This window comes from Helianthus annuus, chromosome 10, assembly GCF_002127325.2.
Source record: "Helianthus annuus cultivar XRQ/B chromosome 10, HanXRQr2.0-SUNRISE, whole genome shotgun sequence".
NCBI lineage: Eukaryota > Viridiplantae > Streptophyta > Magnoliopsida > Asterales > Asteraceae > Helianthus > Helianthus annuus.
In genome coordinates this window covers 78,600,259-78,672,347 of record NC_035442.2, presented here as the reverse complement: position 1 = coordinate 78,672,347, position 72,089 = coordinate 78,600,259, and the positions used below count along the sequence as shown (strand labels likewise).

Genomic DNA, 72,089 nt, shown 5'->3' with positions numbered 1-72,089 from the left:
AGGAACAAACATGGCATGCCCGACCCCCCGACAGCATCTTCCCAAGCAAAAACAAGAGAACAGAAGGCTGAACACGCCCCGTGCTCAGTGAGCACAGGGGCGTGCCCAAGTGTCAGCAGAAAAGACAAAGTTGTAGAAGCTTCTATCGCACACCACAGGGTCGTGCTCAGCGGACACGGGGCCGTGGTCAACTATAAGATTCGCAGAATCTAGGCAAATCTTGATAGTACAGATACGCTTCTGCATAGGGGGTCGTGCTCAGCGGACACGGGGGCGTGGTCAACTAATGCAAACAAACTACAATTAATGAAGAAAGAGAAGGAGGATGGATACGGGGCCGTGCCCGAGCTACTGTTCAGGCTATAAATAGAGGTGCTTTGTCACACCCCCAAAATCCACCTGCGGAGTATCACCGCTTGGGAGCGTGACATGACCAGGATCAAGCCACCAATCATATTGAACATGTAGTTAAATAGTAAAAGTTATCCATCAATACGAAAGGTGTTTATCAAAACCAACATAAGTAAATGTAGCGGAAGCATAATGTATAAACCCAAACATAAGTGTTAATGTTTGAAATGTCAATAGTATTTAATAATCATTCACGATCCTTTGCCCACAACGACCTGCTCCTCCTTGTGCAAGCTCCATTAGTACCTAAGGTCCTGCAAGGCATGCAGCAGAGAGTCAACAACTAGTTGAGCGAGTTCACAGTAAGTAAAAGCATAACAGTAAGTCCGTATGTAACATGTGGCTCTACTGGGCCGATATTGGTCTCTATTGGTGGGGGCTTCCCATGTTATTAATCCACTAGACTATGCGTAACCATAAGTGTTCTTCACAACCGAGAACAGTAGCGCGTATGGGGTTTACGTAGGTTTTACGTAAGTATCCTTCACAACCGAGGATAGGAGTACGCGGGGGTTTACGTAGGTTTTACGTAAGTGCCTGACACAACCGAGGCAGTAGTGAGTATAATAAGTTCACGTAGGTTTTACGTGAGTGTCCTTCGCAACCTGAGGACAGTGAGTAACTTGAGTATATGTAGGTTTTACGTATGTATCCTGCACAACCGAGGACGATGGTATGGTAGTCTAGTAATTGAGTCTGTATTGAATCTATTCAACCTTATCCTTATCAATTCCATTCCCAACACCCCGGGAATCCCATGCCTTGGTAAGAGTGTGAACTCACCTTGGGTTGCTCGGCAGATACACAAAAAGGGGTTCTTGAACTAAGGGTGGTCAACCACGTCCTAACAGGGTTACCATACAAGTCAGGTTTGGTTCAAGTAATGCACGTATGAATCATAGCAAACACGTATAGCACGTAAACAGTCAAGAGTACAATGAAATCATACTTGTGCGTTTCAATTATTAGCCCAAATGTAATTAGCCCAACATGTTGTGCGATCCACATAAATCCCGGCCCAAATAGTATAAGTGATCCAATAACATATGCGGCCCAAATATATAACACATAAGCGAACTTGTGCGGTCCGGTCAGCCTTGTGCGATTTATAGGCCTTGTGCGAGTGACTTGGGCTTGTTCGGCCCAATAACAAAACGATAATCATCTAACATAACTACGGCCCAACTAAATATCAATTACGTGACTTGTGCGGTCCGAGTGTCCTTGTACGATCCGGACACTTGTACGATTCCATTGGGTTGTGCGATCGTGTCTTGGGCCTTAAGGCCCAACAGTTAACAACTATACGGTTTGTGCGATCCAAAGGATCTTGTACGATTGGGTAAGCTTGTGCGAATAGGCTCCCTTGTGCGACCCGGAGCCTTGTACGTGTGGGCCTCTTGTACGACCAAGAGACCTTGTGCGATTCGTTTAATTATCCGGATATCATGCTTATTCGGTTACAATTATCAATTATCATCAATAGTTTCCAAATTTATAGAAATCAATTAACACCAAATCAGTTTCACAACATCCAAATTCTCGATCAAACAAGCAATTATATCACTAATTCGTATGAACCCTAATCCGATTCAACATGAACAATATTCAAAACATTTAAACATATAGTCTAAATTCGTGTTCTTGATCCTTAGCATCAAACATATGAACGATATCCATCCAAAAACATCAACAACAGCCGATTACACTCATCCGATTCACATATGCAAATAGCCGATTATCATCCTAAATGATTTACAAGACTAACCGATTATCATCCTCATTCAATACATACATGTGGGTCGATTTCTAGTACACAAATCATTTATCAACATAATAAATCAATCAATCATGCAACAATCATAAGTACACTAACCGATTAATGGTAGTAAGAGGGTGATCCGAACAAAGAATGCTCCTCGGTTGTCTTATGCCGTCAAGTTCGAGCGAGAGAGAGAGAAGCTAGGGTTCTTGTGTGTGTGTGTATTGTGTTTTGCCAAAAGTGTGGGGTAGTTACCATACCCCAAGTGTATACGAGTAGGGGATGGGCCGACCCAACATGGGCTGCCTTAAAGTCCGATTACAATCTATCCGGCCCAAAACGGCTTGTGCGATTGGTTGTGTAGTGTTGTGCGGTTCGGGTTGTGTGTTTATCATACATACACGTAACACATACATAACATTCATTATTCACAAAGTTCATATAATCACATGTCATAGCATTTAATCATTTAATCAGTCAACCAAGTTCACATACGTTACATACAATACAAAAACGGGTTCAAAGTACGAGTTGTCACATTATCCCCAACTAAAAAGAAATTTCGTCCCGAAATTTGGTACGCACTCACTGAGGAAGCTAGGTAAGTTGTACTGTTTACTGGTTTTCCTGGGGTGTCACATCCTCCCCCCGTTGATCTGGAATTTCGTCCCGAAATTCCGCAGTAGTAGCTTCAGCCTCAGTAGTGGTTTCATTGGTTCCGAATAACTGGGGGGTACTTTTCTGTCATCTGGTCTTCGCGTTCCCAGGTGTACTCTGGGCCACGTTTGGAGTTCCAACGAACTCGAACAAGAGGGATTCTCTTGTGTTTGAGGACCTTAACATCCCGGTCCGTGATTTCAACTGGTTCCTCGACGAACTGCAACCGGTCGTCGATAGTAAGTTCCTTAAAAGGAATTATGAGGTTCTCATCTGACAGGCACTTCTTCAGATTCGACACGTGAAATACATTGTGAACTGCACCGAGTTCAGCTGGTAGGTTTAGTTTGTAGGCCACCTTGCCTATTTTCTCAGTGATCTCAAACGGTCCGACATACCGCGGATTTAGCTTGCCCCATTTGCCAAAACAGACCACACCCTTCCAGGGTGAGACTTTAAGTAAAACCCGGTCCCCGACCTGAAATTCCAATGGCTTCCTACGCTTATCCGCGTATGCTTTCTGACGGTCGCGTGCTGCCGCCATGCGTTGTCATATTTGTGCAATCTTTTCTGTGGCGTCCACTACAATCTCTGGACCCGTAATCTGACTATCCCCCACCTCTGCCCAACAGAGAGGTGACCGGCATTTACGTCCGTACAATGCCTCGAATGGAGCGGCTTGTATGCTGGTGTGATAACTATTATTGTATGAGAACTCCACCAAAGGGAGGTGCTTTTCCCAGCCGTTGCCGAAATCAATAACGCATGCCCGAAGCATGTCTTCAAGAGTTTGGATCGTTCGCTCAGACTGCCCATCCGTCTGAGGATGATATGCAGTGCTCATGTCTAACCGTGAGCCGAAAGATTTGTGCATCGCTTGCCATAGTTCTGATGTGAATCGTGCATCCCGATCCGAAATGATGGAGGTGGGCACTCCGTGCCTCGAAACAACTTCTTTAAGATAGATGTCTGCGAGAGTGGAGAACTTATCCGTTTCCTTTATAGCTAGGAAGTGTGCAGACTTGGTGACTCGATCCACGATCACCCAAATGGTATCATTCCCACGCTGAGATCTGGGTAGGCCTGTGACAAAATCCATGGAAATTTCTTCCCATTTCCATTGCGGTATCGTGGGTTGCTGAAGTAGACCCGCTGGTTTCTGGTATTCCACCTTGACTCTCGCACAGGTCAAGCACTTGCCAACGTAAGTAGCGACGTGGGCCTTCATGCTAGGCCACCAATAAGTAGTTCTGATGTCGTGGTACATTTTGTCCGACCCTGGATGTACCGAGTAGCGAGACTTGTGAGCTTCATCCATTACAAGCTCGCGTAGACCGCCATAAAGGGGACCCAAATATGCCCCGTTACATAGTAGGCGCCGTCTGCCTTCTGTACTAATCGTTGCCTTGAGCCGCGTAAGGCTTCAGCCCTGACGTTTTCTGGTTTCAATGCTTCTGCCTGAGCATCTCGTATCTGTGTAGGAAGGCTAGACTGAATCGTAAGCTGTAGCGCTCGTACGCGCTTAGGTAGAGTGTCTTTTCGACTGAGGGCGTCAGCCACAACATTGGCTTTGCCTGGATGGTACTTGATGGCGCATTCGTAATCGTTAAGTAGCTCAACCCATCGACGTTGACGCATGTTCAGTTCCTTTTGCTTGAAGATATGCTCGAGACTCCTGTGATCGGTGTAAATTGTGCACTTGGTACTGTACAGGTAGTGTCGCCATATCTTGAGCGCGAAAACAACAGCTCCCAGCTCTAAATCGTGCGTCGTGTAGTTCCGTTCATGTATCTTAAGTTGGCGCGAAGCGTAAGCAATGACCTTGTCGCGCTGCATTAACACACATCCAAGACCCTGGATGGATGCATCACAATAGACCACAAATCGTTCGTGCCCTCTGGCAATGAGAGGATAGGTGCACTGCAAAGTCTATCCTTTAGGTGCTGAAAAGCAGTTTCCTGCGTGTTGCCCCAACGGTAGGTGACACCCTTCTGTGTCAGTAGTGTAAGCGGCTGGGCAATCTTTGAAAAGTCTTTAATAAACCGTCTGTAGTAACCCGCCAAACCCAAGAATTGGCGTATTTCCGTTGGCGTACGAGGTGCAGGCCAGTTCCTGATCGAGTCTACCTTGGATGGATCGACATGGATCCCATCCTTGTTTACCACATGGCCTAGAAAGTGGACTTCACGAAGCCAGAAGTCGCATTTCGAAAACTTAGCGTACAGCTGTTCCTTTCGAAGAAGTTCCAGAATAAGGCGTAGATGCTACTCGTGTTCCTCCTGACTCTTGGAGTAGATCAGAATGTCGTCGATGAAGACAATGACGAACTTGTCAAGATAAGGTTTACACACCCTGTTCATAAGGTCCATAAATACGGCAGGTGCGTTCGTTAACCCGAACGGCATGACAAGAAACTCGTAGTAGCCGTAGCGAGTTCTAAATGCTGTCTTGGAGACGTCCTCATCCCGGACTCTCAGCTGATGATAACCAGACCTCAAGTCTATCTTGGAGTAGTAACACGACCCTTGCAACTGGTCGAATAAGTCGTCTATGCGTGGAAGAGGATAACGGTTCTTCACCGTTACCTTGTTCAGTTCCCGGTAGTCTATGCACATCCTGAAGGTACCGTCCTTCTTTCTCACGAATAATACTGGAGCTCCCCAAGGCGAAGAGCTTGGACGAATGAAGCCCTTTTCCAAGAGCCCTTGTAGTTGCTTTGACAGTTCCTCCAATTCTGATGGAGCTAGACGATATGGTGCGCGAGTTATGGGTGCTGCTCCTGGAGCGAGCTCGATTTGAAATTCGACCTGACGATGAGGCGGTAATCCAGGTAAATCTTCAGGAAACACCTAAGGGTAGTCGCGTACAACTGGAATATCCTCCAGTTTCTTTTCCTTCACTGATGCATCTGAAACGAGTGCCAAGATTGCGGTGTGACCCTTCCGCAAACATTTCTGAGCCTTCAAGAAAGAGATGATGCCAACCACAGCACCACTCTTGTCGCCTTGGACTTCGAGAGGTTCTTGACCAGTACGGGGAATGCGGATGATCTTCTCGCTGCATAAGATTTCTGCCTGATGTTGGGATAACCAATCCATCCCAATAACGATATCGAAGCTTCCCAAGACTATGGGAATAAGATCGATGGAGAAAGTTTGACCGGCTAAGACAATACTACAACCCCTGACTATTTGCGTGGCTTCTAAACTTTTACCATTAGCTAGTTCTACGACGTGTTTGGTGTTTAGGGGTGTGGATGTACGTTTTAACATTTTACTCATTTTCAAAGACATGTAACTTGTATTCGCACCCGAATCAAACAAAGCAGTAACATAAATGTTGTCGAGGAGAAACTTACCCATAACGACGTTGGGATCATTCCTGGCATCACCCTGCCCCAACACAAACGCACGACCCCTTGCTTCATTGCCGTTGTTGTTGTTTCCCCCGTTGTTGTTGTTGCCATTGCCCAGATTGTTGTGATTGTTGTTGTTCTGGTTCCTGTTTAGCTGAGGGCAGTGCCTTTTGAAGTGACCTTCTGCACCACAATGAAAACATCCCTTGTTGCCCTGTTGCTGATTCTGCTGTGCTTGTGGCTGCTGCTGATTCTGATTCGCAGGCCGAGGGCTTCTACAATCCTTGGCCTCATGACCCATCTTGAGGCATCTTTGACAGCGACCCTTGTTACACTGGCCACTGTGGTGTCTGCCACAGTTGTTGCACTTTGGGAGGTTCCCACGATATCCCCCCTGCCTGTGACTGCCTGAAGAATGTTGACTGGGACTCTGGTAACTGTCAGTCTTTCGCTGCTGAACTTGTGACTGAACTGAAGCTGATCCCTTGCTGGAATCCCCCTCCCATTTCCTCTTGTTGTCACTGGGAGTAGCAAGTGTAGCAGAAGTAGTAGCGGTAGCAGTAGCGCTGATACGTTTAGGCAGTCTGTTCTGATCCACTGCCTGATCTGTGATGCGATGAGCGAGGCTTGAATAGCCTGAATGTTGTCAAGATTAGCCGATGTCACATGGCTCTGAATTTCTGGTGCTAATCCCTTGAGGTACAACTCGATGCGCTTGTATGGAGGGTCCACCATAGTTGGACACAGCACAGCCAACTCGTTCGACCTCTTGGTATAAGCCTCGATTTCTGACCCAGTCATCTTCAAGTGATAAAGCTCGTCCTCCAACTTATGGATGTCTTCCCGAGTGCAGTATTCCCTCTTGATCAGTTCCTTGAAATCATTCCAGGGTGTGGCGTTAGCAGCTGCCAACCCTAATATCTGAACTTGGGCGTTCCACCAAGTTAGTGCTATTCCTTCTAGCGTGCCAGTGGCGTATTTCACCCTGCGAGCCTCAGGGCATTCACACATCTCGAACACGGATTCGAGCTTTTCGAACCAGTGGAGGAGTCCAACCGCTCCTTCAGTGCCACTAAACGTACTTGGACGACAGTCCATGAAGTTCTTGAAAGTGCAGACTGGTTGCTGTGCTGGTTGACCTATTGTGTACGAATAGGACAAAGTTTAAACACCAGAGCTAGCTTAAGAGTGTAGGATCTAAAGATCCTAGTGTGTGCTATGACTACAGGATATACCTCCTGCTTGGGCGGCTGCAAGTGCCGCAGCAACTTGAGCTTGAACGAGAGCCTCTAGCTGGGCTTGAGTCATGTTAATTCGTCCAGACATGATCTTCATTGTAAAAGTAGCGTAAGTGAGAATGGTTCGCGAGTAGGGCGATGACAGAAAAGTGTAAGCACGTAGGTATTCTCATGTAATAGTATCATGTGTATCTAAGTGTACTACGAGCAAAGTTCTATACGTTTCTAGCAAGCAGGTAATAAACATAAACCTTATTACCTAGGATGTCGAGTCTTGCACGTGGAGCGAAACGTCGTTGTGGATCGTTGAGAGCACTGTTCTGGTTATAGTCTGGTTTTAATAAAACGTTTCCCATATTAAAGCCGAGTTCTCTATAACCAATGGCTCTGATACCAATCTGTCACACCCCCAAAATCCACACGCGGAGTACCACCGCTTGGAGGCGCGACATGACCAGGATCAAGCCACCAATCATATTGAACATGTAGTTAAATAGTAAAAGTTATCCATCAATACGAAAGGTGTTTATCAAAACCAACATAAGTAAATGTAGCGGAAGCATAATGTATAAACCCAAACATAAGTGTTAATGTTTGAAATGTCAATAGTATTTAATAATCATTCACGATCCTATGCCCACAACGACCTGCTCCTCCTTGTGCAAGCTCCATTAGTACCTAAGGTCCTGCAAGGCATGCAGCAGAGAGTCAACAACTAGTTGAGCGAGTTCACAGTAAGTAAAAGCATAACAGTAAGTCCGTATGTAACATGTGGCTCTACTGGGCCGATATTGGTCTCTATTGGTGGGGGCTTCCCATGTATTAATCCACTAGACTATGCGTAACCATAAGTGTTCTTCACAACCGAGAACAGTAGCGCGTATGGGGTTTACGTAGGTTTTACGTAAGTATCCTTCACAACCGAGGATAGGAGTACGCGGGGGTTTACGTAGGTTTTACGTAAGTGCCTGACACAACCGAGGCAGTAGTGAGTATAATAAGTTCACGTAGGTTTTACGTGAGTGTCCTTCGCAACCTGAGGACAGTGAGTAACTTGAGTATACGTAGGTTTTACGTATGTATCCTGCACAACCGAGGACGATGGTATGGTAGTCTAGTAATTGAGTCCGTATTGAATCTATTCAACCTTATCCTTATCAATTCCATTCCCAACACCCCGGGAATCCCATGCCTTGGTAAGAGTGTGAACTCACCTTGGGTTGCTCGGCAGATACACAAAAAGGGGTTCTTGAGCTAAGGGTGGTCAACCACGTCCTAACAGGGTTACCATACAAGTCAGGTTTGGTTCAAGTAATGCACGTATGAATCATAGCAAACACGTATAGCACGTAAACAGTCAAGAGTACAATGAAATCATACTTGTGCGTTTCAATTATTAGCCCAAATGTAATTAGCCCAACATGTTGTGCGATCCACATAAATCCCGGCCCAAATAGTATAAGTGATCCAATAACATATGCGGCCCAAATATATAACACATAAGCGAACTTGTGCGGTCCGGTCAGCCTTGTGCGATTTATAGGCCTTGTGCGAGTGACTTGGGCTTGTTCGGCCCAATAACAAAACGATAATCATCTAACATAACTACGGCCCAACTAAATATCAATTACGTGACTTGTGCGGTCTGAGTGTCCTTGTACGATCCGGACACTTGTATGATTCCATTAGGTTGTGCGATCGTGTCTTGGGCCTTAAGGCCCAACAGTTAACAACTATACGGTTTGTGCGATCCAAAGGATCTTGTACGATTGGGTAAGCTTGTGCGAATAGGCTCCCTTGTGCGACCCGGAGCCTTGTACGTGTGGGCCTCTTGTACGACCAAGAGACCTTGTGCGATTCGTTTAATTATTCGGATATCATGCTTATTCGGTTACAATTATCAATTATCATCAATAGTTTCCAAATTTATAGAAATCAATTAACACCAAATCAGTTTCACAACATCCAAATTCTCGATCAAACAAGCAATTATATCACTAATTCGTATGAACCCTAATCCGATTCAACATGAACAATATTCAAAACATTTAAACATATAGTCTAAATTCATGTTCTTGATCCTTAGCATCAAACATATGAACGATATCCATCCAAAAACATCAACAACAGCCGATTACACTCATCCGATTCACATATGCAAATAGCCGATTATCATCCTAAACGATTTACAAGACTAACCGATTATCATCCTCATTCAATACATACATGTGGGTCGATTTCTAGTACACAAATCATTTATCAACATAATAAATCAATCAATCATGCAACAATCATGCAACAATCATAAGTACACTAACCGATTAATGGTAGTAAGAGGGTGATCCGAACAAAGAATGCTCCTCGGTTGTCTTGTGCCGTCAAGTTCGAGCGAGAGAGAGAGAAGCTAGGGTTCTTGTGTGTGTGTATTGTGTTTTGCCAAAAGTGTGGGGTAGTTACCATACCCCAAGTGTATACGAGTAGGGGATGGGCCGACCCAACATGGGCTGCCTTAAAGTCCGATTACAATCTATCCGGCCCAAAAGGGCTTGTGCGATTGGTTGTGTAGTGTTGTGCGGTTCGGGTTGTGTGTTTATCATACATACACGTAACACATACATAACATTCATTATTCACAAAGTTCATATATTCACATGTCATAGCATTTAATCATTTAATCAGTCAACCAAGTTCACATACGTTACATACAATACAAAAACGGGTTCAAAGTACGAGTTGTCACATGCTTGGCTCATTTGCAAACCATCCCTTGGCACACCACCTCTCTCACACTTCACCCACCACCATCATAACACCATCATCCACCACCATCATCCATCATCCATCATAGAGTGTGTGAGTCGTCTCGAGATCCAAGATTGATCATAAGAGTTCTTGACAATCAAAGGCCATGTTTGCCTAAGTCTCTTACATCACTTGGTGAAGACAAGTGTTTAGTGTAAAACTTTTTATATTTAATCTTTTCGCACTTTTTATTTGGTTATGTATTAATGACTTTAATAACTAGTTTCTTATGTTGAAGGTGATTCTTCCTTATCGTTTGTCCGTGGTGTCTTGGCATTATTTTACTGTCTATATAAAATAAAAGATTTTCACCATTCATATCTCCAACGTCTATATGGAGGTATGTTGGCTACCTGGTCGGGGGTTAAGGGAACGGTTTGGTAAGAGTCTTGCCATTGTTCAGTGTATAGATCCTGCAAAGGACCTGGGTCAAATTTAGTAGGACCTTCTTCAATACCCACCGGTATTGAATGGCGGGGGTCCAAACTCTTTGATCCCCTTATAAGTAAGCTACTATTAAAACTTTAACCCGGCTACTTAGGACTGTATCCTTGCTGACTCAGACTACTTAGCCGAGGGTAACGTCGCCTTCAAAAGAGGGGCCTACCACATTATGCATTAATAACTTAATTAATTATCTTTCAATAATCCGACCCTTTAGGATTGTATCCTTGCTGACTCAAACTACTGGGTTGAGGGTAACGTCACCATCAAAAGAAGGGCCTACTACAATAACTAAGATAGTCTCTTAAAAAGTGCAAAAGTGCGGAAATAATCAAAGGTTACACTACACACGAGTCGGATCCAAGTGATTCATCTTGTCTATCTGTTTTTACTTTTATTTTATTTTTCAGCATTTTAGTTAGTTTTATTTTTCTAGTTTAAAAACCTTTTTCTAACCTTTTGATTTGATTAGACGTTGAGGATAAACCGGTACTAAAAGCTCTTGTGTCCTTGGACGACTTCGGTATCTTACCAACACTATACTACGTCTACGATGGGTGCACTTGCCCATATGTGTGTTTAGTGTTTGTAAATATCGTGTTTTATAAATTTAAAACTTAGCTAAAAAGTGTAAAAGGGCTTAAAATATACACCTAAATATATTACACTACACGCACATCAAGAGTGTTTTCAAAGCATCCAAGTGTGTATTGTGTTAGCCTTAGGAAAGGCATGTAATGTTTAACAGGGAAGTGTTGCTAGGAAGCATGTACGGTAGAATGCATAAGTTTTAAACAACAAATAAGAGTCAAAGTTTCCGAGAACTATAGACTAAGCAAAGCATTCCTACTTTTCCTAATTCCCTATAGTTACGGCTCTGATACCAATCTGTCACATCCTAACCGATGGTGGAAACATCGGGGCACGGCACTAAGCGAATCAGATTGCTCGAGAGAATCCACAACACTATTGTTTCGATAATGATTAATCAAATTACATGATAGAAACTAAATTGTCTTACAAACCAAGCATGATAAAATTGTATCAAACATCTTAAACAAATCAAACATCGATTCAAACATTGTTTATCTAAGGTGTGTATCTAGAGTCACCCTAGCTTGATTTCTTCAGCATCCAAAATTATCAACCTGCAACATGTATTAAAATAAAATCAACAAAAATGTTGGCGAGCATACAAGTTTGAATACGTAGCATAATAGTTTAAAAACTCATATCCAACATGAAGACATATTATAAGTTTCACCATGCTAGTTTACGTAGTCCAAGTGATAGCCCAAGTTTCCAATGCATTAAAGTGCCTTTCCCAAAGACTATCGGGAGGTTAATATGTCTCATCCTAACAATACCCCAAGACTCAAGGGGGCGGGCGTTACTCCTATGGCGCTATAATTGTTAAGGCGGAACTACACACAGGGATTAAACGTTCACATAGCATAAAAGTCTCAAGTATCACAAGTATCAAGTTTCATGTTTAATGCGGATAGAGTATGTTTCAAATAAGTTTCAAGTGTCAAGTGTCTTGATAATAGAAAACATGTTGCATCCCAAAAGTGTTAAAAACAAAAAGGGATCGAGTATACTCACAGTGGGTGCTTAAAACCAAACACTGTTGGATTGGATCGAAGGGGGTGCTGGATCAGCCTACGTGCGGGGAACAGAGCATAAGTCATCTAAGTGCTGACCCGGTTGGGAACAAAGTGTCGAATGGTGCGAATATCGAGTAAAAGTGTCTGACAGAATACTTGAGCGGATGGTCATCCGGACGGATGACCATTCGAACAGATGGCCATTCGAACAATGGGTGTTTGTGAACTGTTAAAGTTTTCAAAGTTTTGATCATAGCGTCCTGTAAAACAAACAAGTGTCATCATAATCAGATTATCTGGACGAATGGTCATCCGATCGGATGGCCATTCGGACAGATGGTCAGTGAGTGAACTCTCGTGAAATTTCCAAGTTATGAGTTAACGGTGATGGTGCAACGACGTGTCAAACAACGGGAACATACCAAACCCAGCTCGTTCGATAGGATGGGTACCACCCCTTTTCGAACCGACAAGCTGTTTCTGATGAAGTTTCATGTTTGGACCCGTCAATCGGCCCGTTTTCCAATGGAATTCAGTTTTTATGCCGGCTATGCCGGCTTTCGGCTAGGGAAAGAGCCGGAAGTCTGTTTGAGTCTGTTTTCACCCATGTTCTGTATAAAAAAAATCGAAGAAAAGTCCGAAAATTAGTTGTAAAACGTGGTGTTCATCAGATCTGAGCCGGAAACATGTGGATTTCCGTCAGATCTGGTGTAAAAGTATGAGATTTCTTTAGATTTTGTATAAAAGTTGTGAAAATCCTTTAGATCTAGGGCCGTTCTTGATTAAATGATGCTCCACAACAGTTTGCACAAGCCATTGAGTGGAAACCACCTTCAAGAGGCCTAAATAAGTTGGTTTTCATGAAAAAGTTGAAGTGTTCGTGTGATTTTGATGAAGAATATGGTGTAGAAGTGATCAATGATGAAAGTTGTATGAAGATTTTGAAGAAATACTTTAGGAATGGGCTTGAATCTTGGTTAAAGTGACTGAGAGTGCATGTGGTTGAATGGCAGAGGCAAAAGTGTGAAATGAAGGATGAACAACCCTATTTATAGGTGATGTTAACAGCTAAGTAAGTTGTATGTGTGCAAGCGATCGAATGGCTATTCGGTTGAATGGCCATCCGGTCGGATGGTCATCTGAGCGTATGGTCATCTGATCGGATGGTCATCCGATCGAATGTCCATTCGGACAGCCGAGACCCGTTTGATAGTTTTCCGACTTTGGTTCACTTTGCGAGCTAGACTAAGTGTTACGTTGCGTATTATTATGAGTAACCATTACATGGTATTGTTATATAATTAACACAAAAGTTTCTGTGTTTCAAGTCTGCGTTTATGCTAGTTTCCTGTTCAATAAGTATCAAGTTTCTCGTTCAACCAAGTATCAAAGTTTCTCGTTCAATAAGTATCAAGTGTCAAGTTTCTAGCGTAACAAGTATCAAGATTCAAAGTATCACGAAAATCTAGATTTATAAGAGTCAGGATTCACAAGAGTCAAGATTCATATTGTTCATGTATTAAAGCATCACGAAATCAACATATAGAGTAAAAGTTTCACATAGTTTAACATGATTAAGACTCAAATAGTTTCATTAAGCATCACAAGGTGGGAAGTATGACGAGACTCGCTAGTATTGACTAAGTAGCAGAACGCATGGCATTACAGTCTCCCCTCCTTTAGGAGATTTCATCCCCGAAATCTAAGAGGAAGACTGCTCGAAGAGCTGTGGATATTTGGTTTTCATTTCACTCTCGAGTTCCCAAGTGAATTCGGAACCACGCTTTCCTTCCCACCGCACCTTAACTATGGAAATTTTAATGCGCCTCAACCACTTGGTACCTCGTTCCATGATTTAAACTTATTTTCCACAAAATGAAGAGTCTCGTTTATTTGCAAGTCTTTGATGGGAACCTGAAGTTCCTCATCTGCTAAGCACTTCCGGAGATAAGATATGTGGAACGTCGGATGTACATTGCTAAGCTCTTGCGGCAAATCGAGTTGGTAAGCCACCTTGCCAATCCTTTCGAGAATCTCGAAGGGGCCCACATAGCCTTTTTACCAAAATGTATTACTCCTTTCCAAGGAGATACTTTGAGTAGAACGTGATCTCCAACATTGAATTCCAGAGGCTTACGCCTTTTGTCAGCATAGCTCTTTTGTCTGCTCCTAGCCTTGATCAAGTTATCGTGGATTTGAAGAATCTTATCCGTCGTCTCTTGAATGATCTCAGGGCTAGTAAGTTGCTTGTCACCAATCTCATGCCAACTGAGAGGAGATCGGCACTTGCGACCGCATAAAGCTTCGAAAGGAGCCATCTTAATAATGGAATGATAGCTGTTGTTGTATGAGAATTCGATCAATGGTAAATGTGCATCCCAATTACCACCAAAGTCGATGACACAAGAACAGAGTATATCCTCTAGAGTTTGAATAGTGTGTTCAGTCTGTTCATCCATCTAAGGATGAAAGGCTGTACTAAGATTTAAGTGAGAACCCATAGCGGACTGAAAGGTTTGCCAAAGACGCAAAGTAAAACGACCATCGCGGTCAGAGATAATGTCAATGGGTATACCATGACGACATATGATTTCATCAGTGTAAATTCGAGCAAGTTTCTCCACTTTGAAATCGTCACGAATAGGAAGAAAGTGGGCTGATTTGGTCAAACGGTCAATGATTACCCATATACTATCATGACCGGCAGGTGTATGAGGAAGTTTAGTTATAAAGTCCATAGCGATGCTATCCCATTTCCAAACAGGGATTTCAGGTTTTTTAACAAGACCTGAAAGACGTTGATGTTCGGCTTTAACCTTTGAGCAAGTAAGACACTTTGAGACGTACGCGGCGATATCCTTTTTCATACCAGGCCACCAATAAGTCATACGTAAGTCATGGTACATCTTATCAGCACCCGGATGAATAGAGTATTGGGATTTGTGAGCCTCATTCATAATGAGTTCACGAAGGTTATCGCGATCTGGTACCCAGATGCGATCGAGGTAGTATTGAAGTCCATCAGACTTTGTTTCAAGTTTATCAGTAGAAGAACCTCGTATTTCAACGCTTAGAGTACCTTTGTTGGCTGAGGAGTATTGGGCTTCATGAATACAGGCATGAAGATCACTAGTGATCTGAGAACAGTGGATGCTACTAACATGAGTCTTACGACTAAGAGCGTCGGCCACGACATTCGCCTTGCCAGGATGGTAGCGAATCTCGCAGTCATAGTCGTTAAGTAACTCCACCCATCGTCGCTGACGCATATTTAGTTCTTTCTGGTTAAAGATGTGCTGCAGGCTCTTATGGTCAGTGAAAACCACACACTTAGTACCATATAGGTAGTGTCGCCAAATCTTTAATGCAAAAACAACTGCGCCAAGCTCTAAGTCGTGGGTAGTATAGTTCTTCTCATGTATTTTGAGCTGCCGGGAGGCATAGGCGATAACCTTATCCCGTTGCATGAGCACACAGCCTAAGCCACGGTTCGAGGCATCACAATACACCACAAAATCATCATTCCCATCAGGGAAAGCAAGTACAGGAGCATTACAGAGTAGGTTTTTAAGAGTATGTAAGGATTCCTCTTGCTCAGGACCCCAAGCAAAAGGTTTCTCTTTCTGAGTCAGCGAAGTGAGAGGGACAGCGATCTTTGAAAAGTCCGAGATGAATTGACGGTAATAACCCGCCAATCCGAAGAAGGAACGAATCTCAGAGGCAGATTTAGGTGTACTCCAATTCTTCACTGCTTCGATTTTGGAAGGGTCAACATAGATTCCTTGTTTGCTAACAACGTGCCCGAGAAATTGTACTTCATTAATCCAAAATTCACACTTAGAAAACTTTACGTATAAACGTTTACCACGTAAGAGTTCTAACATAAGACCTAAATCTCATTCATGATCAGCTCGAGTTTTCGAGTAAATAAGAATATCATCAATAAAGACTATCACAAAACGATCCAAATAAGGTTTACAAACACGATTCATAAGGTCCATGAACACGGCGGGTGCGTTGGTCAAACCAAAAGGCATAACCACGAACTCGTAATGTCCATAACGAGTGCGAAATGCGGTTTTGGGGATATCTTCTTCGAGAACACGGAGCTGATGATAACCAGATCGAAGGTCGATTTTAGAGAAACAGCTTGCGCCTTGTAGTTGGTCAAATAGATCAACGATACGGGGAAGAGGATAATGATTCTTAATGGTGAGTTTGTTAAGCTCACGATAGTCGATGCACATGCGAAACGAACCATCTTTCTTCTTGACGAATAACACAGGAGCACTCCAAGGTGAGGTACTTGGACGTATAAAGCCTTTGTCGAGTAGTTCTTGCAGTTGGCTAGATAATTCTTGCATCTCAGAGGGTGCAAGTCGGTAAGGAGCTTTGGCAACAGGAGTCGAACCAGGTATAAGGTCAATACGAAAATCAACAGATCGAGGAGGAGAAAGACCAGGAAGTTCTTCTGGGAAGACATCAGGGAAATCACACACTACTGGAACATTGTTGACGCTATTTCCCTTGCCCTTTTGTTCCACTATGTGGGCCAAGAAGGCAAAGTACCGTTTAAATAAGCATTTATTCGCCTGAGTGCATGACATCAACTTCAGTCCTCTAGAAGGCCAGTCTCCATAGACATGCAAAGTATCACCAGACGGAAGAGGTAAACGAACGTACTTCTCGTGACAAGCGATTTCAACATGGTTCTTATGCAACCAATCCATGCCGATTATGATATCGAAACTACCCAATTGCATGGGTATGAGGTCAATAGTGAAAACGTGATCATTAAGAGTCAGGGAACAATCGCGGAGAATAGAATCAACTAGAATAGACTTACCATCGGCAATCTCAACAGAGAACGACTTAGGTAGTTTAGAGCGTGCACAGTTTAATAAAGATTCAAATTCTACTAACACAAAGCTTCTGTCGGCACCAGTATCAAATAGTATCAAAGCGTAAAGATTGTTAATGAGAAACGTACCATTAACGACATCATTGTCGTTACGCGCCTGATTCGCGTTGATGTTGAACGCTCGCCCTCGAGCGGCTTGCTGTTGCTCCTGATTCAGCTGGGGGCATTGGGGACGGAGATGAGTAGTGTCTCCACACTTGTAGCAGGCTCTCACGTTGTTTGCTGGTTTGGGGTTCTGCTGAGATGGTTGAGCTGGCTGAGCTGGCGGTGCTTGCTGGACCTGATTGGTTTGACGGCAGTAAGGGGTTGTGTGACCATAGCGATTGCAGTTGGTATACAGACGGCAAGCTGAGTTGTCTAACGCCTTGCGTCCCCAAACTTTTAACTTTTGGCAAGACTAGTCCCTGTAATATCTAGTGTTGCCTATTTGAGTCTTAAGCTATGTTAGACGTTTTGAGAAACTTTGTGATACTTGACTCTTGATACTTTGAGACTTGACTCTTGATACTTTGAGACTTGACTCTTGATGCTTGATAGTTATGAATCTTGATTCTTGAAACTTGATACTTGATACTAGATACTAGATACTTGATTCTTGACTCTTGATACTATTGAACGAGACTCCTGATACTTATGGAACGAGAAACTTGAAACTTAACACTAACTAGCTAGCTTCTGTAGACTTGAAACATGGAAACTTTTGTGTTAGTTATACAATCTAATCATGTGATGATAATACACCATACTACGCAACGCGACACTTAATCTAGCTCGTGAATCGAATCAAAATCAGAAATCTAGCAAACAGGTCTCGGTTGTCTGAATGGACATCCGATCGGATGACCATCCGATCGAAAGGCCATTCGACCGAACAGCCATCCGACCCAGCACAGTTGCACCGCCTTATTCTCTCTGCACTATAAATACTCCTGTCACATCACCTGATGTGACAGCCTCCTCCGACCCAGACGCACTCTCTCGTTCTAAGGCACTTTTCTTCAATTTTCAAGCAATTCTTGTAAGTTTTCTTCATGATTCTTGTACAAGTTTCATCTTTACACATTTTCTCATTTGATTCTTCATCAAAATCATACTTTTCACCATGAAATCATTAAGATTTGGGCGCCTTGAAGATGACGTCATCATGGAGGTTTGTACAATTGGCGTGTGATGTCATTCCGTCAAGATTTAGTCTAGATCTAAGGGATTTCTACACGTTTTACTACGAATCTATACAAAATCTAATAATTCTCAATTGATTACATGTTTTCTTCAAGCTTTCTTAAAACTTTTTACTCAAACTGGTGAAATCTGGATCCAAACAGGCTATAGACTTGTTCTTTAGTCTAGAGTCGACTTGAAAACGGATTATCACCAGAGAGATGACCAAATTACGGATCAGTCATGAGACTCCATCAAGAACAGTCATCCGATCGAACGGGGTGATTCCCATCCGATAAGACGAGCTGAACCTTGGTGGGTTTCCGTTGTCTTGATACGTTACCACGTTGTCTCTGCTAAACTCAAACTTAGAAATTTTACGAAGGTTGCAAGGGAACAAGATCACAACAGTCGAATGACCATCCGATCGAACGGTCATCCGACCGAACGACCTGTTCCCCATAGCCTTCAATAGTTAAACTATTTGAATCAGAACTTTGAAACTTTCACTCGAACAGTCATCCGACGAATGACTTGAACTTATACTACAACGAAAACTTCAAAATTTGGAAACATTTTGCAAAAGCATACCACTGATCGGACGACCATCCGATTGAACGGGTAGCATCTGGTTCGAATGGTCATCCGACCGGATGACCATCCGTCCGAATGACCATCCGTCCGGATGACCATCCGATCAGGAAACTTGTCCGACACTTTGCACGATTCGAATCTCTGTTCAACGCTCATACTGTTAAACTATAATCAGGCTAACTCAGGTGCTCCCTTCGATCCAAATAGTAGGTGTCGATACTTAGCACCCACTGTGAGTATACTCGATCCCTTTTGTTTTGAACACTTTTGGGATGCAACATGTATTCTATAAACTTGACACTTGACACTTGAAACTATTTGAAACATACTCTATCCGCTGTAAACATGGAAACTTGATACTTGTGAAACTTGAGAGTTTTATGCTATGTGAACGTTTACTCCTTGTGTGTAGTTCCGCCTTAACAATGGTAGCGCTATAGGGGTGATGCACCTCCCCGTTAGTCTTTGGGGTATTGTTAGGAGGAGACATTTTTGCTTTCCTTGAGTCTTGGGAAAGCGGTTAACGCATTGGAAACTTGGGCTATCACTTGGATTGTTTAATAGCATGGTGAAACTTATTATATGTGTTTAAGCTGGATATGATTTTTTGGAACGTTTTAAACTATTATGCTACTACGTACTCAAACTTGTATACTCGCCAACATTTTTGTTGATATATTTTAATACATGTTGCAGGTTGATAGTAGCTGAGGAAAACAAAAAACTTGCTAGGATGCTGCTTAGAAACACATCCTAGTTAATTTGGAAACTTTGAACAATATTTGGAATGTTTTGTGATTGACCTTTTGTTGATGCTTAGATAATGTTATGAAATTGATTAATCTATATTGAAACTATTAGTGTTATGGAAACTCTTGAGCAATCTGAACGCTTAGTGCCCCCCCCCCCCCCCCCCGATGTTTCCGCCATCGGTTGGGGTGTGACAAGTTGGCAGGGTGATGATAGTTGCAAGTGGCAAACTTGGGATGAATCCCAATGTACGACTTCTTGGTGTTTTCTGGAGCAGGAGGGTTTGGATTAGCAGCAGGCACAATGGCATTGGCAACTGGGTTTAAATTTGCAGCAGGGGTGATGGCATTGCAACCCGAACCCTGAGACTTTCGTTTCTTGTTCTTGCTGCCACTTGGCTGCTGGGTAATCTGGTTAGCAGGGTTCGAAGGAGTAGAGTTTCCAAACTGTTTATCACGAACACGGTTGTTATTCAAACTTGCTGCTAAACGCTAAACTTCTTCAATAGAGTCGAGTTGAGTTGCTTCAATGGCGTCTCGCATAGCAGGAGGTAATCCATGAATGTACTTGGTGATCATGCGCTTAGGAGTACACACCAAGTGTGGCACGATGATGCTGAGTTGCTTGAACCGGGTAGTATAGGCCAAGTTGTCATCTCTATTGGGATTGAACCCTAACAAAGGAACAGATAATGTAAAGCCAAAACCGGATCTCATTAGTGGACTCTCAATAAGCAGTAGTTTACACTTTGCTCTCCCCTTGACAGTGATTACCTATCTACTGATACACTCCAAACATTGCTCAGAAGAACAACTGTTGAGCCAAACACTGATGATACTCTTAAAGACTGCTGAAGACAAACACTGAGCTCTATCTACTGCTGTCTCATAAGTACTGCTGAAGATTCAAGCACTGCTCATTCAAAGACTGATCACCTTTTGAAGAAAGCATTGATGTTCAAGTAATCAGTACTTAGGCTATAACAGTGGAACGTGAACAGTGTTAGACTTGTTTTGTATTCCATTATCAATCAGTTGTTTAGACATCAGTAGTTTGTATAGGTCAGTGTTTATAGTTTGTTAGGTCGTTAGATGTCACTATCATGGTGACGTCAGCTGAGGTACATCAGTAGTTTGGTTTTCTTATAAATATGACAATATTCTGTACTGTCATACTTGATTCGTTTTGAGCGAGTTGTCCTCCTCAATTCAATCCTTTCATCTTGTGCAACCAACTCTGGAGTATCAGGCTGAGGGGGAGTTTAGTTTGTAAGCTTGCACTGTAATCTTTTGCTTTTATGTAATCTTTTGACTTAATATGAAAAAGCAATTGTTTATCAAACTATTTTCTCCTTTGATTGTGTTTACAAAGTTTGCTACTCATTTCTGCTGCACTTATATCATTTCATATGTTTTGATTATTCATTTTATGCAAACAAACACAATCATGACAGCCTCGGATCCTAACAATTGGTATCAGAGCTTGGACAGTCAAATTCGATCTAACAATCAATTTGACATAACTGTTCAGCTCAAAATTCATTGATACTAAGGCTGATTGTATTCGTTGAAAAACAGAGTAACGAGTAATCCTGTTCAAATTTGCTATTCAAAAGCTCTGTAAAACAACCAAGATGTCATAAGACACACAGACTTCACATAACATGTGACGTCATGCATAAATCACCTATAGCTCTCAGATCTGAAAATATGTCTGATGACTATGGTATAGTTAGGTTATTTCACAAAATTGATGTCAATTGTTGTTATGAAGTTTGTGATGTTTTTATCATAACTATTGTTGAAGTATTTGCCTCATGTCAACAAAAATCCATGTTCAGATGAAAACATGAGTGTCTTTGTTAACATAAAAAGAGGGAAAGTAAAACTTTAGCTATGTAGATCTTATGTATTGAAAAACAGGTTGAGAATACTTTAAAAGGACCAAAATCAATTGTGTTAAAAATACATTAAGAAAATCAAGTGACAAGATCATCCAAATCATGAGTAATATGAAATTTGTCATAAGCATGTGTGAAAATGACCAAATCTCACAAAATATTACTGAAAAAAGATTTTGGATTTAAAGTATTCCTTCCTTAGAACTTTCCAGTAAGTATTTGATAACTTATCTATGGAAAGGGCAAAAAGGGAAGAAGAAAAATCACAAAAACTCATAAGTGTGTTTATCTCAAAACTTTTGAAGTCAAAAGAAAAGAGTATAAATGTAAAACACTTAAGAGTCCAAAGTTGGGGAAACAATGGTCATCATGCAACTGTGTGTATTCATTAATTCAGGAAAAGTTCAGGTAAAATTAGTATCCTAGTGATTGAACTTAGAAGAGGATTTTGCAATCAATTGATAACAATCCCAAACAGTGGTCATAAAACTTGAAGATGATATGATTGTGAACTTATTTGAAAAGTTGCCAGATCCTTTTAATGTTATTTTCAAAACATCCTTTAACTATTTTTTAAGGTGTTTTTCTCAAATAAAATCGGATATATTATTCATTTTTTTCTGAATAATATATTTTGTACTTTTACTCATTTTTTATAGTAAAAGTTTTCTCACCGGTCAGGATGTAATTTCCTTATTTTTGTGTGAAGTTATATTCCCTAAAAATAGATCAAAAGGAAATGGTACATATGTCAAGGTCATTTCAAACTCAAGTTTGTTTATCACAGATCAAAAATTGATTGCAAATAGATTCTTAAACTACTAAGATACTCATGTTCTAATTCAAATGATTAGACATAAAATGAGTGGCCTTAGTAAAGAAGCTTTCAACATCTGGGATGCTGAACCACTGTCAGGAATAATAAACATGTGGCAAAACCTCGAACATAAATCCCTATAAAAATCTGCTAATGTGATAATCTTGATAATATGCATCTAAAATGTGTTTTGTCAAGGATGTTACTTTGCAGATATCTCATTATCACCATCAAAAGTTGTTGGACATGATACTGTGTTATCACAGGACAAAATCATTTCCTTCATCGGAGCAGCAGATGTTCAAAACTTCTGTCAAAGCTTATCCACTGTTGCACCAACAGTTGTTGACCAAAATAACCTTCTAAACCTCTACCACTACTTCACCCCAAACCACTGTTGATAAATATCCATCAAAAATGGATAAAAATTATCAGTGGGTCAAATCCATCTTTTAAATCTTTTCACCTTCATTTCAAACAGATGTTAGATCTTTAAAGTCACCAACAGATGTTAGCTCAGATGACTCACATCTGAAGCCTCACCTTTTGAACACCAATGCCATTTTAAAATTCATTCATGTTTCCATTCTCTTGACAACATCAATGAAAAAGGATTCTTTCAAAAAGTCAATCCTGAAACACTTGTTCTCTTGGTGGCCTTCTACCATTCCATCAACAAGTCATGTGCCTTATAGCACTGAAAGACAGAAAGTTGGGTGGCTGTCATTTAAGAGGAGCTTCAGCAGTTCTGTGACAACAAGTTTGAAAATCTTGTGCCACAGCCAAAGGATGAGAATCGATTTGGCAAAAAGTGGGTCCTCAAAGAACAATGCATATGCTAGAAGCATGGTTGTCAAGATTCATCATACTCAAACAAGTACAGACACCAAGAGTGTGAAAAGATTACATCAGTGGGATATCAATTCCTAGGCAATAAGCTTAGTGTTTTGACTGTACACTTGCAGCAGATGTTTCCACAACCACTGATTGAAGAATATTATGATACTGTTGTTATTGCTGAAAAGTCCAACTGATTGTATCATCAAAATATGTTATTGGATTTTGATATAAGTTGCTTAAAAGACTTTTTTTATGCAGGAATGTCAAGTAGCTGAAATATATCATCAAAAATCCAGTATCTCATTCATCCATCGTCACTTGATATCAGACACCACTTTGTGGGGGATTACTATAAAAAGGTTTGATTTCATTTTAACATGTCCATCCTAAAGATCAGTTGGTAGATATACAAACTTAAGAATTGGATTCATCTACTGTTGAAAAACTTGATCCCTATGTTTGGAATGCTAAACATGGATTAAAGCAAGCTTTCTTGTGTTCCATGTGTAAATAGCATAAAAATGTTTAAAAAAATCAAAAATAACCTTAAAAATAGTTTAAAATTGAATTTTTCAATAAATCCTCAAAGTCTGTTCAAAGCACTGATGGCATTAAAACTCTGTTAAATAGTAAAATCTATCCACTGCCAAGGTGTATCCTCTGTTTGTGCAATACACTGATTTACAACAGAGGTTACACGTGGGCAGATGTTATTCAACAGTTGTGTGCATCAGATGCCATGATCACTTTTTCAAATAAATGGCCTTACATCTGAAACATTTATAAGGCTATCAAAAATTTCCAAAACAAAAGCAGAGGTTCCTGAGCAGACTTTAGCAGCTACCACTGCTCCTCAGGCACCTGCTGCTAAGCCCACTGCTCAAGGTGATCACAGTAGTAACACAACTGCTGTGAAACCCACACCTAAATCCACCAAAAGACCAAAACAAAAGAAAATTCAAAAGCCCCCTAAAACTACAATAAAGGCAACTCTGGAAGATGAGACCCTAGAGCAACTGCCAGTGACAACACAAAAGTCACTAGACACCACTGCTGCTACTTCCTCAGCAGATGGTAGAAAGGTCTCCACCCATGCCTCAAACTCCTCCTGCTTCTTCTCAAAAAGAACAGGTTGTAAGAACAGGGACACCAAATTATGATGCTCTGGAATCACTTGATTCCATCATCCACAGCCCACTGCCCGTGGCAAATTCACTTTCAACTCCCATCATCATTTCACAAATACCACCATCAATAATGACCTTGTTGCATGCTTTGGATATAACTCAGACATAAATCAGTTCCTCTCAACCACTTATCACTGAGAGTACACTCCAACAAGTGACTGAGTCTGATGATTATACCTTTGCTATCCCAGCAACAACTGAGGAGGTTACACCCCTCGAGTTATGAGTAACTCTTGGTGGTTGTTCAAGTGAAGCAGCTACTACAAGTGCTGAACCCACTAGTTTGCACTTGGACAGTAGTTTCATCAATAAGACTTCCTTGAAGGCAATTTCTTCACTGGGAACTCTTGTGTATCCAGTCTTCACTGGTTCACTAAAAAGCGTTTCTCATTATGAAGAAAGAAGTCTCCAGTACCAAGACAAAGGGCCAACAGTGGATGATTTTTGGGATACACTTCCTCATTCAACCACTGTTACAACCACTGCTAGTGGGAAATCAGATGACCCCATTAAGTTGGGTGATGGTTTAAGGTACCAAGAATTGACGGCTAGAATTGATAAACTGGATAAACCTGTTGCAGAAATCAAAGACACGCTGCAACAGTTGTTGAAGGCACAAAGGGTACCATCCACTACTGCACCACCTCCAACAGCTACTCCATCATCTGCTCCTACTCCAGATAAGCTGTGGAATTTGTTTCAACCCCTGCACCTATCTTCGAAAGAGTTGATAATGCCAAAAAAGGGGGAGAAAAATGACTCTGAGGAAAATCTTTCAGTAACTTCTGCTGAAACATCTGTCAAAGAAAAGGAAAAGGGAGGTGATGAAACCCTGTAAATTCAAGCAGATGATGAAGATACACAAATGAGGATCGTTCAAAGTCAAGTAAATTCAGCTGGTCTCAAAACCACTGCTGATATTAAAAGGGTAAGGGATGAGAGCAGAGCTTTGGTTGAGAAAAAGATAGTTCTGAAAAAGGAAAAAGAAGAGGTTGGTACTTCATTAAAGAAGAGTCCTGTTAAAAACAAGGCAATCAACCACCAAAGCTTCTAAAACTAAGACAATTACTACTTCAACCACAACTTCTGTTCCCACAAAATCACTTACACTTCCACCGTTAACAAAAACTGCCACCAATACCACATCAACACATACCACAACCACTGCCATCCCCACTAAATCAACCACTGCCACATCTAAAACATCACCATCACCACAAACACCACTTGCTGCCATCCTTTATCAAAGAAGGAAACAAAGCAGATGAATGCAGAAATACAAGGCCAATATCTCCAAACTCATCAGAAGAATAAATCTCTCCCAAGAAACCCATTAGGCTTAAAAATACTAAAGTGGATATCTGATCAAAAGACCCACGTATTGACCCTAGTCAGAGCCAATGGTGAAGTGAAGTACATATCAAGGAAAGAAGCACTTGGCCTAAGTGTTGAAGATTTGCAGGATCTATTTGAATTTTCACTGTGTAGGGATGAGGATGACCAGAGTGCCAAGGAATTTGAAGCAGAATTTAAGGATCAGGCTAAGGTACTCTTGATGGGTAATAAAGGTCCTGAATAAGGAAGGGTTTTGGCATTATCTGTTCCAGGGGGAGATTGTTGGGATTGAACCCTAACAGAGGAACATATAATGTAAAGCCAAAACCGGATCTCATCAGTGGACTCTCAATAAGCAGTAGTTTGCACTTTGCTCTCCCCTTGACAGTGATTACCTATCTACTGATACACTCTAAACATTGCTCAGAAGAACAACTGTTGAGCCAAACACTGATGATACTCTTAAAGACTGTTGAAGACAAACACTGAGCTCTATCTACTGCTGTCTCATAAGTACTGCTGAAGATTCAAGCACTGCTCATTCAAAGACTGATCACCTTTTGAAGAAAGCACTGATGTTCAAGTAATCAGTACTTAGGCTATAACAGTGGAACGTGAACAGTGTTAGACTTGTTTTGTATTGCATTATCAATCAGTTGTTTAGACATCAGTAGTTTGTATAGGTCAGTGTTTATAGTTTGTTAGGTCGTTAGATGTCACTATCATGGTGACGTCAGCTGAGGTACATCAGTAGTTTGGTTTGCTTATAAATATGACAGTATTCTGTACTGTCATACTTGATTCGTTTTGAGCGAGTTGTCCTCCTCAATTCAATCCTTTCATCTTGTGCAACCAACTCTGGAGTATCAGGCTGAGGGGGAGTTTAGTTTGTAAGCTTGCACTGTAATCTTTTGCTTTTATGTAATCTTTTGACTTAATATGAAAAAAGCAATTGATTATCAAACTATATTCTCCTTTGATTGTGTTTACAAAGTTTGCTACTCATTTCCGCTGCACTTATATCATTTCATATGTTTTGATTATTCATTTTATGCAAACAAACACAATCATGACAGCCTCGGATCCTAACAATCTCCAACCTATTTCAGATGCCAGAATTCGTCCTCAAGTTTCTGCTGCTCATGCGGATGGCAGAATTCGAGCATCATCATCTCCCTAACCTCGGCCTAGGGTAAAGCATGAGCTTCATCATTGGAGCGGATGTTTCTCTCATTTGTGCACCATTCTAGAGCTCTGCCTTGAAACACGCCAGTTGCACTCCTAGTCTTTAGATGTTCTGGGCACTCACTGTTGATGAAAGTAACTTCTATGCTGTCGAACCACTCCAGCATTGCAGTCACCCCATCACTGCCCGTGAAAGGCTTAGGGTTGCAAGAGACAAAGTGTTTGTAGTTGAAGCTCACAGGCTTAGGCTAGACTGCTTTATAGTCAACGGAGGAGGGAGGTGTGTTTGATTCCTGGATTTCAGAGACAATCGTGGGAACAATGTGTAATCTGGTCGGCCATAAAAGACATCATCTTCTTCTGGGTATTGGCCTTTGACCTCATGTGTGGGTTGGAGAGACGACTTGATGACATCTAAAGAGTCAGATTAAGGATCGGGTGAGACTCGATCATAATGTTTTGTTTAATAACATAGTTTCACGAACACATAACATAGCATAAAGTTTCACATGATTGCATAAAAGACTCAGGTTGTTTCACATATCAAAAAACGTTCAACAAGTTTCACATTGTTTAATCAAGTTGCCTCACGTAGCATAAAACGTTCAACATGTTTCTCATAGGTTAATCAAGATTCCCACGTAGTATAATACAAATGAATAGAACGTCATAAATTTAGTTCATTCCTGGGAGATTATTATTAATGTTTTCGATTGTGGAGATACGTGCGATTCGTGTAAAAGTTTTGAAACAAACAAAGTATCAAGTATAAAACCACATGTAAATCGAGGCAACAGAAAAAGATAGGCTCGTAAAACATAGGATTGTTTCGGGTAGAGAAACGTCCACTAACCAAAGTAAATCGAGCCCCTTTCAAATTAAAGCAACGTGCTTTGGCTTTCTTAGACAAATACGTTCATCGATGTTAGGCCTACGATATTTGTCCTTTCGGTCATTACACGTCCTTAATTGATTGGGAAATTCGAGACTTTGGTGAGATTGAAAATCAAAGAGTGGGACTAGTTATCAAGATGCGAATTTCACCTCTAACTTGGTAACATCATACCCTAATATTGTCGGCACTTATCAAGCGATAAGACCTACTAGAATATGAAATGGAAATTTCCCTTCAAGGTTTGGACGTCACTCCTGACTTGAGGGTAAATTTCGTGCAAAAATATAAACACTGCTAAGCAAAAATCGTCATCAAAGGCGGAAATCACCCCTGTTTTGATGAGTCGCTTTGAGAGTGTTTTCAAAGCATCCAAGTGTGTATTGTGTAAGCCTTAGGAAAGACATGTAATGTTTAACAGGGAAGTGTTGCTAGGAAGCATGTACGGTAGAATGCGTAAGTTTTAAACAACAAATAAGAGTCAAAGTTTCCTAGAACTATAGACTAGGCAAAGCATTCCTACTTTTCCTAATTCCCTATAGTTACGGCTCTGATACCAATCTGTCATACCCCAACCGATGGCAGAAACATCGGGGCGCGGCACTAAACGAATCAAATTGCTCAAGAGAATCCACAACACTATTTATTTCGTAAAATGATTAATCAAATTTCATGATAGAAACTGCATTGTCTTACAAACCAAGCACGATAAAATTGTATCAAACATCTCAAACAAATCAAACATCGATTCAAACATTGTTTATCAAACATCTAGAGTCACCCTAGCTTGATTTCTTCAGCATCCAAACTTATCAACCTGCAACATGTATTAAAATAAAATCAACAAAAATGTTGGCGAGCATACAAGTTTGAATACGTAGCATAATAGTTTAAAAACTCATATCCAACATGAAGACATATTATAAGTTTCACCATGCTAGTTTACGCAGTCCAAGTGATAGCCCAAGTTTCCAACGCATTAAAGTGCCTTTCCCAAAGACTAAAGGGAGGTTAATATGTCTCATCCTAACAATACCCCAAGACTCAAGGGGGCAGGCGTTACTCCTATAGCGCTATAATTGTTAAGGCGGAACTACACACGGGGATTAAACGTTCACATAGCATAAAAGTCTCAAGTATCACAAGTATCAAGTTTCATGTTTATTGCGGATAGAGTATGTTTCAAATAAGTTTTAAGTGTCAAGTGTCAAGTGTCTTGATAATAGAATACATGATAATAGAATACATGTTGCATCCCAAACGTGTTTAAAACAAACAAGGATCGAGTATACTCACAGTGGGTGCTTAAAATCAAACACTGTTGGATTGGATCGAAGGGAGCGCTGGATCAGCCTGCGTGCGGGGAACAGAGCATAAGTCCTCTAAGTGCTGACCAATTTGGGAACAGAGTGTCGAATGGTGCGAATATCGAGTAAAAGTGTCTGACAGAATACCTGAGCGGATGGTCATCCGGACGGATGACCATTCGAACGGATGGCATTCGAACACTGGGTGTTTGTGAACTGTTAAAGTTTTCAATGTTTTGATCATAGCGTCCTGTAAAAAAAACAAGTGTCATCATAATCAGATCATGTGGACGAATGGTCATCCGATCGGATGGCCATTCGGACAGATGGTTAGTGAGTAAAGTCTCGTGAAATTTCCAAGTTTTGAGTTAACGGTGACGGTGCGACGACGTGTCAAACAACGGGAACATACCAAACCCAGCTCATTCGATCGGATGGGTACCACCCCTTTTCGAACTAACAAGCTATTTCTGATGAAGTTTCATGTTTGGACCCGTCAATCGGCCTGTTTTCCGATGGAATTCAGTTTTCAAGCCGGCTTTCGGCTAAGGAATGAGCCGAAAGTCTGTTTCAGTCTGATTTTACCCATGTTCTGTATAAAAAAATCGAAGAAAAGTCCGAAAATTAGTTGTAAAACGTGGTGTTCATCAGATCTGAGCCGGAAACGGAAACATGTGGAATTCCGTCAGATCTGGTGTAAAAGTGTGAGATTTCTTTAGATTTTGTATAAAAGTTGTGAAAATCCTTTAGATCTAGGGCCGTTCTTGATTAAATGATGCTCCACAACAGTTTGCACAAGCCACTGAGTGGAAACCACCTTTAAGAGGCCCAAATCAGTTGGTTTTCATGAAAAAGTTGAAGTGTTCGTGTGATTTTGATGAAGAATATGGTGTAGAAGTGATAAATGATGAAAGTTGTACAAAGATTTAGGAGAAATACTTACGAAATGGGCTTAAATCTTGGTTAAAGTGACTGAGAGTGCATGTGGTTGAATGTGTGCAAGCGATCGAATGGCTATTCAGTCAAATGGCCATTCGGTCATCCGAGCGGGTGGTTATCCGATCGGATGGTCATCCGATCGGATGTCCGATCGGACAGCCGAGACCCGTTTGCTAGTTTTCCGACTTTGGTTCATTTTGCGAGCTAGACTAAGTGTTGCGTTGCGTATTATTGTGAGTAACCATTACATGGTATTGTTATATAATTAACACAAAAGTTTCCGTGTTTCAAGTCTGCGTTTAAGCTAGTTTCCCGTTCAATAAGTATCAAGTTTCTCGTTCAACCAAGTATCAAAGTTTTTCGTTCAATAAGTATCAAGTGTCAAGTTTCTAGCGTAACAAGTATCAAGATTCAAAGTATCACGAAAGTCTAGATTTATAAGATTCAAGATTCACAAGAGTCAAGATTCATATCGTTCATGTATTAAAGCATCACGAAATCAACACATAGAGTAAAAGTTTCACATAGTTTAACATGGTTAAGACTCAAATAGTTTCATTAAGCATCACAAGGTGGGAAGTATAACGAGACTCGCTAGTATTGACTAAGTAGCGGAACGTAGGGCGTTACACTTAATCCTCAACTTGCTTGATAAAGAGCTGCTTTAAATAATCGGAGCCTGCAGAAGTGTATGCATCTTATAAGTATACATTCTATACATCAAAATTCCAAACTTTATGCATCTTTTAATACAAAAAGGCAGGAAAGAACAAACTGAATCTACTTATATATCTTATTAAATAAAATCTTATCTTATAGTAGAAGCAGATCGTTTCTTGCGTTTAGTAGGAACCACTGTAGATTTTACATCATCATCATCTAGCCAAGTCATTCATAATCATCATTTAGTCATAACCCAGATTAATTTAACCGTATATTTAATAATCTTTCTTTGTGTTTAATTTAATACCATTAATATCCATATTAACATATTCTAAAACCATTATGGCTCCACATATACTTCTACCACTGGTCGCTCGAAGTAAACAGAGCTGGAATATATCAACAGTTTAAAATCCACAAAACAAAAATAACCCGCAGATGATTGTATGAATTTCAAACAATTGTGATTAGACTGAAATATAAAGCGAGAATTAGAGTAGATTAGCTCAAAATTCAAAATTTCAAAATTACCAAAAAAAAACATACTTTCAACGATGTTGGAACAATGATGCTGGAAACAACTGTAGAACAATCATCTTCATCATCTGCTCAAATCATTCACAATCATAATTTAGTCATAACTCAGATAAAAAACAATTACGAAAAATCAAAAACCAAACAAACATAATTATATATATGGCATTACCATCATCAAGGCAAACCACATATCCCCAAAATTTGTTCTGAAAGTGGGTCAGAGAGAGCTTCCGTTTTCTCTTATCCTTTATGAACAAATGTCGAGTATTGAGAAGAAGGGATTTGAGGGAGAGATACATTGTAAGTGTGGTTTGAAAATACAAAAGCAGAGAACACGAAAATGTAAATATGAGGAGTGAAATGAGGAAAAAACCTTTATATAAGAAAATGATTGACATAAGTGAGTGAGTGACATGCATTAATTGCAAATTACATATCCCCCAGCATTTTGAATTTGAAATTACCAGCAATTTCAAAAAATCTTCTAAGTTATACGTTTGCCAAAGGAAAGACTTTCAACCTCTGCTGGCTTAAAAGAATAGATATGGGCAGAAGTTTTGGGATGAGGCAGACTTTTAGATAGATTTTAAAATGATTATATATATATATATATATATATATATATATATTAGGCTTTATGATGCGGTAATGACATAAGAAAAGCATTGTTGGACAGCCTCTCTGGCTGCCACATCAGCTTTTCTTATGTCATTGGGATTTCTCCTTTTATAGAAAATATAGATGTTTTACGTTTTAGTCTAATGTTTTTTGAGTTTAAAGTCCCGTCACAACACGCGAGTCCTAAAAACTAGTTGCTATTAGAAGGTAACTAGGATAATAGTGTTTATCTCAATTACATTCTTCCATGTGGCCAATTATTATTTATTTTTAATAATATATTTTCATTATTTAATTTGATTTTTATTTAATAACTCACATTCGTAAACATTTCCTAAAATCTACATACATAGTTGTGTTTATCTTTTTTTTTTATCATTCCGATATAAATTCTATTAAAAACAGAGATGTATTCAAAGTATAATTTTTTTTTGTGTTGTAAGCGAGACATATACCAATATCAAAACCGAACCGACACTAACCGAAAGACCAAAAAACATTAATGTTGGTACCGATATTCATTTTGTATGGTTTTAATACGAATCGGTTTTAGTGTTCTTCCTTTGGCATTATAAACTATATCGAGTACTGTTTTCCATTACATAGAGCAGGGGGATTTCCACCGGTTGATGAAAAAGTTAAGAGTAAAGTACACGGATGGTCCCTGTGGTTATCAGAATTTTGGATTTGGTCCTTAGTTTTCCAAAAGTATACGAATGGTTCATGTGGTTTGCACTTTGTAACACATTTAGTCTTCAATCAACAAATCTAAAGGTTTTAGCAAGTCCAGTTTAGAAAGTGCAAACCACATGGACCATCCATGTAGTTTTGGAAAAAGTTAGGGATCAAATGCGTTACAAAGTGTAAACTATAGGGATCATGTGTGTAAAGCTATGGAGGAAAATTTAAAATTTTGTTAAACGACAAGGACCATTAGTGTAATTTTGTGAAAGGTTGGATCTTTGTAGCCTAATTGTAAACTCAAAGGACCCAAGTTTAAGCTCTAGAAAATAGAAGCCATGATATGATGATGTATGCCCTTTATTTCTAAGACCAATCAATATCCTTAACCCTCCCTCCCTCCCTCCCTCTTTTAACATTTCCAGTGTAGGGTTCAACCAAAGCCGACGGCGGAGATGCTCGAGTTCCACAAATGTAGCAGCAGCTCCGTAGAGTGGAATCCATCGCCGATAGTGGCTTTAGCCACCAGCGTTGACCAATCTCAGGTGGCCGCCGCCAGAGAAGATGCCTCACTCGAGATATGGCTTGTATCCCCTGGTGCCGTTAATTGGCACTGCCAGTTGGTAATATTGTTATGTTCTTTGTTGTTGTTTGGTTTGGTGTGTTTTTGTTGTGTAACTTTTGAATTCACTTTTGGTTTGGTTTGGTTTTGGTTGTGTAGACGATACAGGGTGACCCTAATTTGAGAGTTTCGTCTCTCGTGTGGTGTGGTTCGGGTGCTGCTGGCAGGCTGTTTTCGTCGAGTATTGATGGTTCGATTTTGGAGTGGGACTTGTTTAATTTGACTCACAAGGTTTGTTTATTTAGGCTTTTCTAATCTGTGAATTTATTTAGTAAGATTATTAACATATAATTAACCTGAATCATGTGCTAGTATGGTTGAGAATTACACTTTGCTGATGACATAATAATTTTTTTTTTAAAAATGCATTATGAAATGTTTTAGAATTTATCAACAAGTAGGGCGGTTTTCTGTTCAACCGGAAACTGAACTGAATAACACTTTTACATACATGTTTTAGAATTTATCAACAAGTAGGGCGGTCTTCGTAAAATCTAACTGATCTTATATGCAGGTTGTGGTAGATCCTATTGGTGTGTCTATATGGCAGATGGCTGCTCATCATTTGAATAGGCAAGAGTTCAATCCAAAATCAGATTTGCCTTCAATAGAGAACGGGCACGGAGATGGTGATGGTGATGTCACCAGTGACAGTGAAGTGGAAGCCAATTCACTCGAGTTATACGAGGAACCGTTTACTGAAAATGCAAGTATAGCAGTTGCTTGTGATGATGGGTGTGTGCGATTATATAATATCTCAGAATCAGATCAATTAAACTACTTCAAATCGCTTCCAAGAGTCAATGGTGAGATAACACTTCCTGTTCCTGTCACTACTTTTCCATTTTTATTATAATTTGTGTATTTATTGTACTTTTAATCGTTTATGTGTAGGACGTGTGTTAAGTGTCACTTGGAGTCCAGATGCTAAAAGGATATATTCAGGGAGTAGTGATGGGTATACACCATTTACACTTTCCCTTGTGATTTGTGTTGATTATTTTCCAAGTGTTCACCTTTTTCGTTATATAACAACTTCAGGCTCGTTAGATGCTGGGATGCTAAAACGTCTCATGAAGTATACCGAATCACCGTTGGTCTTGGAGGTTTAGGGGGTGGATCTGAACTATGCGTATGGTCTTTACTTGCTCTGAGGTAAATGTGATCTTTGTGTATGTGTGTATTCAGCCCGCATAGGTAACATTGCGTTTATCTTAGTAATTTGATTGTTTTTTATACATGTTCATACAGGTGTGGGACCCTTGTGAGTGCAGATAGTAGTGGCAGTGTTCAATTTTGGGACAGTTTACATGGAACGCTATTGCAAGCACATTCTTGTCATAAGGGTGATGTCAATGCTTTGGCAGCCAGTCCCAGTCATACTAAGGTGTTTTCAGCCGGATCAGATGGTCAGGTATGAATAATATTTCGTTCACAATTTTTAAAGATTAATTTTGGCTATAGCTTGAGTGAGTCATAGTTGATCGGATGTTATGTATTGATTCAATAATTTTTGTATTTAGGTTATTCTATATAAACTTTCCAAGCCAATAAAAAAGTGGGCCTATGTTGGTTACGTGAGAGCTCATACACACGATGTGAGAGCCTTGACTGTTGCTGTACCCATAAGTCGTGAAGGTATGCTCTCGGTTTTTGTTTGACTTAATGTTTAACACTTATTCATTTTACGTTTGTTTTTGGACAGATGTATTACCTGAAGAGAAGTCGAAAAGAGCTCGTATTAGGGATAAAGCTGTTGATTTCAGTTACAACAAGTGGGCCCATACGGGAGTTCCGATGCTTATATCAGCTGGTGATGACACTAAGCTATTTGCATATTCTGCTAACGAGTTTACCAAGTTCGCTCCACATGATATATGCCCTGCACCACAAAGACCACCTATGCAATTAGTGTGCAGTACAGTTGATGGGTTTACTTATCTACTTTTGGTTCAGGCTTCACGCTGGATAGATATATTTACGGTTAACGTGAAAAGAGATGTTTCTGGTCCATCTGGCGGTGTCTCAACTACTGATTTGGTGGCTCGAGTTAAGAGCAAGGGTTTGAGAAAGATCGTTTGCAGCTCTATTTCACCTTCCGGAAGTCTTTTTGCTTATTCTGATGATTTGAAACCTTGTCTTTTTGAATTGAAGAAAAACGGAGCCGGAAAAAGTAGGTGGTCTATGAGTAAAAGAAAACTTCCTTCGTCTTTACCGTTTGCTCATTCCATGGTCTTTACTTTTGATTCTTCACGTCTGATGATTTCGGGACATGATGGAATGATATATGTAAGCAATCGCTTTCTCTCTCTCTCTCTCTATGTATATGTGTGTAGGTATTTTTATGTATATGTGTGTAGGCTTGGGTTCATAGTTGTTGATGGCGAATAGTGATAAGGTGCCTTTATGCTACATAGCGAATAGCGATAAACAGCGGACGGCCGCTATTTTATAAATAGCGACACACTAGAAATTTTTTTAGAAAATTTATATGTATATTATATCAAAATATGCTATTTTACATGTATGATGTATATTTAACAAAAACCCAAAATCCATCTTTTTTATAGCTATATTTAATTGCTATTTATATTTAAAAAAATAATAATAACTGTCGCTATTATCGCTATCTATCGCTGCCATTTTGCATGTTTAATTGCTACAACCCTAATAGCGAGCCTAGACCTAGATGCTACGTAGCGAACGATAGCGATCGCTACGCTCGTTATTGACAACTATGACTTGGGTTCAATGGGGAACACTGAAAAAGTGGGGAAAGGACTCAAAAGAACTCCGATTAGGTTCATTCCAGCTGCATTGCAACCGGCTCGTCAAACCCAACTCTAAACCCTTAACCTAAACCCTAAAGCTAAACCATAAGCTAAACTGTAATATCTGAACTATAAACCGTAACAGCTAAACCCTAAATCAAAACCCTAATATAACACACTTAAACCTAAATTCTAAAAGAACCTAAATCATAAAAGCTAAACCCTAAATATGTACACATATATATTATAGGGTTTGACGAGCTAGTTCCCATGCTGCTGGAATGAGTCTATTCGGAGTTTGTGTGAGTCGGTTTCTCCACTGAACCTTCTACTAGGTGTGTATATGTATATTTATATGTATGTGTGTCTATATCTTGGTTTAAAAATGCGAGGCACACGAGGTGATAAAGAAGTGATGAACATCTAGGTCAAAGTCTGTCAAGATTGGAGTTTGTACGAGTGGGATATGATAAAAACGCTAATATGTAAAAGAGATGAGACAAATGCAGCTTTTAGTTGCATATAAAGCTTGTTTAGTTGTACATGGAGAAACGTCACGTGTACGTGAAGCTCTAGCTTCATTTTTGGCTTTATACACCACAGTCTATGTGTTGAACAAACAAACGTACCCAGTAAAATCCACTCATAGCGAAGCTATTGGTAGTGTTTGGGGAGGGTGGTATGGGGGCGAACCTTTCCTCTATCTCGAAGATAGAGAGGCTGCACCCACTGAGATCTACGACTCTAAAAACTTTTTCTTGACATGTATTACAGATTGTAATATAATCTTATAATAATATTTCAGGTTGTAGATCTTGGGAGCCTGAAAGTAAGTCATAGGTTTACCCCCTGTCGTAAGGAGTGTGACGAGCACTTGCCACCCACTCAGCCTCCAATAACAAAAATGTTTACTAGTCCCGATGGACAGTGGCTGGCTGCCGTCAACTGTTTTGGCGATGTCTATATATTTAATCTAGCGACACAAAAGCAGCACTGGTTTATATCAAGATTAGATGGTGCATCTGTTACAGCCGGAGGGTTTACTCCCAAAAATAGCAATTTGCTAATATTATCCACGTCATCAAATCAAGTGTACCTTTTTGATGTGGAAGCTAAGAAGTTAGGTGATTGGTCTGGACACAACACATTTGTTTTGCCACGGAGATATCAGGAGTTTCCGGGAGAGGTTATTGGGCTTTCGTTTCCGCCATCTTCAAATTCAACAGCGGTTATCATTTACAGTGCCAGGTATGTTTTTATGAGTGAATAGAGGGTAAAAATGTAAAATAAAACTACCCAATCATGTTTTCTAATCTAGTTTATACTTTTCAGGGCGATGTGCTTCATTGACTTTGGAATGCCTATTGGTCGAGATGAAGATTATGAGAAAGTGAAAGGTTATGATTCGACATTAAAGAAGCTATACAGTCCAATGAGCGGGAAAATGAAACGTAAGTTGATGGGGCACGATTGCGACAACAAAAATGGCGGTAGGAACAATTTTGAATTTTGTGCGTTTAGAGAACCTGTCTTATACGTTGGCCATCTTTCAAAAGGTTCGGTGTTGGTTGTAGACAAACCGTGGTTGCAAGTGGTTAAGACGTTTGATGCCCAGCCGGTTCACAGACATATATACGGGACATAGACCAAGTCCTGACAAAGGTGTTACTAGAAGAGGTTAGGTAGAAGAGTTCAGTTTTGGTGTCGTATTCTATCTGGTCAACCTGGAGTCAACGCATGTTGTGTAATGTGTCTTCTGATATGATAATCTTGTTTTCTTTAATAGTAAAATTCTTTTTCATGTCGTCTGTGATGACATTGGGTTAACTGGAAATTTTGATGGCAGAGTTCATGCATTTTGAATTGAAATTAACTTGCATTGGCCTATTTTTTATTATAATACCATGTTTTGATCTGTGCAAGTCGGGTTTTGCTGACATTTAAAGTTAAATAATTTAGTTACAATTTTAGGTGCTGTTTGTTTTTTCAGAGGTAAAACGTCTACAGTCTGCGGACCACATCTGCAGACATCTGCAGCTGAAGAGGTGGACCAAACCTCTGCAGTTTGCATGAAGAAGACTGTTTATTTTAACTTCTGCAAGTTGCTGAAATAATCTGAAATACAAATAAACTGATTTTATTTAACTTAAAAGAGTTTTTTAACATTTAAACAAAAATAATATATTATACAATAACCAAATATTAATCACCCATTCATGTCTTAAGCAGATTACAGAAATGAACATGATGAACTTCCCTCAACCAGAACACATTTCACGTTTGGATTTATTTCCCATCCATCAAGAAAAGTTTTGTACCTTAAATCCATATCTGCACATTCAACAGGAACCAACCAGTAGTTTAAATCCATTACTTATGATGTATAGACTAATCTCATTCATATGGAACTAATAACAATCTTCATTATAGATGCACAAATAAGCAAGGCTAATACTGAGTTGCAAATTATGGTTCAAATGAATCTAATTTCTCCTAAATCCTTCCGATATAATGACACTGTTCTTGTATTCTATAGTCCACCTATAACTTGAAACAATGTCCGTTCGTATGATCCTGGTATACCAAACTAACAGGAAATACACGACTGTAGTGCGTACAAGCACATCTAGCTAAAAAATTCAATTGTCCTATACATATAGTGTCATCAAGAGTGATAACAGCAACATACATGAAAATGTTCTTACATTTGAATGATTACCAGTGCTTCATGTGTTCTTACATTTGAAACTGATTACCAGTGCTTCAAGTCACTCACTGAAGTATCTAGTCAAATACAAAGACATAGCATATTCTTATGCTTCGATCAAATCCCACAAAATACCAAAATATCTTCTAGATGCATTTACCTATTATTATTTTTATTATAAAAGTTCACATTATAATCCCATTATTGAATTCATGCTATGTGTGAACATCTACAGCTCAATAACAGAGGGATCCATTCACGTGAACATCTACAGGTCAATAACACAGGGATCCATTCACATTATTAACAAATCAACAATTTTAAACTAAGAACAAACAAGAAAAGGAGCAATTTTGACAAAAGATTAACAACATACCTGTGTCTCGAGACTCGAGAGGTGGAGCAGGCTGATGGAGGTCGTCGAGAGGTGGAGGTCGCCGAGAGGTGGCGGTCGTCGAGAGGTGGGGGCGGCGCCGGAGGAGGTGCAGCGATGGCAGACGTGAAGAGGATTGGAGAGGAGCTGTGGGTGTGGCTGTGAAAGATTAAGGTTTAATTTTTTTAAAGGAGAAGATTTGAGAAGAGGCAAGAAGTCTTATGACCACATCTGTGTGAAACAGAGGTGAGGAAGAGGTTTTTTAATGAAAACCCTTCTAAAAAACAAACAAGCTGCAGACCCCTATGTCTGCGCGTGGTCTGCGTGGGGAAGATAAAAGAGGTTCTGAAGTACTTCTGTAAAAAAACAAACACCCCCTTAATCTGTGTAATAATGATTAATGTGTGATTTCAAGCGTTTGGCTATTTGATTCATTTCTATTAACCAAAAAAATGGATAACACGATTGAGAATTGTTCCAAGTAAAAATTCTATTTTTTATTTGTGCTTCTCTGGGTCATGATGTGTTAGCGCGATCTCTGGAGTTTGAAATACTACGGAGGTGATGGTCTAAAATCTTGTTTGGTTTCTGCAGAAAAATAGCAGTCTTTTACAACCTTTATGCATCTTACAATTGGTGGTGGATGTACTGATATAAAATGGACGAGTTAGATAACGGGTCGAACATATTTGAGTAGTATGGGTCGAACAAAATTTATTTTTTATTTGTGCTTCTCTGGGTCATGATGCGTTAGTGCGATCTCTAGAGTTTGAAATACTACAGAGGTGACGGCCTATTTGGTTTCTGGACAAAAATAGCAGTCTTTTATAACCATTATGCATTCTACAATTGGTGGTGGATGTACTCATATAAAAAATGGACGAGTTAGATAATGGGTCGAACATACTTGAGTTGTATGGGTTGGGCTGAGCTTTAAACACTTCCATGCCCACTTTATAAATATAGGTTATGTCAATTACGAGGGTGTTTCAGATCACCTATATAGACAATAACTTATCTGTTTATTTTATTTTTGAAGCAGATGAACACTTTTTAGTGTTTGGAGAAAGAAAAGTGTTTTTGCATATTTTAGGGTGAGAATAAGTGAGATAAGCTGTTTTCAATAAGCAACTTGGGATTGCTTCTTTCAAATTAATTATTCTTGGGTGGTTTCAGAACTGTAAGCTTTGGTATGGTATGGTATGCTTAGATGTGGAAATTTTTATTTGGCTAATGTTGAACAAGCCAAACGGGACACGAAAAAATAGCTAAAAGCGGAATGGGTCAATCGGGCTGATAGTTCTCAATGTGTATTTCTAATGTATGGAGTCTCCTAAATTGTTTTGAGATTGTAATAATGTTTTATTTGTAACTATACCAACACACTTGTTTATAACAAAACCTATAACATTCAACCAAAGCTTACAGTTCTTAAACCACCCAAGAATAATCAATGTGAAATAAGCAATCCCAAGTTGCTTATGGAAAACAACTTATCTCACTTATTCTCACCCTAAAATGTGCAAAAACACTTTTTTTTTCAAACACAAAAAAGTGCTCATCTGCTCCTAAAAATAAAAATAAACAGATAAGTTGTTCCCAGCATATTGACCCTACAACACTAAAGACACATCGAAAGTCCAGGAGAGAAGATTTTAAGATATTATCCAGCGTAACAATTTTTGTTTCAGCCAGATACTCCAAAACCTGCATGAAAATAATCCAAATTAAAAGGAACACTGTAATGATGAAGTATGAAATGCAATTGTAGGCTACAGCCCCTTCTAGTCATTTAATAACTTGTCTATATTATTTTGCCACACTTCGATAAATTTACCTTGAAAATATTTCTCACTATTGGAGTCTTATTGAACTTTTCTGTAACGCTTCAGTAAAATGTGTAACATTGGAAAACATGTAAAGTTACCACATGCCTTTAAAACAACATGTTAAATTAGTATGTAAATGTGTTGAGTCTGAGTTTACAAGGTTTGTGAAAAACTAACAATTAAGCTCAAAAACAATTTTGTATTGTAATAAAGATAAGTAATCACAAATGAGAAATCATTATCAACAATTGTTTTTCATAATCACAATGATTCAAATGTATTAAAGAATGTTGATTTTACAGATTCTCCCTCAGATTCATCACTATAACAAAGACTGTTTGTACAAAAGAAAAGGTGATGTGTAGTGATGGATAGATCTCTAACAGGTGAGATCTATTTACTAAGTACGAAAGCTCTGTTTGTGATTGACTAGCATCATCCTGATAGTGACATCTAACATTTCTAACATAAAAGATTCCATTGATGTTGCAAACATCTGTGCAAATCTAACATCTGATCTAACTATGCTAAACACTAATACAATACATGTACTGTTACGGATTGAAGGATTCCCATGCAAACCTAACATCTGATCTAACTATGCTAAACACTAAACACTAACATCTGATCTAACATCTGATCTAACTATGCTAAACACTAATACAATACATGTACTGTTGCAAACATCTGTGCAAATCTAACATTTATGGCGGCAATGAAGGATTCCCATGCAAACCCTAGTGGTACGGCTGAAAAGGGTTTCATGGTCAATCAGGAAAATACGGAGCCTGGAATCTCAAACCTGGAGAAGACCAGTAGCGTTCAAGGCCAGTCATATGCAGAAAAGCTTGCGTCAACTAAGCCTACTCAGAAGGTAAATTTTCGGTTCTTGGAAAACTCTAAAGCTGTGGAGGGTGTTGATGCTGATGTTACTATTCCAATTGCTTCCGTGAAACAAGTTCAGGATAGATTTCAGAATGTGCTATTCGGGTATTTTCTAGGGAAAAGGTTAGCCTTTACGGTAGTTGATTATTTTGTGAGCCATAGGTGGGATAAATATGGGTTACAAAAGTGCATGATGAACGGTAAGGGGTTTTTCTTTTTCAAGTTTACTTCAAAAGAGGGTATGGAACAAGTGCTGCAAGATGGTCCTTGGCTAATTCGAAATATACCGCTTTTCCTAAAACATTGGTCACCGAATACTGAACTTAAAAAGGAAGAATTGAAAAAGATACCTGTTTGGGTTAAGATGCATGATGTTCCTTTGGCTGCATATACAGAGGATGGGCTTAGCTTGATTGCTTCTAAAATAGGAGCCCCTAAGGTGCTTGATAATGAAACAACTAAGATGTGTTTGGACTCGTGGGGAAGGAGTAGTTATTCTAGAGCTATTGTGGAATTAGATGCTGAAAAGGAGTTAAAAGACAATGTAACGGTGGCCATCCCAAATGTTGAAGATGGAGGTTTCATTAAGAGTATTATTAGGGTGGAATATGAGTGGAAGCCTCCACGGTGTGACTCTTGCAATGTGTTTGGCCATGGGGCTGAAGAATGTCCAGCTAATGTTCATCAGAAACCGAATAAGGGAGTTAATGCAAAAGAGGATGTTGATGATCAGGGATTTAAGAGTGGGAATACCAAGAGAAAGGGGGCCAAAAATCAGTTTAACGTTAAAGATAGGCAGCGATTTATATATAGGCCAAAAAAACCAACCGAAAAAGTTGATAAACAACCCGAAAAGGTGGATGCTGTTAAACCCAGTTCAGCCAATGGTTCGAAAATTCATACTAGCAATGCCTTTGATGCCTTGAACGATGTGGATGATGAATGGGCCTCGGAAGCTGAGGAGGTCAGACTTAACGATGAGATAGGGGGATATAATTTTTTAGACGGATCGGAACCAGGTACTTCTACAAAAACAGGTGCAAGCACACCTGCACAGGGGGTTATCAATGGATAGTATTGCCGCATGGAACATTAGGGGTCTGAACCATCCCCTAAAACAAAAGGAGGTTCGGAAGTTTATTACTGATAATGGGCTGCAGGTTTTGGCTATTTTGGAATCTCATGTTAAGGTAGCGAATCTTGACTCAGTTTGCAGGAATGTGTTTAGAAGTTGGGATTGGACTTCGAATGGGAGTTTATGTAATAAAGGTACAAGAATTGTGCTAGGCTGGAATGGGGATAATGTTGATGTCATGGTTGTGCATGCTACTGATCAAGTGATTCATGTTCAAGTTATATTTAAAAAAGATAAATCTATGACCAATGTTTCGTTTGTCTATGCGAGCAATAGCGACCAAGAAAGAAAGAAGCTGTGGGATTCTCTAAGGATGCATAAGGGAGTGGTTCGTTCGAACCCGTGGATTATCATGGGGGACTTCAATGTGGTGCTGAATTTGGAAGATAAGTGCTTCGGGTCTTCTACTCTCACGGCTGCAATGAAAGAATTCAATAATTGTGTTAATGCTCTTGAAGTGTTTGATGTTAGGGCTCATGGTATGCACTTTACATGGAATCAACGTCCGAAGAATGGTGTTGGGATCCGGAAGAAGTTAGACAGAATAATGGTAAATGTTAATTTTGTGGATGCCTTTGTGGATGCTTATGGTGTATTTCTTCCGAATGGGATTTCTGATCACTGTCCAGGTGTTCTAAAAATTCGTATGGCCTCTCGTAATAAACCAAAACCATTTAAGTTCCCTAATTTTTTGACACATAAAAAAGACTTTATGGAGGTGGTGAATAGTGGGTGGGCCGAGGAAGTGATGCGGGTTCCGATGTTTCGTGTAGTCAAGAAGCTTAAGGGTTTAAAACATCCGTTGAGACTGCTACTGCGTAACCAAGGAAATCTCCATAAGAAAGTGATAGACTTGAAAGCCGAGCTGGAGAATCTCCAGAGTTCGTTGGATGGTGATCCGTTCAATATAGGAATTAAGGAAGCTGAGGGCATTTGTCAAAAGAAATATCTGGAAGCATCGTTAGACGAAGAGAGATTCTTGAAACAAAAAGCAAAGCAAAAATGGTTAGAGGCAGGTGACTCCAATACTGCGTTTTTCCATCATATGGTGAAGTGTAGGAATCACGTGAATAAAATAAATGTTATTAAAGATACCACGGGGAAAATGTATGAAGGAATGGAAGTTTCTACGGCGTTGGTTACTCATTTTCGTGGGTTCCTTGGAACGAATGGTGGTATGGTGAGTAGGGTCAACAGTGATGTCTTCTCTACTAAACTGAACCCCCTCGTGGCTAGTTCTATGTGTCGGCCGGTAACTCCAGAGGAAGTCAAGAACGCCATCTTCTCTATTAGTGAAAACAAAGCACCGGGCCCGGATGGTTTTACGTCCGATTTTTTTTTAAAAAAGCTTGGTCAACTGTTGGTAGTGACGTTTCGGCGGCGGTGATTGATTTTTTGTGACAGGTAGAATGCTTCAAGAGGTTAACCACACGTTTCTGGCCCTTATCCCAAAGGTTACTACTCCTGAAGTGGTTACAGATTATCGGCCTATATCGTGTTGTAATGTGGTCTATAAGACTATAAGTAAGATAATTACAAGCCGGATTCTTGAAGGGTTAAAGGATATTATAAGCATCAATCAGTCGGCTTTTGTTCCGGGTAGGAGAATCTCTGATAACATTCTTCTAACTCAGGAGCTTATGAATAATTATCATCGTTCAATTGGTCCTCCTAGGTGTGCTATGAAAGTGGATATTCAAAAAGCCTACGATACAGTTGATTGGAGGTTTCTTCGGGATGTTCTTCATGGGTTTGGTTTTCGGCCTCTTTTTATCTCATGGATTATGGAATGCGTCACGACAGCTTCGTTTTCTTTAAGTATCAATGGAAATATACATGGCTATTTTAAAGGTAAACGTGGTTTACGTCAAGGAGATCCTATGTCTCCCTATCTATTTACTATGGTGATGGAGGTGTTAACTTTGATTCTCTCTAAAGCTGCTGTGTTGGATGCATCCTTTAGATTCCATAACAAGTGTGAGAAGCAAATGATCATTAACTTATGTTTTGCCGATGACCTCTTCCTTTTCGCTAGGGGTGATGTTGGTTCGGTTAAAGTCATTGTGCGGTCCTTGAAGGAGTTTCAGGAAGTTTCAGGTCTGATCCCTAGTAATGCCAAGAACATAATTTTTTATTGTAATGTTTCTAGCTCGGTTAAGGCCAGAATTGCTAATCTCGTTCCTTTTGACGAGGGGAAACTCCCAATTAAGTATCTTAGAGTTCCTTTGCTGGCATCGAGGCTTTTAGTCAAATATTGCAAGGTTTTGGTGGAGCGCATGAGTAAACGGATTGATGATTGGAAAAACAGGTTTCTTTCGTTTGCTGGTAGACTCCAACTTGTGGTATCGGTGCTTTCGTCTATACATGCTTACTGGGCATCAGTGTTCATCCTTCCGGTTAGTATAATAAAGGAGCTTGAATGCAAAATGAAATGGTTCCTTTGGGGTCATGGTAATGTTTCTAAAGGAAGAGCTAAAGTAGCGTGGAAAGAGGTTTGCATCCCAAAACTCGAGGGTGGCTTGGGGATACGGCGTATTTCAGATGTCAACAAGTCCTTGATGGCGTATCATATTTATAGTCTTCTAGCGGGCAGAGAGTTTTTGTGGAGGTTAGAAACTATAGGCTTTGTGGTCGTAGTTTATGGGATGTCCCTATTCAAGCCAACTCCCCTTGGGGTTGGAAAAAGCTAATGAAATACATGCATATTTTCCGGGAGTTTTTGTGGTGTAAAGTTGGAAATGGCCAGACTGCCTTTCTTTGGTTTGACAAATGGAGTGCTGAATGTCCACTTGCAAATATTGTTACCCCTCGTCAAATGGCCAGATACGGATATTCTATTAAATCAAAAGTTGCTGACGCGATTCATAATGGTGAGTGGGCTTGGCCAGATGAATGGAGGATGGTATACCCGTCCTTGTTTCAACTTCGGTCTTTGAACCTTTCGGATGCCACAGATAAAGTTTTGTGGATGAATTCGGAGGGTAAATTACTCCCTTTCTCGTCTAGGGAGGCTTGGGAGTCTATCGGTACTCGAAGAGAGCCAGTGGATTGGACTAACGTGGTTTGGTCGTCGTTTAATATCCCAAAACATGCATTCTTATGTTGGCTTATCTTCATGAGGAAACTTTGGACACAAGACCGTATGATACAATGGCAGCATAGAGTTACGGGTTCTATGAACCAAATGTGCTGTTTATTGTGCTATGCGGATATAGAGACACATGACCACCTGTTTTTTCAATGTAGTTATTCCAGATCAGTTTGGCATAGTGTGCGGAACAAGGTTGATATGAACGCGGTTCAGGAATCGTGGGATGAGATCACGAGTTGGCTGGTTCAGAGAGCAAAGTCAAAAGCTATTTATGCGGTGGGTAGCAGATTGCTTGTTGCAGCGACGGCTTATACCATTTGGAATGAAAGGAACTCGAGATTCTTTAGTAACAAGCTGAGGCCTCCGGAGAAGATTGTTGACATTATTATAAACATGGTGAGAACGAAATTAATATTCTTCAAGTACAAGCAAACATCCAATGTGAAGCGATTTTTGGAGGAGTGGAAGCTGAACAAGGAAGATCTTCTTGAAGATTGAAGACCATGTCTCTAGTTTGTGTTTTATTCTAGAATTTGGTTGTTTTGTATGGTTGTTTCTTGTTTTACTCTTTAGTGGTATGCCGCTAAGAGAACTAGGAGGCATTTGTTAGCCTTTCTACTTGGTTTTAATGTTTGATATAAAATCACCGGGGTAACCCTTTACCAAAAAAAAAAAAAAAATACATGTACTGTTACATTAGGAAACCTCTGTTTGGACTATCCTCTTTTGCTTTGATCTAAACACCTGTTTGGCCAGACAGATGTTTGGTCTTTTTCATCAGACATTTGCTCTCAATAGACTTTAGGCTTCAACAGACCTTGTTTCTTAATGAACAACGGTTCCAAGGCTTTGATCAAATGTTTGCTTGTCTTCAATAGATGCTCTGATTTAGGTGTTCAAGATTCACTATCTTTGAGGAGAATCTAGTTCAAATTTCTGTTTATTTCTTGATCACTTGGTCATGTTTTGGATTTTTAATATCATCTGTTCTTTTGTAGGTCCAACAATCCCCCTAGAATAGATGATGCCAAAACAAATGTTTATTTGATCAAATTTTATTCCTCTTCAGCTTAGCTCTGATTTGGGCTTTAAATTGCTTCTCAAATCTTTCAGAGAGTAAGTCATCAGCATCACTTTCGAGTGGAAGATCCAATAGATCTTGCATATCTTCAAATTTTAGACTCATCACACTATTCATTGAACTCTTTTTCACTTCTCCATTGGCCCTGACTATTATCAATTAATGGCTTGCTTTATCTGAGGACCATTTTAGAATTTTAGAGGTTGATGAAGTTGCTGGGACTGATTTTATTGGAAGAGGTGAGGGAATATACTTTCCTAAAATTTGACCAAGCAGCTCCTCTAGTCTGGCATCTGGATGCCCATAATTTCACAATAAAACCAAATTGTATGAATAAACACATGATTGAAGAGATAGGTCTGAATAAACACATAAATAAATGAACAAACACATGGGTATCTTCTCTGTTCAATCCACACCATCTGTAAGATTGGCCGAAATATCAGATCCGAGAATCTGATGATGGAGGATGAAATGAGAATCAAGTTTCGGCAAGAGAGATGTGATGACAGTAGGTAGATTGTTTAGAGGATTGATGGCAAAACCTACGTGACGACAGCAAAGAGATGTGGTAGCGTTAGGGTGTCCGATGGATCGTTTAGGTACAATTAGGGTTTCGTGGCGGGGTTGATAAAAGGGTGGTGGCATATGATGGTGATGGGTGAAGGTTGTGTGTGTGTGTGTGTGGTGGTTGTTGGTGGCTTTGTGACGGTGAACAAGGGTAAAGAGAGGGTGTAGAGAGAGTAAAGGAAAAAGGTAAAGATTGATATTAAAGATGGGTTCTCTGTGAAATATATACATACATATTATTTATATTAGTATATATAATATATTATATTAATTTGTTTTTGTTTTATAGTTATTTAATATATATAAATTGTAAAAAGACTAAAATACCATTAGGGTGATCTGATTTAATCAAAAAATCTAGCTGGGTTAGGTCTAAAGGACATTTGTTTCAAGATTTTGAAACATTAAATACAAAACTCATCAATTTTAAACATAAAAGACACCGTCTAAAAATAGATTTAAGGATAAAGGACAAAATTTGAAATTAAGTCCTAGCTATATTTGATTGATATTTTGCAAGTGTTATCGGGCTTTAGCATCATTTTACTTTTAAGTGGTAACCTATCAGCATATCAAATAGCCCAACCATCCATCCATCCATCCATCCAGGCCCAGTTAAGTTAACATCGTACGTAAGTCGGTAACACTGTCTCCAACCTCGCTTGCAGAAAACAAAGACAGAAACAAACTAGGGTTTAAGAGTCGCCACCACCAGCAGCATGTTCGACCTTTACAAATGCAGCAGCACCTCAATCGAATGGAACCCTTCACCCATAGTCGCCTTAGCCACCAGCCTCGACGAATCTCAAGTCGCCGCCGCCAGAGAAGACGGCTCGCTTGAGATATGGCTCGTTTCCCCCGGTGCCGTTGGTTGGCACTGTCAATTGGTATGCATCATACGTTTTTCCTTGTTATTATTGTTTCGGTTATAAATGAAATATTTAATTCTGTTGCAGACGATACAAGGTGACCCTAATTTGAGAGTTTCATCGTTAGTATGGTGTGGCTCCCCGGCGGGTAGATTGTTTTCCTCAAGTATTGATGGATCGGTGTTGGAGTGGGACTTGTTTCACTTGACACACAAGGTTTGTTTCTACATTATACAAAAGAATATGTTCATTCTGTACCTGTGAATAATACTAGTGAACCCCTAACTTTTAACAAAGCATTACGGCTTTTGCGACAATGTATGTATGTATGTAGTCAACACTTTTCTAGTAATATGTCTTCTCTGTTTCCACTCTACTAGAGTTCAGAAACTTCTCTGAAAAGATCCATGTGTAGTAACTCGAGCACAGCTTTGAACAGATGACTTTAAAGATTGTTTTTGCATATTCTGCAGGTTGTTGTAGATCCCATCGGTGTGTCCATATGGCAGATGGCTGCTCAACCTTCAAGCAGGAAGCAGCTCAATCCCAAACCGGATTTGGCTTCAATAGAAAATGGCCACACTATAGCTAATGGTGATGTCACCAGTGAAAGCGAGATTGAAGCTGATTCACTCGAGTTACACGAGGAACCAATCATCGAAAATGCAAGTATAGCACTTGCTTGTGATGATGGTTGCGTGAGAATATATAACACTTCAAGTTCAGATGGATTCACCTACCATAAATCATTGCCTAGGGTCGGTGGTGAGATACCTGCCTCATATTTCGATCATGACATTTGTAATTCTATATCTATAAGTATTTAACATTTATGCTTTCATTGCAGGTCGTGTATTAAGCGTCACTTGGAGTACAGATGCAAAAAGGATATACTCAGGCAGTAGTGACGGGTATGAACCGTTTTTTTTTTTTTTTTGCATTTCAAACTGTTGGTATATTTTAAACCCTTATTTAATTGCAGGTTCATAAGATGCTGGGATGTTAAACTGTCTCATGAAGTTTACAGAATAACTGTTGGTCTTGGAGGTTTAGGTAGCATGTCTCAACTTTGTGTTTGGTCTATACTTGCACTGAGGTAACCATTTGTGAGGGGTGTGTGTATATATATATATAATATGCAACCTGTATCGACTAAGAGTGGCCGAGCTTCATGTATTATACATGTTTCTTTCAGGTGTGGGACCCTTGTGAGTGCAGATAGTAGCGGTAGTGTTCAGTTTTGGGACAGTTCACACGGAACTCTATTGCAAGCACATTCTTGCCATAAAGGCGATGTCAACGCTTTAGCAGCCAGCCCTAGCCATACAAGGGTGTTTTCTGCTGGATCAGATGGTCAGGTACTTAATTTCTTTTGTTTGCAAATATGTGGAGTGTTTATTTATTTATTTTTTGGAGTAAAATGCCATTTTTGTCCCCGAGGTTTGGCCAGTTTTGTGACTTTCGTCCAAAAGTTTGTTTTTTCTGCATCTGGATCCAAAAGGTTTGAAATCTTGCCATATTCATCTGACCCGTTAACTCCATCCATTTTTCTCTGTAGGGTATTTTGTACGTAAAGTGAAAAAGACCGAATTGCCCTTTAAGTGAATACTTGTACATTATGCTAAATGCTTGTACATAAAGTGAAACGGATCGAATTGCCCTTTAAGTTAACAAAAAAGACGGAATTACCCCTGACTTAACGGATAAAACTGGATGGAGTTAATGAGCTAGATGAAAAATGGCAAGATGTCAAATCTTTTGGATCCAGATGCGGAAAAACAAACTTTTAGACGAAAGTTGCTAAACTGGCCAAACCTCAGGGACGAAAATGGCATTTTACCCTATTTTTCTTAATCTAATAATATAACTTTTTTCAGGTTATTTTATATAAGCTCTCTGTGGATAAATCTAGTTCGATAATGATGAAAAAGTGGGTATACATTGGTTATGTGAGAGCCCATACACATGACGTGAGAGCTTTGACTGTTGCTGTACCCATAAGTCGCGAAGGTATGCGTTTGTGCAATTATTTGGAGTATGTTTGGTACACGTGTTGTTATTCTTATGCTTATACTTATTTGCTAACAGATTTATTGCCTGAAGAGAAAGTAAAAAGAGCGCGTAGTAAAGAAAAGCCCGACTTTAGTTATAACAAGTGGGCTCATGTGGGCATTCCGATGCTAATATCAGCTGGTGACGACACTAAGCTTTTTGCATATTCCGCTAATGAATTCACCAGATTTGCTCCACATGATATATGCCCTGCACCGCAAAGACCACCGATTCAACTGGTGTGCAGGACTGCTGACCGGTTGACTTATCTTCTTCTGGTTCAGGCTCCACACTGGTTAGATCTTTTAACCGTTGAAGTGAACCGAGATGGTGGTGTTTCAACTACTGATACAGTTGCGCGAGTTAAGAACAGGGGTTTGAGAAAGATCATCTGCAGCTCTATTTCACCTTCTGGAAGGTTCTTTGCGTATTCTAGTCATGTGAAGCCTTGCCTTTTTGAGTTGAAAAAGAATGGAACCGGAAAAAGTGGGTGGTCCATAAGTAAAAGAAAACTCCCGTCATCTATACCTTTTGCACATTCCATGCTATTTAGTTCTGACTCTTCTCGGTTAATGATATCCGGACATGACAGAATGATATACGTAAGCAAACACTCTCTCTTTAAGTATGTGCTTTATGATCTATATCTTGTTTATTTATTATATTTAAATCTTTAATTAATGTTCAGGTTGTAGATGTTGGGAACATGGAATTAACACATAGATTCACTCCGTGTCGTAAGGAGTGTGACGAGGAACTACCACCTACTCAACCTCCAATAACAAAAATGTTTACTAGCTTAGATGGACAGTGGCTAGCTGCTGTTAACTGTTTAGGAGATATCTATATATTTAACCTAGAGACACAAAGGCAGCACTGGTTTATATCGAGATTAGATGGTGCGTCTGTTACAGCTGGAGGGTTTACTCCCAAACATAGCAATGTGCTGATAATATCCACATCATCAAATCAAGTGTACGTTTTTGACATGGAAGCTAAGAAGCTAGGAGAATGGTCTATGCACAATACATTTGTTTTGCCACGAAGATATCAAGATTTCCCTGGAGAGGTTATTGGGCTTACGTTTCCACCTTCTACAAATTCCTCAATCGTCGTCGTTTACAGTGCCAGGTATGCTGTTATATGGAATTTTTTTTGGTAATTGCATATTATTAAGAGTGGGGTTAGGAGGCAAATGAGCCGAGCTGCCCGTGAACTACTTCAGATCGGCTTGCCAAAAGCTTGAATCGAGTCAAGCTTAAACGAGCTCGAGCTCAAGCCTAAACAAGCCTTATAAATAAGTACTGTATTTTTTTTTAATTAATATAATATAGAGTAAAATGCACGGATAGTCCCTGTGGTTTGGTGAAATTTCACCTTTAATCCCCAACTTTTCAAAATTACACTCTTAGTCCCTATGGTTTGACAAGTTGTTACTCGAATAGTCCCCAAAGCGGATGGAGGTTACTCAGATAGTCCCCGTGCTTTGACAAGTTGTTACTCGGATAGTCCCTGAGGCTTTTGCATATTTACGAATGGGCTTGGTTAGCCCTAATCACGCACGTTATTTGCATAATTACACACGCTATATTGGTAGTCGCTTACCGTTGCACGTCAAGAGGCTTTTGTATTTAAACCATTTACTATATGTAAATATATAAGGGGGTGTTTGGGATTGAGTTTGGAAATGGCTTATTAACCTAAATATAAATAAAGTAATTAGGTTATTATAAAATGATAATTGTGCCGTGTCGAGCATAAGCGGGCCCAGAATTGTTTACGCATGAGCTCGAGTGGTTGATGATTAATTGTTATTTTTCTTTTCAGGGCAATGTGCTTGATTGACTTTGGGATGCCAATAGATGGAGATGATGACCAGGACAATATAAACAGTCATGATTCTTCAACACTGAAATTAAAACGCAAGTCGAAAGAAACTAAAAATATTAGTAGGAAGAATTTCGAATTTTGTTTATTTCAAGAACCTGTTTTATTTGTGGGGCATCTTTCAAAAGGGTCTGTATTAGTTTTAGAAAAACCATGGATGCAAGTGGTCAAGGCTTTTGATGCCCAGCCTGTCCACAGACATATATATGGAACATAACCTAGAAGATGATGTTCAATTTTGGTCTCGTTTTCATCTGTGATTGATTTATGTTGTGTAATGTTTTCATCAAATAGTAAAATTTGTTTACACTTTGTTATCTCATCTTGGGTTATCATATACTGGATTATCTTCTTTCATCAAGCGTCTTTGTAATCCAGTTAAGGTATTGTAGCCAACAGAACGTGATATCTCATGCATCGTGTGTTTCGATTATAGGAACCGAGTATCAAGGAGTTTGATTTTTTGATGTAATGCGTTTATCGTAAATGATAACATCACATGTGGTTATCAATCCGTGCCCCCCAAATGCACTTGGCAGCACTAGTCACTAGCTCGGCCATGTGTGACGAGTAAGACCAAGCGTAATGGGGCGTTTTTTTTAAAAATTTTTGCCCGAAAACGCTACATAACGCCCCACCCCCCATTACAGGGGGCGTTTTAGGGCGTTTTTTTCGAAAAAAAATGCCTGCGGCGTTTTAAAAATAACGCTTAAAAATGTGGGGGCCACCATTTTCGACCGTTTTCAAATGGTAACATTCATTTTTTTTTTAATTTAAAATAATCCCCACTATATATATTTACCCCACATTCACACCATTTTTTATACAAAAACTCACGATCTCTCCCACTTTCTTCCAACTTTTATTAAAAAAAACCCACTTTCTTCTAATTTTTATACAATCATGCATCCATTCCGCCCTCCTTTTGGTGTCCCCGCTAGACCCGCAAACCCGAACACAACCCAACCGCAAACCCCATACAACCTTCAAGTACATTTTATTTGTTTATTTTTTTCATACATCCACTCTTATCGATGAAACTTTATAATGAAACATGTGATGACTTTACCCTACAAATCTAAGGTGTACACATTCATCAATTGTAAACACAAAACATATACCATCATTGAACAAATGTTAGTGTTGGAATGGACATTCAAGTATAAAATTGGAGAAACCAACTTAAAAATAGATCTGATCAACATGTACTATCATTGAACAAATGCTAGTATTGGAATCAACATATACTATCATCGAACAAATGCTAGGTTGGTTTAGTAGGCCGATCCTCAAGGTAATTTGAATAGTTCGATTCTAGTTTTAGGAACCGAAAAACTATTGACATCTGTCATCACCTAATTGCATTGGTTAACATCAACCTATCCGTCAAGTATAGACAAAGCCAGAAAAAAAAATATTAATGGATGCACACTAAAAATGCTTCCAAGGTCGGGTTTTGAGCTCCCAACTTTGGGTTTTTCGGATCAAGTTTTCATTCCATGTAAATCCTGAGAACCGTAACCAAATTTGATTTGGACAAACATAACCTTAAAACACACCAATATTGGTCGCATATGAGTTTGCTAGGCCTCTTATTTTGAAATAAATGAAATTAGGAAGTACAAGTTGCCCCTTAATTTGAACTAGTTTTTTTGGACGTCGCGCGTTGCGGCGAAGCCGAGCAAATGATAAGGTAAAACAAACGTGATTTGAAAATAGAGCATGTTGTTTAGAAAGTCAAATCATTAGAACGGTTTAGCTTATCATCATACTGTTTTATAATACCAAATAAATACGTTATTTTGAGTACAACTTCGTTTTTAACAAAACTTATAACGGGATGTCGAGATAAAAAATAAGCACAACTACATACTAAATTTTTTAGAAAAAAGTTATAAACGTAACTTATTAAAAAAGTATCAAATTAATTGATAAATTAATATTTTTTCTAAAAAAAGAAAATAAAGAATTATTAAAAAAAAGGTAAAGAATATATATGATTTTAAAAAAAGGAAGAAATAAAAAAAGATAAAAAAATGAAGAACAACCATGTACTTAAGTTTTTAGAAAAAAAGTTATAAACGTAAATTATTAAAGAAGTATCAAACTAATTGATACATTAATATATGTTCTAAAAAAAGAATTTAAAAAAAATGGTAAAGAAAATATATGATTTTAAACAAAGGAAGAAAATAAAAATATGTTATTAAAAGTAAATATAACAATAAACTATTATAATATATTAAATAAAAACAATAACAAAAAGCTATATATTATTATAAAAATAAAGTTACTATTCATCATAGTTAATCATCAATATATACTAGTTTTTTTTTTACGTCGTGGGTTCCTGCGAAACCGAGCAAATGATAACGTAAACAAACGTGATTTGAAAATAAAGCATGTTGTTTAGAAAGCCAAACCATTAGAACAGTTTAGTTTATCATTGTACCGTTTTATGATACCAAATAAATACTTTATTTTGAGTACAATTTTGTTTTTAACAAAATTTATAACGGAATTTCGAGGGAAAAAATCAAGCACAACTACGTACTTAAGTTTTTAGAAAAAAAAAAGTTATAAACGTAAATTATTAAAGAAGTATCAAATTATTTGATAAATTAATATATGTTCCAAGAAAAGAAAAAAGAAATATTAAAAAATGGTAAAGGAAATATATGGTTTTAGAAAAAGAAAAAAAGTAAACATATGTTACTAAAAGTAAATATGATAAAAAATTATTATATTATAATATAATATATACGAAATAAAAAATAATAATAAGCTATATATTATTTTAAAAACAAAGTTACTATTCATGATACTTCGTTAACTATATATCTAAATACTAACAAAAGGGTAACTTTAATGCCAAATGGCATTCTCTTATAAAAAGTATTTCACCAAAATGCCATGTGGCAATTTATTATGCTACATCAACTATATAATAAATAATAATAAGTAAATTAATATAAAAACTATTAAATGATTGAATTTAATATATATTAGAAATAATCTTATATTCATATTTATATCTATTGAATATTCTTAATTCTTAATAATTAATATTAGTTATCTACTTACCCATACTTTAATATAATATCCCTACTTTAATAAATAAAGACATATTTATCAAAAGAAGATGTAATAACCAAAAATTTATACATCCATCACTATTTGATGTAACAAAAAATTTAAAACCTTATCATGTTTATAATTTGTTATTATCGTTTTCACAGATGTTAAAGATAAGTATAAACAATATATAATTTGTTATTATCATTTTCACAGATGTTAAAGATAAGTTCGTATGTATAGTTCATATTAGGTTTATATGTATTCATATTAAAATTTATATATATGATGTGTGATGCAAGAAATAATATGAAATATAAAAAATAATTTAAAACATGTAATGGTTATGTCCTTGAAACGCAACCAACCTCAAAAATAACATATTTATTTTAGAAAAACTCATTCAAGTTTATATAAAAGGAAAATACATTTATTTCTCCAAATAACTCGACCAACTATATGTGTGTATCCTAAAACCCATGTAGTACATGGGTCTATCAACTAGTATATATATATATATATATAAAATATACTTTGCTTCACCCTTCTATTACTCTTTGGTTTAGTAAAAGAAACTCCAAGTTATTTAAATTGAATATATATTAAGACAAAAATAAAAATTAGTAATATTTAATAACTATTACCTCTATCGTCAAGTATACACGGGCACCCTCTTCTCTCACTCTCCTCTTCCCTTCTCACAAACCTTCACGTACAACGCCTCCCAATGATCTCTCATCTCTCTCTCTCACCTACAGGCTTTGATGGATTTTTTCGATGTCTGAGCGTTGGAGATAAGTCGATAACGTTAAAGATACATATTATAATAACTTCTTAAATTCAATGATTAGGTGTTGAATTTGGCGGATATTTTTAGAAGTACAAATAGCCAATAAATATAAGTTGAATCATAATAATACTGAAATCTTTTTGAGATCAACTAATAAAGTTATACAAGTCGATCCACGATCTATATGTAATGGGGCTTTATAAGGGCATGAAAGATTTTGATAATGCCCTTACACCATTACTCATGGGCATTATAGGGGCATGAAGAGTGAGGGGCATTTCTATAATAATGCCCAAAGAGAAGAAAAATAATGAAAAGTAATAAATGAAATGGGCATTAACCATTACACCTTTTTTAAAAGGGCATTATGATGATGATGTGGTGAAAAATGCCCCTTAGTGGGCATTAACCATTACCTATGGTCTTATGTTATTATTTGAAAAAATTATTATTTACAAATATAAATTAGCAATATTCTGTTGCTCTACATTGTTGTAACCTATGTATTGAAAGTTTTTCAAAAAAGTTTTTGTATTTTTTCATTTTTAACTCAAAGATTTTTATCTTTTGTATTTCATTTAGGTTATGTGTAGTGGGCGGCATGGCATGGGGCGGTATGCCTCATAGCGCCGGCACACCGCCACGGAGGGCGCGATCGATCGAAAAATTGGAGGCGGCGCGATGTTAATGGCGCCGTGATTCTGGTTCCTTTTTAAGCTTTGACCAATCACAAACAAGTAATCTTTTTAATATTAATTAAATAAAATTGAAAATTATTAAATAGGTAATGATGGGTAGGGGCTTTATGACTACGGGCTCTAGTGATATAACGCCCCATAAAGCCCCGTGTGACGTGGCACGACACGTGTCGCATAACGCCACACAAGGGGCTTTATGACTACGGATGACCTTAGTTGGGGGAAAAAGAAAAAAAGAAGCATACCATATGGACCAAAAGCCCGTTCACTAAAGGACAAGAGCAACCAACAACCATGTCTACTAGTGCAGTGAAGGCACGAGTTTTGTTTTGTGATTAGTTTTCAATCATCCATCGTACTAGGGAAAAACGACAAAAGAACCTTTGATTAGTAATTTTAAAAGAGAGAATTGATTAGTAAATAAAATCACAAATGAATATATGCATTTTAAAAGAGAGAATATGATGATTTTTTAAACAATCTTTACTTTACAGGTCAAGACTGAAACTGATATTTAAAAGTTATTTTAATATCTATATAAAGAGAGAGGTAGTGTGTTAACTGTTAAGTCCTACAACTAATTTTTATTTTTCTTTCTTCTAAAATACGCTCACTTTAATAAAAAGAATCAAATAAATGCTAGACCATCTAGTTGAGCATGTGGTTGGTTATACCACCCTCTTCTCATGTAGTTTGGCATCTTGAAGTTTTTTTTTTAATGGTAAATTTGGATCGTTTACGTACTATTAGGGTATCATCGTGCTACTAACGAAATCATCCGATCATATCCATCTCCACTAAATATAATTCAGGAGGAAACCCAATAAATATAAGAAAAACCCTCTTGTGGGAATCGAACTAAGACCTATTAGTCCCAAAATCTTATCCCACCTCTAAATGTCATTAGGCTATAAAAGTATAAAGCCATGAAGTTGATTGTACAAGAGAGAGACACCGAGAAATTGATTGGTTGATGATTTTCTTAACAAATCAAATTTTTGTATTTTATTTTTTGTCAATTCCAAACTCACTAATTTTATATGTCTCATCACTATTTTATTATACCCGATTTTCAAGCCTTAATCGTGTGGATGACACATGTAGTAACCGAATATATATATATATATATATATATATATATATATATATAGGATGGATCATGAGAAAACTAGTTTAAATGAGAAAATCAAAAAACTAACCAAAAAAGCCTAAGAAAAACCTAAAAACATACCATTTTTTTTTTTTACAAATTTTTATAGAAAAATCGCTACTTTTTATGTATGGAAAAAAATTTTCAAAAAAAAAAAAAATTTTTTTTTGGTTGTACTGCACATGTGCACTAATACATAAAGCTTAAACCACTCAACCAACCCCCCACCGACACCCCCCAAAAACCTAAACCCCACACCCCCCAAAAAACTAAATTCACCCTCCCACCAAAAGCCTAACCCCCCCCCCACCACCCAAAAACCTAAACCCCCCCACCCCCACCCTCCCGAAAACCTAAAACTAAACCCTAAACATAAACCCGAAAAAAACCTAAACCCCCCACCCCCACCCCCAAAAACCTAAACCCCCCTCCCCCCCACACCCAAAAACCTAATCCTAATCCTAAACCTCCAAAAACAAAACTAACCCTAAAAGCTAAACTAGACTCAAAAAACTAATTTTAAGCATGTAATGCAATTGTAGTACATGTTATATTGCACATGTGCACTACTATAATAATAGTATTGAAAACAAGACGACACCATAAATCTTTTTTTATGTCATAAAAACTATGCTCGAATATACTTGAATGAAAGATACAAAAATTTGTGATCTTATGGTGCCATTTTTCTTTTAAAATGATAACGTATGGAGAAATGAGAAATGTTTGAAAAGTTATATATTTCTTTTTCCAATTTTACCCCTCCTTCATTAAAAGTCTCCCCCTCCTTTTTAGTGGTTTTTAGTTAGTTTTCTCATTTATATCTAGTTTTCTCATGATCCTCTCCCTATATATATATATATATATATATATATATATATATATATATATATATATATATATATATATATAGGGAGGGGCTCATGCGAGAACCACCCTTATTGTGAGAACCTTAAGAATCAATGTGAACACAACCTAAAATAGCTAAAAAAACCTAAAAAAAACCTAACTCCCACCCCCCCCCCCCACCAAAAAAAAAAAAAACCTAAACCCCCTCCCCCTAAAAAAACCTACCCCCCCAAGCTAAATGCTAAAAAAAAACCTAACCCCCCCCCCCCCCCCCCCAAAAACCTAAACCCCCCTCCCCCACCCCCCCAAAAACCTAAACACCCCCCCCCCCCATTAAAAGTCTCCCCCTCCTTTTTAGTGGTTTTTAGTTAGTTTTCTCATTTATATCTAGTTTTCTCATGATCCTCTCCCTATATATATATATATATATATATATATATATATATATATATATATATATATATATATATATAGGGAGGGGCTCATGCGAGAACCACCCTTATTGTGAGAACCTTGAGAACCAATGTGAACACAACATAAAATAGCTAAAAAAAACCTAACCCCCCCCCCAAGCTAAAATGCTAAAAACTAAACCCCAAAAAACCTAAAAAAATCTAAAAAAAATCTAAAAAAATAAAAAAAAAATCTAATTTTTTTTTTTGAATTTTTTAATATTTTCTATGTTAAAATCGCTACTTTTAAAAAAAAGTTTTTTTTTTGGCTTCGAAAAGTAGCGATTTTTTTATAAAAAATATTAAAAAATTCAAAAAGTTTTTTTTGTGTGATTTTTAGCTATTTTTAGGCATTTTTGGTGTGTTCACATTGGTTCTCGCGGTTCTCACAATAAGAGGTGGTTCTCGCATGATCTTCTCCCTATATATATATATATATATATATATATATATATATAGAGAGAGAGAGAGAGAGGGAGAGAGAGCGGTTAACATACATTATGAGTAATCGTACTTAATGTACGAGACAATCCTGACCGTCAGATCAGGGGATTAAAAGCGTGATTAATTAGATGATGAGAAGCGGGGTCAAAAGCGTAATTACGGTAACTAAAGGTTAAAATCGTCAATTTACTATACCTATATACCCGGCTAAATCTCTGTCTCAAATCAAAAACCATAATTAAACCCCAAAATTGACGGTGAGGTTGAAGGCGATTACGACCAAGGGAGAACGACGACAACAACGGTGAACAACAAACGAGCATCGATTTGAAGTGAGGATGACGAATACAGCATTAAGAGGTATCGATTAAATCATTTTCTCATCCGTTTATTTTCTTCTTCAATCACAAGGTTTTAGTTGAAGAAATTGTCATACTAATCGGTGGTTTCATTGTATGGTGAACAAAAATTGAAGCTAAATGAGAGAGAAGGAGCAAGAAACGAAACGATCCGGTGCACACTAGCGGCATAAATCCAGGTATCTTCTAAAAAATCCGGTTTGATTAACTAGCGTTATTTGATATGAACTAGCGTAATTTGATGTTGATTCATTGATATGAACTAGCGGTATTGTTGGATAAGAACTAGTGGTATTAGATTGTTCATCCCCATCCACTGTATTATTAGGTTAAATTGTGAAATCGGGGATTTTGAGCTAACTTTCCTTTTTGTTTAAAAAATTATCTAAGGTTTTATTAGGTTAAATTTTGATATTGGGGCTTCTGATCTAACTTGCCCTTTGTTTTCATCCGTTTTTAAAGCAAAAATTTTGATTTAGCAGGATGAAAATAATAACGCATCCAAAGAACATAATTATGCCTGGTGTATAAGATTAGTTCAGCACCAACAAGTGAAAATATGTTAGTATGCATTCTGTAATACAGGTATTAACATGTCAAAAAGGGTCTTAAGGTTAGAATTAGTTAGTTTTGGTGGGGAAATCATTGAAACTGATGCAAGATGGACATCCTTGTGGCTTGTTTTTGTCCACTAAACAACTTCTGTTATGAAAAGAATTGTTGGCAAAATAATAACGCCTATTGTAAAATATTTGTTGAGCAAAACCAACTAAAATAATAACGCAAGTTGTATAAGATTTGTTGAGCACAACCAATAAAATAATAACGCCTGTTATTATATGAAAAAGCTAATTTGCTTGATTTAATTTGTTTTGAAATATGAATGTAGGGGTTGCTGATGATGATGGTTTTGAGCCCCCCATTCAGCCGATGATAACAAACCAACCTCGCAAGTTAAACGTAAATAAAAAGCAAAAAAAAAATTAAATCTTCAAGATGCTGATGATGATTTTGAAGTACCGATTAAAGACTTGATTGGCAAAAGGGTCGAAAACACAAAAAAGAGGCCAAAGACTTCAACTGAGCAAGATGATGATGACTTTGAGCCAGTAAAAAAAAACCATCGAAAGAACACAAGCAGATAGATCATAGAAAGGGGAAACAGACGATTACCGAAGCGGACATTAGGACAGAACCAAGACTGTACTATGAATATCATCATGATGTAATAAGCCTACGGTGTAGCCCTTCAGGTTTCTTGGATACAGTAAAACAATTTACAGAAGCACAAGTAGCGGATGTGAAAAGCATTGCATTTGGTGATGTTCTTGATATAAAGCTTAATCATATAAGCACACGTCTAGGTTATTGGCTCGTACGAAACTATGACGAGCAATACAACACACTAAACATAGGAAATCATAAGATAGAAATCACCCGAGATTCAGTACATGATGTGTTTGGTATTCCAAAAGGGCATGTTATAGTACGGGAAAAAAATAAGCCTCGGAAAGGAGCGATAGTCAAAAAAATACTGCTACTCAAGGGGCCGAAACAACTATTGATGAGTTCAAAAACTAGTGGCTGGACACCAACAAAATTACTCATACGTTAGTTGCAAAAACTATGAAAAAACAAACAAATGGCGGCAGATTATTCAAGTTAAATTTTCTAGCCTACTGGAACACTTTGTTTGTAGAGATAACAAAGTCAACAACGGTTAAACAAAGTTTTCTACTTGCCATTGACAAAGAGGAAGACATTTCAAAGCTGGATTGGTGCTCCTTTGTTTTAGAATCGCTCAAACGAACTAGACAAGGTTGGAAAAAACTGGACTCACAATACAATGGACCAGTTGCATTTCTAACGGTATGTTTTGTAGACATCTTTAAAATTTATGCTAATACAATATTGGTAGTAGTAATTTGGTTTTTTCAAACAACTATATGCAGCTTCTATACAACCATTATTTCAACGAAAGGCACAAATTTTTTGATGAAGTTGTAAAACTGCCTGTGATAAAGTATATAACATCTGGTATGATCGACGACGTGGAAGAATATTTATACAACAATGGGCCGCTGAATGTTGAAGATTGTGATGAAGTTGACAAAGACGAAGAAACGCATGACAATCGCCAGGATCAACATGTGACTGCCTCGGACATCAATGGCGATGATCATTAAAATGAAGAGGCTCCGACAACGCCATTCGAAATCGTAAATCAACAAACTTCGACGTTATTCACGGACCTGTTCGCTGACAACATCCCATTACACGAGGCAGATGCGGTACAAGAAAATCTCACCGCATTCGATACTTCAGATCAGCCTAGGGCAGATACGGATGACTTCACAATACCACCGGTGGATACCACACAGGTCTACAAAAGAAGAAACCTGGCTGGTGAAGATTCGATTGACGAATGTTACATACCATCAACTACCGATTGGTTTGAGGGCTGGAATCCTAGTGAACATATTTCAGATTTGAACCTAGAAGAAATGGGCATAGGGACACATACGCAAAAAGAGCTTGACTACTGCAACACTCCGCTTCAACTAACTAGGGTGATCTATGATCATGCTGCGCGGGAAGCCTCAAACAAAATTAAGAAGGTAAACTGGATTTTTGTTTATGATATTATATGAATAACGCATGCTTTAAGAACCTCGTATTACAGTATAATGCTTGTTTATGCTGTTAGAAAAATAACGCCTGTACATCTAGAAAAATGACGCTAGTTAAAAAAATTAATAACGCATGATTTGTTAGTTTAACAAATTAATACCGCATGATTTGACATAGACCTCTTTTGTATTAATACCGCTTGATTTGTGAGTCACTCTTGTGCCGCTTAGAAGCCATCCTGAGACTGGGTGTTTACTGGTGGATAAATCTAGGTATAACGGGCCAGGTTTGGGGCGTCTAAATTTATTCAGATGGGTTTCAAATTGGACGTATGCTGCTGCTGGTTACAAGACCTGGGCTTGGACAGCTACTGTAACTGGGTCAAGTTAGATTAAGAAATTAATAAGCATGTATTAAGCCCAAATATATATCACTGGCACAAGAGGCCCATTAGCTGTCACACCCTGGCTTTTGCGGAAGCGTGGATTATTTTGGTGTGACTTCTTAATACCATAGCAACAATCATAACAATGCTATATGATAAAACACAAGATGTTCATCCATTCATTAAGTTAAAAATACCACAACGACATTGTGTGAAAATGTTGACACATAAAGTAAGTTACAACCATGACATGACTAACAGAGTTCACAATGACTCAACAAAAGCACGTAAATAAAAACCCAAGTTTAGAATTGTGTATCCCGTCCAGGAAAGGGATCCACCTCCTAAACTCGATGACTCGGATGACATCTTTATTCACTACGCAGCCTTGACACAACGCATACTCCGCCAGATCCACTAATTTCCTGAAATACATGTAATTTGAAAAATCAACAAAAGTTGAGCGAGTTCATGTGTATCTAAGTGTGTAAAACCTTTTAAAAATATGTCTGTAAGTATGAAAATCCCTGGTATGTAGCAATTAAGGAAAAACTGATCACCAATGGGTTGCAAAGCCAATGGTATGTGTGAAAATGGTGCAGGAAGACTCAAACCTAGCAAATTTGTCTCCGGTATGAAGACATAGTCACCACTGTGGGCCGCCCCGGCCTCACGGGTGTGGGCTCGCTACACCCAAATAGATCTATCACTCATGTCCCTTGGTCCTACAATGAGGATTAATGGCCTTAAGTGTCATGCCCACCACTCACATGATCGCGTAGTAAAAACCCTCCCTAAGCTAACCATACCATGTAAATAAATGTCTGTAATAATTGTACCATGTATTTCACCCCCGAAGTATAAAACTGAAAACAGTTAAGAGAAAAGGGGGACATGAACTCACTGAAGTGCGTCTCATGTATCGTAACGTCCATCTCCAACTTGATCAGCTACCCGGCGACCTACAACGTACTAATGTCTTTTAGACGAATGGGTCGTGCCTTGGTTTAGGGTTTAATGTTTTGAGTTGCGTTACTTTGATATTATCCCAAGTTTGTGACTACTTGTTAAAATAATAATAATTATTTTAACTTAAATTTTGTTTTTAGGAAACAACAGTTAGGCAACTATTTTGTATACACACTCCTCAAGTATTTTATATGTGTATTTCCTTCCCAAGGATGGGGGTATTTATACATGTACATTTGTAATTCCGAAAAATATATTTTAGTCCCATTTAGAAAAATATATTTAAATTATTCGTCTAAAACATCTTAATTTAAAATATATATATTTTTCCCCAAAAATATTATATTTTACTTCATAAATTTTCCAAAATAATATTTTACCAAAAATGTACGTGTAAGAGTATTTTCTGAAATATCACATAAGTTACGTTTTAGCGTTTCGTATTGCAATAACAAATGCGTAACTTAAATATTTGTTTTGTGAGAGTTTTGGTATTATTTTGGAGTCGTAATTTCATGGTATTCATAAGTTACGTTATTTTATCCTAAAAATAATATAACTAGTTCACAAAATAAACAAATAATCACTCAAGAGTTTTAGTATAAAATATATACTCTAAATATATATTTATCAAATTTTATTTACGAAAATCAACCTCCGGCACTTGGTATTTTTGTAATAAAAATCATGGCGAAGTTTATTTTGAAAACAAGGTTAAAAATTTGTTTGTAAACACTTGCTAGAAAAATATTTTCTAAGTGTTGGAATTTTAGAAAAATTTCGCCAGAGTTTCCTTTGTAAATGGAGGTGTCCATGCTTACTAGCATATCATTTTCTTTTCAAAAATTTATTCAAACAATTCTCAATCAACAATATACAACCTCTACTTTCCAAACTTGCCAAAAACAAGCATAAACTATAAACTCATGAACTTGAAAATTTATAAAAGTAATTAGTAACTTACTAGCATACTTAGTAAGTCTTGTTATCTTTTAAAATGTGATTAGTTCTTTAAAAACTATATTTTTAAAGAGTTTGTGTGTTTACAACTTCCAATCTTATTTTCTAAAAATATTTCTTCATGAAATTTTCTTGTCATACAAGTGTTTCTACACTTGTTTATCCACCAAAAATGTGATTAGTTTATGTAAGATCCAAGTTTTAATGAAACTTATATTTTTCACTTGGTTCTTTCGAAATACCACTCATGGATCTTTAGATCTACATGACTATCACCTACTTTGTTCTTTATTTTTCTAGAAACCATTCATTCATTCAAGTTCATGGTTGATGTGTGGATGATTCCATCATCCTACAACATTCTTACTTTCTCATCTTGCTAGATCATGTTTTTAATCATGATCTAGCAAGACCATATGATGATCCATATCAACTGCATGAGTAAACAATAAACAACAAGCAACACAACACATGAATATCATGATTTCTTAATCATTTCAACAATACTTTATCACCAAGTTAGTTTATGTTCAAGACTTTATTTATGGTCTTTAGTGTTTCTTGAGATTTCATCATACTTTAACTATTAACCATAAAAAACATGAAGTGGATGAAGATTCAAGAGACTTACCACTAGCTCAAGGCTAGGGGAGTTCAAGTGATGAAATGTGGTGGTTAAAAGAAGATAAGAGAAGTCCTTGAGCTTTCGAACACACCGAGCTTAGTTGTATGCACTCTATCACCTTTGGATCACTAGAGATTGCATGAAATGAAACTTGAAGATGATGATGATGGTGGTGGTGCTCTCGGCCGAGCAAGAGGGAGAGAGGAGAGTTTTTGTGGTGTTGTTTGATGTGTGAAGATAAGAATGGTGATCTAGTGGTTAATATTTATAAATCCCCAACACTTAATTATCCATTAGATAACATGTCCCCTAAGTACATTGCATATATAATAAACAAATGAAGGAAAATCAAGGGTGGGGTACACCCTTGAAACCGTAGGAAGAGGGGGGGGGGGGTGCTTGGTTGGGTTTCAATGGTGGTTAGCTTATCTAGTTAGGAGATTAAGTGAAATAGTTAGTGGTTTATGTATGTTATTGATGTGCACAAAATGCAACATATAAATTATATCAATTGTGGCTTAAAACTAATCCTTTTTTAGTACTAATATTGGAAAAAGTGTGCTTTTGTCTTCCTTTTGTATTTTCAGGATTTAATGAGCTCAAAATAACAAAAGAAGCAAAAAGACAACAAAATCTAACATAAATACAAGAAAGGGAACAAAAGTGATATACCCAACCCCCCGACAGCATCTTCCCAAGCAAAATAAAGAAGACAGAAGACTGAACACGCCCCGTGCCCAGTGAGCACGGGGCCGTTCCCAAGTGCCAGCAAAAAAGACAAACTCATTGAAGCTTCTGTTGCCTACCACGGGGCCGTGCCCAACGGGAACGGGGGCGTGGTCAACTTCATGCAGGCGCATTTATTATAATTGCGAATTACAATTAATGAAGAGAGAGAGTCAGATGGACACGGGGCCGTGCCTAGCGGACACGAGGCCGTGCCCGAGCTTCTGTTCAGCCTATAAATAGGAGTGTTTGGAGCTCTTGCAACTCATCCCTTGGCACACCACCTCTCTCACACTTCACCCACCACCCACCACCATCACAACACCATCATCCACCACCATCATCCATTGTCCATCATAGAGTGTGTGAGTCGTCTCGGGATCCAAGATTGATCGTAAGAGTTCTTGACATTGAAAGGCCATGTTTGCCTAAGTCTCTTACATCACTTGGTGAAGACAAGTGTTTAGTGTAATACTTTTTATTTTTAATCTTTTGCACTTTTTAATTGGTTTTGTATTAATGACTTTAATTACTAGTTTCTTATGTTGAAGGTGATTCTTCCTTATCGTTTGTCCGTGGTGTCTTGGCATTATTTTACTGTCTATATAAAATAAAAGATTTTCACCATTCATATCTCCACGGTCTATATGGAGGTATATTGGCTACCTGGTCGGGGGTTAAGAGAACGGTTTGGTAAGAGTCTTGCCATTGTTCGGTGTATAGATCCTGCAAAGGACCTGGGTCAAATTTAGTAGGACCTCCTTCAATACCCAAAGGTATTGGATGGCGGGGGTCCAAACTCTTTGATCCCCTCATAAGTTAAACTACTATTAAAACTTTAACCCAGCTACTTAGGACTGTATCCCTGCTGACTCAGACTACTTAGCTGAGGGTAACGTCGCATTCAAAAGAGGGGCCTACCACATTATGCATTAATAACTTAATTAATTATCTTTCAATAATCCGACCCTTTAGGATTGTATCCTTGCTGACTCAAACTACTGGGTTGAGGGTAATGTCGTCTTCAAAAGAGGGGCCTACTACAATAACTAAGATAATCTCTTAAACAAGTGCAAAAGTGCGAAAATAATCAAAGGTTACACTACACACGAGTCAGATCCAAGTGATTCATCTTGTCTATCTGTTTTTATTTTTATTTTATTTTTTAGCATTTTAGTTAGTTTTATTTTCTTAGTTTAAAACCTTTTTCTAACATTTTGATTTGGTTAGACGTTGAGGATAAACCGGTACTAAAAGCTCTTGTGTCCTTGGACGACCTCGGTATCTTACCAACACTATACTACGTCCACGATGGGTGCACTTTCCCATATGTGTGTTTAGTGTTAGTAAATATCGTGTTTTATAAATTTAAAACTTCGCTAAAAAGTGTAAAAAGGGCTTAAAATATATACCTAAATTATATTAAACCTAACGCATATCAAGTTTTTGGCGCCGTTGCCGGGGACACAAGGATTTTAAGAAAGTTAGGAATCAACGACCTAATCAATTTTTTTTAGTTTTCTTTTTATTTTGTAGGATTTTCTTAATTTTTTAGCTTCTGCAGAACTCAGCACGGGCCATGCCCGCTGAACACGCCCCCGTGCCCAATTATTGGAACTGGCAATCTTGTTTTAAGTCAGACAGTAAGCTGAACACGTGGCCGTGCCCACTCAACACACCCCCGTGCCCAAGATTCAGTTACTGAAAATAGAACCGTAAGATCCCGACGGTTGGTAATTTCTGGCACAAAAATGAGTGATAATGATCTTTTTTACTTTCGGCACTCTTATGGTACGTGGTGTCAATTATGTGGAGGTGATCATAAAGAATTAGAATGTTATTTTCTAAATTATAAGCCCCACTATATAGACCCATCGTTTGCCTGTAGCCTTAAGAGGGGCGAAAGTAAAAATAATCGTTATCTCTCCCTCGAAGGCGCCCAACCAGATATTCTAGGAGAAATGCTTCTTGATGAACTATTTCAACTAGAAGATCTAGTTCTTAATTGGTTAAAAGAACTTAAGATGGATTTTCTTAATTCATCTCAAGACGATTACCAAGAAGAAGTGTTGGGGTCGCATTGAAACAACCTCGCTGCTCCCGATAATACCTTCAATGTCACACCCCGACCACGTAAAACATCAAATCGTGACGGAAACGTCGGGGAGTGTTGTAACAGAATTATTGTTCCACAACCAAGGTAATTTAAATAATATTTTATTCATCACCCAAGGGTGGAATACATTGTTTCAAACGAGAACCCACAAGTTACATTGTCTTAAAATAAAAAGAAACAAAGTACACAACAAGTTTTAACTAGTCTAGATCCATTTTATCGTCACTAAGGCCCAAGTCCACCCTAGTGTATCACGATCATCCTATGCATTTGCTCCTGAAACACATGTGAAAATAGGTACGTCAGCATAAAAATGCCTGTGAGATACATAGGTTTTGTGAAAATAGGATCCATGACTTAGGTTTTAGAAAAATGTTTAATGAAATGTAGTCATGAACCTTGTTGATTGTATTGTTTGAAAATCATTTGAAAAACGATGGTAGATATGTATTTTTTGAAAGAATAATGTATGGTTAAATGAATAACCAAGTAAAATAAGTTGTATAAAACAAGTTGTTTGTAAAACAATGTATTGTGAAAAATATGTTACATAGCTAAACTGAAATGATTTAAACAACGCTGCGATGCGTAATATCATACAAGCACTTATATATAGGAAGTACCAGCGGCGTATCCACCATGTTTGTATCATATTACACACGCCTCGTTACTTAAATCACTTACCCAAACAAACCACCAATGTAAACATGTTTATGTTTAACCAGATGTCAAAATGTTTATACGAAAAACCATGTCTAACGTCAAGTGTAAATCATGTAACGTGTGTAAAAATGTCAAAATGTCTATGTCAATGTCAATCATGTCATGTGTAAACAAAATGTCATGTATGGTAAGTGAAATATGTATCAACTAAACCATAGGTGAAAATGCACAAAACAAAGTATTGAAGTAAAACTCAGTTTAAATCAACGTTATGTTTTGTGGAGATGCATGCTATACCGAATACAAACATTTATGCGGTATTGTGAAAATGCATACATCCAAGCCTTGTGACTGTGGTGATAAACCTTTAAACAAATTAAAGGTCTACCGGTTTTTATGTTTAAATCGAATTCGGTCATTCCTTTCATCCAAACATACCCAGGATGTCAGGAACGGGAGTTGTTAATTCCTATGGTACCACTACCTACTAACGAGCGGCGTGATCAAAGTTAATGAATGTATATTGTCCCACTTAAACAAACCAAATGTCATACCCAAAATATAAACATGTGAAAACAATGCACTAAGTATGTAATCAAATGTACACACATAGCGTGAAATATCATGTAAAACAAATGTACTAAGTATGATGAACATACATAGCATGAAAATGTCATGTAAAACAAGTGTACTATGTATGATGAACATACGTAGCATGAAAATGTCATGTAAAACAATGTACTCTTGAACATAGCAAGTATATAATGCGAAAACATGAAAGCATGAAAGTAACAAGTAGGCACATGTGTTTCACCCCAAAATGTTTAGAAAACAGTAAAAGAGGGGTCTATGTACTCACTTGAGATTGCTTAGAAGTCGTAGGATAACCACCAAGCAATGCTAGAAGATCACGGAATCAAACGGCACCTATATAGGTATTTACATTAATAAACGGACCTATCGGAGGATCGGGTAGTACGAGGTTTCGTAAACCAAATAAGTGTGGGAACTTATGTAATATGGTCTAACAAAGCCTACGTACTAAAACGAAACCTATCCTAAGTGCTCTTGACCCGTTACGACCCGCTTAGGTAGCTTATGCTACTTTAACGCGTCGCTCGCGTAAAACGCGTTCGGAATGCCTAACTAGCCCTATGATAAACAAGATATGCCTTAACATGTTCAATATTGTTGTTAAATCAGTTTAGATACCAAAAATTATGTTACATAGGCTTAAAATGAATTTTGGCGTAGAAATGGTATTTTGGTAATTTACCTAAGGCACATACGTTACCTATCATACAACTAGTTAAACGATGTGACCATAAGGTATAACCTCGGAAGGTTATTCCCTATACAACTATGGTCACCTAAAGTGTTTGGTCGGATCCTAATGATCGACCAAATGGGTCGGGATCGTAAGCATAAGCGATTGATTAGATCGCTTACCTTTACGACCCTAAACAAGCACAAATCTAAAAGCGACGAGCTAAACATGCTAGAACATGTTTAGTAATGTTAGAAAACAGGTTTGGTATTAAAATAAACGGTTTTAATACCCTAGAGTAGTTTGGTTACAAAATACGCGAGAAAACGCATTTTGGCCGAAACTACGACTCGTCACTGAGCCTAGATAACGTGGTAATCAGTAGGTATAGTCACTAGGGACTATAACCATCGTGATTACGCTCACGTTATGAAGTTCAAACGAACTTCGCGTTGACCATAAACTGGTCAATGCAGAAAGTCAAACACAGCATGACTTTAACGCTAAAATGAACGAAAAACGCGAAAGAAAACTTACAGAAGGTCCCCGCAAGATTGATCTTTCCAAGTATTCTCAGGTATGAAGTGGTTACACTTCAACTTAGAGAAATCTCAGAAAAATCAAGTGGGTTTGAGTGAATGGGGTGGGGGGTATTTATAGATTTGGTAGAGCCGTTAAGATCGTTCCTCGTTATCCGAGATTCAATCCTAGCCGTACACATCAAGCCCATAGTTTTAGAAAACCATGGGGGCCCCTAAACCAGCCCATAGACTCAACAAAACCATGTGCAAGGGTGGGTAACAGCTGGAAATGGCTGGAATGCAATTCTGCTGATCTGGGCATGGCTTACGGACCGTAAGCATACCCATACGGTCCGTAAGGACCCTGCAGACCAGCAGATTTTGCATTTTGGCAGTTTTGGTCCCTGTGCGCGTATGGTCGTGTTTTGGTACTTCTAACACCCGTCAAACCCATTTTTGAGCTCTACAAGGATGTTAAAGTATAGGGAACATAAAACATGCTAAAAAATATGTCGGATGTCGGTTCGTTTGGCCGTACGATTGCGTTGTTCGGTTAATTACGACGGAAGTCGTAACGGACGCAAAAACGGTCCAAATTGCGCGACGAATGGATTTTTGACAAGCCAAACACTAAAACATAATATTTTAATGCTTACATAAATTTTTGGATGTCCGGAAGTATTCAGAATGTAAGCTATGCGCGAAAATGCAAACTTATGCACTTTTTGACGCTTTTAGTCCCTAAATGAGCATAAAGTTTATTTTAGCACACCGAACCCCTCAAAGCCTATTTCTAAGCTATGTAAAGGATATTTAAGGTGTGTTTAACTTATGATCATGTTCCGGAATGTTCGTTACAGTTCAAATCGGCATACTTTCGCAGTTTGTCAATTTTAGTCCCTGTAAGCGAATTGACTGGATTTTGCCATACCAA

General features: G+C 38.4%; 2 protein-coding genes and 2 long non-coding RNA genes across 4 annotated transcripts; 2 read left to right on the top strand and 2 right to left on the bottom strand.

Moving 5' to 3' along the window:
* Nucleotides 1-30,547: 30,547 nt before the first annotated feature.
* Nucleotides 30,548-31,691, bottom strand: LOC118483314. The gene is made up of 3 exons (XR_004870317.1): nt 31,474-31,691; nt 31,314-31,372; nt 30,548-30,783 (listed from the first exon to the last, which is right to left on the bottom strand). It is a non-coding gene; the product is annotated as an uncharacterized LOC118483314 (long non-coding RNA).
* A 1,272-nt stretch (nt 31,692-32,963) lies between these two features.
* On the top strand, nt 32,964-37,869 carry LOC110884871 (WD repeat-containing protein PCN). The gene is made up of 10 exons (XM_022132572.2): nt 32,964-33,226; nt 33,325-33,456; nt 33,740-34,031; nt 34,120-34,183; nt 34,267-34,380; nt 34,477-34,639; nt 34,749-34,863; nt 34,931-35,514; nt 36,802-37,244; nt 37,329-37,869. Exons 1-10 carry the CDS (start codon nt 33,059-33,061, stop codon nt 37,639-37,641), a joined length of 2,388 nt encoding a protein of 795 aa, XP_021988264.1. The 5' UTR covers nt 32,964-33,058; the 3' UTR covers nt 37,642-37,869.
* Nucleotides 37,870-38,107: 238 nt separating this feature from the next.
* On the bottom strand, nt 38,108-39,421 carry LOC110884872. Its single transcript, XR_002561648.2, has 2 exons — nt 39,080-39,421; nt 38,108-38,327 (listed from the first exon to the last, which is right to left on the bottom strand). It is a non-coding gene; the product is annotated as an uncharacterized LOC110884872 (long non-coding RNA).
* Nucleotides 39,422-48,268: 8,847 nt separating this feature from the next.
* LOC110884870 (WD repeat-containing protein PCN) lies at nt 48,269-52,797 on the top strand. The gene is made up of 10 exons (XM_022132571.2): nt 48,269-48,554; nt 48,624-48,752; nt 49,010-49,301; nt 49,384-49,447; nt 49,519-49,632; nt 49,732-49,894; nt 50,414-50,546; nt 50,625-51,190; nt 51,277-51,719; nt 52,416-52,797. Exons 1-10 carry the CDS (start codon nt 48,387-48,389, stop codon nt 52,690-52,692), a joined length of 2,349 nt encoding a protein of 782 aa, XP_021988263.1. The 5' UTR covers nt 48,269-48,386; the 3' UTR covers nt 52,693-52,797.
* The last annotated feature ends 19,292 nt before the right edge of the window (nt 52,798-72,089 follow it).

Excerpts from the sequence above, each read along its gene's own strand:
- LOC110884871 (XM_022132572.2), top strand. The coding sequence starts at position 33,059 with ATGCTCGAGTTCCACAAATGTAGCAGCAGCTCCGTAGAGTGGAATCCA. Across the intron at positions 33,227-33,324 it reads TTAATTGGCACTGCCAGTTG|ACGATACAGGGTGACCCTAA; the intron begins GTAATATTGTTA and ends TTGGTTGTGTAG. Across the intron at positions 34,640-34,748 it reads CAGCCGGATCAGATGGTCAG|GTTATTCTATATAAACTTTC; the intron begins GTATGAATAATA and ends TTTTGTATTTAG.
- LOC110884870 (XM_022132571.2), top strand. The coding sequence starts at position 48,387 with ATGTTCGACCTTTACAAATGCAGCAGCACCTCAATCGAATGGAACCCT. Across the intron at positions 50,547-50,624 it reads TGTACCCATAAGTCGCGAAG|ATTTATTGCCTGAAGAGAAA; the intron begins GTATGCGTTTGT and ends ATTTGCTAACAG. Across the intron at positions 51,191-51,276 it reads GACATGACAGAATGATATAC|GTTGTAGATGTTGGGAACAT; the intron begins GTAAGCAAACAC and ends ATTAATGTTCAG.